Source organism: Mytilus edulis, chromosome 11 (assembly GCF_963676685.1).
Source record: "Mytilus edulis chromosome 11, xbMytEdul2.2, whole genome shotgun sequence".
NCBI classification, from domain to species: Eukaryota; Metazoa; Mollusca; class Bivalvia; order Mytilida; family Mytilidae; genus Mytilus; species Mytilus edulis.
In genome coordinates this window covers 15921045-15993133 of record NC_092354.1, presented here as the reverse complement: position 1 = coordinate 15993133, position 72089 = coordinate 15921045, and the positions used below count along the sequence as shown (strand labels likewise).

Here is a 72089-nt window from a genome sequence, read left to right as displayed (position 1 = left end):
GTATTATACGTCTCTGTTGGAATGTATACAATAACTTTTTTTTTTACGCAATTTAAACTTTATATCGATGCTTTGCCTGGATTAAGCTTTAAATATTGAATTAAAAAATAAATAATAATAAAATCATATTCAATGATCGAAATTCATTTAAATCAAAATTTGAATCAGAATATTTCTTTGAAATAATTATAGAAACATATAAATATTTGAATGCCTTTTAAGCAATAAATATTTTTTTAAAGAAATTTTCATAATATTCATATTTTCCTGAAGTTTATTATGAACCATACTCCTTCTGATTTGACACGGGAAGATTTGTACATTTATGAAAACATTTGTATATCACAAAATTTAAACTCTGGTAAAACATGTATACACACTGACAGGATGTTGAATGTCACCTGGTTGCTTTTGGTTTGCACGTCTACCTGACAATATATTATGATGTAACATTATAATCCAAGTTAGATTTCACCTGTTCGGTCAACGAATCAAATTTTGAAGGTATAGAATATTTATCTATTATAAATTAATTGGACATTATTTTTTTTTTCTCTTAGGATGAAATTTTTTTATGTTTTTGTTTTAAAAGAAATGTATAAATATATTTCTAAAGAAAGATAAAATATACAGAATACTTGGATACACCTTTAAAAACGAAGAGAATATTTTTTATTATAGATATTGAAACTATTTTCTGGTAACAGTATCTCCTAGATGAATATCTGTCAAAATAAATTTTCCCGTGTCACACTTAATAATATATTTTTTTTTATTAAGAAATTTTGAAATCAAGGATATTGAAATATAACTAAAGGAAAATAACAGAATCATCAGAGATTCTTTATAAAAAATTAGTTATAATCTAGGAAAGTCTTTCTATAGAAATCATTGATGTGATGCAACATTTTCATAGGATACATCAGCCGCCATTTTGAAAAATCTCGGAAAATTCCCTTTTTTAACTCGATGTTTGACCGAATTTGCCCTGAAATTAAACTGTTTTAAGTACTATTCTTCGCCAGCTATATGTTTAAATATACTTAATCGATTTGCAAAGTTTGTGTTTTATTTACAGAATTTCTTTATTTGTTATAAAAGTAGACATGTATATCGGTAATTTAGCATTGAGTCAACGGAGAAATGACGAGAAAAAGTGCATGTTTTACGATTCCGATTTGACCGAATTAAATAAAAAATTAAACTGTTAAGACCAACATTGTTTGATAGAAATATGTTTGAATATCAAGGATTGATTTGCAAAATTAAGAAAACGGATCAGGTTTAAGAGAAAATTAAACTTTATTGAAGCATATATGCATTTTGTATGGGGAAATATAATACAAAATGGCGGCTTTTATACGTCACAAAAGTCACGTGATGTCTAACTTAGTTGGATATGAGGGAGTTCGATTTCACGACCAAGCATGAGCATACATGGTGATAATTTAGTGGTTTCATGTTCAGATGAACGATATGCCATTAAGGCCCAATGCAGCTGTTCGTCCCAGTCTCTTTGATTTTTACAGACATATTTACTAATAATGTCTTCTAAAGAACGATTTAAACGTTCTACAAGTCCGTCACTTTGTGGACGAAAAGCAGTTGTCCTTGTTTTATGGATGCGTAGTTTTTCGCATAACTCCTTAAAAAGCTTTGATTCAAATTGCCCCCCTTGATCTGTATGTATTTGGCGTGGAATACCAAACCTACAGATACAATTTTTAATAAAACTATCGGCTACTGTTTGAGCTTCCATATCAGGCAATGGGTACCCCTCAGCCCACTTAGTGAAATAATATGAGACCACTAAAGCATATTTGTTCCCTGTATGAGAGAGTGGAAAAGGTCCAACTAAATCCATTGCAACCCTTTCTAATGGGGCGCCTACATTATATTGCTTCATTTTGCTTTTAGATCTTGAAGAGGATCGTTTGCGTGAATTGCAAACAATACAGTTTTGCAAGTGTTTTATCACATTTTGTTTGTATCCTAACCAATAAAACCGATTTTGAACCCTTGCAGTCGTTTTATGGATGCCAAGGTGTCCACTTTGTAAGTCATTATGCAACATCTTGAGGATGTCTTGTTTCCAGACATTTGGAACTATCAATTGCAAAACAGTTTGCTCAGTCGTGGCATGAATCCACTTTCTATATAAAACATCATTTATTATAACTATGCGTTCCCATTGAGATCAATATTTTTTTAGGTTGACATTCTCAACAGCTATATCAGACAAACTTGGTCTTGTTTTGAACCCCTTTTTTAATGTACGTAACTGAGAAAGAACCAAATCTTGGTCTTGAGACTCAGACATTTCTTTATCAGTTTTATGTTTAAACCAAATGTTCATGACTTCGTCTTCATTAGATAAGTCGTCTTGTCTAGACGTTTTCTTTGTTCTCCTGAAATATTCACGAGGCTCATTTTGAGAGTTTTCAAATTCATTTTGATCTTGCTTAGAGCAATAATTACAGTCGACACACGGACGACGTGACAAACCGTCTGCATTGCCATGCTGTTTGCCTGGGCGATGTTGCACTTTAAACCGATAAGTGTTTAAAATTTCCAGCCATCTGGCCATTTGACCTTCAGGATTTTTAAATCTAAGAAGCCAGGTAAGGGCACCATGATCTGTTCGTACCAAAAACTTGGTCCCATACAGATAATGGTGAAACTGCTTTACACTTAAAATAATAGCAAACAGTTCTCGTCTGGTAACACAGTATTGTCGCTGAGCTTGGCTCAGTGACTTGCTAAAGTATGCAACTACAGATTCTTTACCATCGTGAATTTGGGAAAGTACGGCTCCAATGCCAAAACCGCTGGCATCTGTGTCTAAAATAAATGTTTTTGACATGTCTGGATAACCTAATATAGGGGATGATATAAGAGCATTTTCACTCAGTTTCTGAAAAGCCATATTGCATTCATCAGTCCATTCAAATAAACAATTTTTCTCAGTCAGTTTATGTAAAGATTTTGAATAAATTTACGATAATAAGAACAAGTGCCAAGAAAGCTACGAACATCTGTAATTGTTTTGGGTATAGGCCACATTTTAACACTTTCAATTTTCTCAGGATCAGCTGCAATTCCTTCATGCGAGACAATATGTCCAAGGAAAGAAACTTTATTTTGAAAAAAAGAACATTTTTTAGGGGCAACCTTGAGACCTTGAGCTGCAATACGATCTAGAACATCTCCAAGTCTAGTCAAATGAGATTCAAAGGAATCGGAAAATACAATGATATCATCAATGTATATTAAACAGGTCTCCCAATTTAGTCCTGCTAAAGTATATTCCATGAGTCTCTGAAAAGTAGCAACACCATTACATAAACCCATCGGCATAACATTGAAATGAAACAACCCTTTGTTACTTGTAAATGCCGTTTTTTCCTTATCTTTTTCGTCCATTTCTACCTGCCAATAGCCACTAGAGAGGTCCATGACACTCAGCCATTTGCAGCCTCTTAGAGCATCTAACGCATCATCAATGCGAATCAAAGGGTATGAATCATGAATTGTTATATTATTCAAAGGACGAAAATCAATGCATATTCTTGTACTACCGTCACTTTTTTTTTAACTGGTACAATGCATGATGCTCAAGGACTCAATGACCCCACAGTCGAGAAGTCTTTGGATTTCATCATTTACCTCATCTCGCTTAGAGAGTGGTAGACGACGAGGTGCTTGTTTTATAGGCTTTGCATTTCCCGTGCTATTTGTGTGCTTGATAGCGCTCGCCCTCCCCAAATCACTTTTATTTTTAGAAAACGTTGTGTCGTACTTTATTAAAAGTTTATCTAATTGACTTATTTGGTCCTCATTCAAGAGTTCACTACTTCTTTCTCGTAAGTCTGTCAAATGACTGGGAATTTCTTTTGATTTGTCAAAAGAAGTTACGTTCATCAGTTTATTTATATCAGCACTAGCTGAGTCAAAATTAACCTCGACTGCTTCACATATAGCAACATGTGTGTCCGGTTGAATTATTTGCTCAAAGTCAGTAATGTTGGCCATTCTTATTGGTATTTGGCCGCAACTCGGATCTACCACTGCTTTGGCAATTAATAAATTATCAGTGTGCTTTGAAGGTAAAACTTGTGTCATGGCATTCATTATACTACTAGCATCTCCTTTTATAGCACACGAAGTAATTACTTCCGTATTTGGAGGAATAGTCAATTTTTCCGTTATAGAAACCTTGAACACAGACTCGATTTGACTCTCTTTAATACAATGTATATAATTTTGGCCGATATTGAGTACACATTTTCCTAGTTCAAGAGTGCATTCGTATTGATGCAAAAAATCATATCCAATGACAGCTGGTACATCGATATTAGCTATTGTAAATTTATGGGTAACTTTGAAATTACCTATCTGAAGAGGTAAGTATACATAACCTAATGTATTTATAAAACTCCCGTCGGGTAAACAAAGTTTTGTATTATTTTTCTTTATTTCAGGTCTTAATTCAGAAGGTATCATATTATATTTTCTAGGATGCAAGATACAAATAGTTGACCCAGTGTCAACCAAACAATTTATATTAATTTCCAAAAATAAACATTTAATGAACAAACTTTCTTGTTTATTTGTTTTAGTCATATTGTATAGACCTTGACTCATTTAAATTAGTCGCTGGTGACCAGTCCCCATCTCCAGCACTTAAATGTCTCCCGAATTCATAGAATTAGTATCAGTTTGTGTCCCTTGAGTATATCTAGTACTTATGAAAGTAGGGTTTTGTTGTATTTTCCCAGATTTTACACAGTTGTGTTTCTTGTCCCATTCAAGTTTTCTACACTCCCTTTTCATGTGACCCTTTTTTCCACAATAGAAACAAGTAATAACTTTGTCTGAATTCTGGCCGTTAAAACTGAGTGTTCCTATCTGATCACTTATTTAAGAAAGTCGAGTAACCAACTCGTCATCAGATTCATCCGTTTCCTCTATCTTACGTAACCCTTGTTTTGGGTTATTGATTCGTTTTTGATCTAGAGTAAATGCTTCATATTCAACCCCGAAGCATATGCAATCATCAATGAAGGGAGGATTTTAAATTTTGAGACTGTCTCATTTTCTCAAGAGTAGATTTTTTAAAGAATATTGCAAAAAACTAAAATTTTACCTCTAAATGTTATAACTTTATCAATATTTAAAAACTTACCAAATTTGTCTTTATTCTTCTATCATTTGTCTCTATTTCTTCTTTCTGAACATTGATGAAAAAGAACAAAAGCTCAGGCAAAAATATCTCTGCACTTGTTTAACTATATATCAAGGACAAGAGATAATCCCAAATGAGCAATCATTTTTATTCTGCTGTACAATCTTCATCAGTCCTGAAGCAATAAAAGTATAATAACATAAAAGTTTAGCTTAAATCAATAAGTAATATAAAGGAGAGCTAAAATTTTAGCTGGTTCTTTTTCAGACCAAAAGCTAAAATTTAAGCATCCAGAAAGATAAAATTTTAGCTTTGCAGAAAATTGATAAAATTTTAGCAAACATGTACACAAAGATAAAATTTTAGCATTTGACAAAACATTATATTGCAAAGAAAAATAGACTTTAGCGTTAAACGTTGAGTTACAGGTATTTAAACACTGATGATGGCATTACCCCTGTTAACCTTAAGTTTAATTGATTGTTGGTTGCTTAATAATCAGTGGCAAATAGTTATTGCTATAAACAAACAAGTGCCTATAGATATGGGACTCTGTGAATAAGGTCAAACACTGACTGACAAACATTAACAGTAATAAATGCTGAACAATTCCTCATCTTTATTGGTAAAATCAAACAAGTGGCTATATGGCACTCTGGGCATAAGGTCATACACTGACTCACAAACATTAACAGTAATAAATGCTGAACATTTCCACATTGTTATTGGTAAAAACAAACAAGTGGCTATATGGCACTCTGGGCATAAGTTCATACACTGACTCAAAAACATTAACAGTAATAAATGTTAGACAATTCCTCATGGTTATTGGTATAAACAAACAAGTGGCTATATGGGACTCTGTGAATAAGGTCAAACACTGACTCACAAACATTAACAGTAATAAATGTTAGACAATTCCTCATTGGTATTGGTAAAAACAAACAAGTGGCTATATGGGACTCTGGGCATAAGTTCATACACTGACTCACAAACATTAACAGTAATAAATGTTAGACAATTCCTCATGGTTATTGGTAAAAACAAACAAGTGGCTATATGGGACGCTGGGCAAAAGGTCAAAGTGGTCAAAGTTAAATTTTTGTGTTTTGGTTTATTTCCCAGATACTATTAGTTTTCAGTCAATTATATTTGGTGTATGGAATGATTGTAAGGTGTAAATGTCATCTGGCAGGTGTTATCTGACCTTGACCTCATTTTCATGGTTCAATGGTCTTAGTTAATTATGCCCCACCTACGATAGTAGAGGGGCATTATGTTTTCTGGTCTGTGCGTCCGTTCGTCCGTCCGTTCGTTCGTTCGTCCGTCCGTCCGTTCGTTCGTTCGTTCGTCCGTCTGTCCCGCTTCAGGTTAAAGTTTTTGGTCAAGGTAGTTTTTGATGAAGCTGAAGTCCAATCAACTTGAAACTTAGTACACATGTTCCTTATGATATGATCTTTCTAATTTTAAAGCCAAATTAAACTTTTGACCCCAATTTCACGGTCCACTGAACATAGAAAATGAAAGTGCGAGTTTCAGGTTAAAGTTTTTGGTCAAGGTAGTTTTTGATGAAGCTGAAGTCCAATCAACTTGAAACTTGAAACTTAGTACACATGTTCCCTATGATCTGATCTTTCTAATTTTTATGCCCCACCTACGATAGTAGAGGGGCATTATGTTTTCTGGTCTGTGCGTCCGTCCGTCCGTCCGTCCGTTCGTTCGTCCGTCCGTCCGTCCGTCCGTCTGTCCCGCTTCAGGTTAAAGTTTTTGGTCGAGGTAGTTTTTGATGAAGTTGAAGTCCAATCGACTTCAAACTTGGTACACATGTTCCCTATGATATGATCTTTCTAATTTTAATGCCAAATTAGAGATTTTACCCCAATTTCACGGTCCACTGAACATAGAAAATGATAGTGCGAGTGGGGCATTCGTGTACTGAGGACACATTCTTGTAATGCCTAATTATATTTTTTACCAATTTTCACGGTCCATTGAACATTGAAAATGATAGTGCGTGTGGGGCATCCGTGTACTTTGGACACATTCTTGTTTTTTTTTGTTTTGGTCAATATCTCAGATACTATTAGCATCCAGTCAGTTATATTTGGTGAATGGAATGTTTTTAAGGTTTACATGTCTGTCTGGCAATAATCATCTGACCTTGATCTCATTTTCAGGGTTCATTGGTCAAAGTTAAAGTTTGTGATTTGGTCTATTTCTCAGATACTATAAGCATCAAGTCTATTATATTTGGTTTGTGGAATGTTTGTTAGGTGTACAATTCTGTCTGGCAATAATCATCTGACCTTGACCTCATTATCATGGTTCATTGGTCAATGTTAAATCATCAATGATTTGGTCTTTTTTCAGATACTATAGGGATAGTAGAACTATATTTGGTAAAGGCAATAATTGTAAAGGTGTGTATGTCTGTTAAGTAGGTGTTAGTTGATCTTAACCTAATTTTCATGGTTCATTTGTCAAGTTTATTTTTTAATGAGGTTAATTCGAGATACTTTTAACAATAGGAAAACTTTTGTTGTATGGAATGAGTCTATAAACTACATTTCTGTCTGAAAGGGTTTAGCTCACCTTCATCTCATGTACAGCTTATTTAATGTAATGCTTGTGGTATAAACTTCTTTTTTATACTTTCAACATAAATTATATTATGCGTGTCCACTCTTGTTTTAAAAGATTTCAGGCAATTTAAACAACTTTTGATGTTAAAATGATACAATTGAAACTTTCCTGAATTTCATTAACTAATTTATGAATTTATTAATTGCTAAGAATTACAAATGAGAAACTATATTGTTCATTGTTCATAACAACAGACACAGAAATATCGGGACACTGATGATACAAACATTGAAAATTTACCCTAAATGCCAAAAGTAATTTATGTGTGACATGATAAAATAAAATCATAATACATCATTTACATGTAATATGTGCATTTGTAATCCATGGAATAAATACGTAGTTTATACATGTAAAATGTTTATTACATTTGTTCATAACCTCCTCGTGTCTGAGTTATGAACACCATAATTCACCTGTTCAAATGGAGTTTATTGTACACTTGGAACTTATGCCTTGTTCACATGTAATGCAAATTAATTCTCATTATCGAATGCGCATTAGAAAATGATTAACATTTCAATATTTTCAATGTGCATTGAATTCGCTTTGATGTCTGTGTGAAAGCGTTTGACGTCGTCAATTCACATTTGAATGCCCATTCAATTCACATTATATGTCCGTGTGAACTCACAGACGCTTGTGGAGTGGACCCCCCTTTTTTTATTTGTTACTGTTTATGTCAGTGAGTAAGTATATGACCTGATGTCCAATTACTCATATGGCCACTTGTTTGTTCATACCAATAATCATGAGGAATTGTTCAGCATTTAGTCCAGTAGTGTTTGTTCATACCAACAACCATGAGTAATTGTTCAGCATTTTTACCATGATTACTGTCTCTGGATCAGTATATAATGCTATCTCCAGTTTCTCATACACTAAGGCACTTATTTGTTCATACCAATAATCATGACATGACTGAGGAATTGTTCAGCATTTATTTCTGTTAATTTCTCTGAGTCAGTATTTGATCCTATGCCCGGAGTCCCATATAACCACTTGTTTGTATTTTACCAATAACCATGATAACCATGAGAAATTGTTCAGCATTTATTACTGTTTATGTCTGATCAGTCCATAGGTGGATTTTTGAAAGGTCAAATTTCTGATCATATGGGCTATCCAATTTACCAGCCAGTGATCATGGTGATAGTCCAAATTTCCTCCTCATCAAGTCCTATTACAGGACCTACCTGTTGTCTATTTATTTGTTCTTGTCTTGAAAGTGCATGAATTAGTTGCCACTGAACATTAAACAACCAACAATCAATTAAACTTAAGGTTAACAGGGGTAATGCCATCTGCGGTGTTAAAATACATGTAACTACGCTAAAGTCTATTTTACTTTGCAATATAATGTTTTTTCAAATGCTAAAATTTTATCTTTGTATACATGTTTGCTTAAATTTTATCAATTTTCTGCAAAACTAAAATTTTATCTAAGTTGTGGATGCTAAAATTTTAGCTTTTGGTCTGAAAAAGAACCAGCTAAAATTTTAGCTCTCCTTTACATTACTTACTGATTTAAGCTAAAATTTTATTTTTTGCTTCAGGACTGATGAAGATTGTACAGCAGAATAAAAATGATTGCTCATTTGGGATTATCTCTTGTCCTTGATATATAGTTAAACAAGTGCAGAGATATTTTTGCCTGAGCTTTTGTTCTTTTTCATCAATGTTCAGAAAGAAGAAATATAGAAGAATAAAGAAAAAATTGGTAAGTTTTTGAATATTGATAAAGTTATAAAATTTTGAGGTAAAATTTTAGTTTTTTGCAATTTTCTTTAAAAAATCTACTCTTGAGAAAATGAGACAGTCTCAAAATATAAAATCCTCCCTTAATGGTCTTTGGTTCCCGTTGAAAAATGGAAAGCTGAATTTTGGAGTCATTTAATGCCCTTACAAAACAGTCTTTGCCCAATTGATTTCTTATGTCTACAGGTGCAGTGGGATAAGCCAAACGTGTTATTCTTCTAATATCTTGTGCCATCTCTGGCAAAGTTTGACCAGATTTTCTATAATATGAGTTCATTTGAACTTTATACATATTTTCTTGGTTCACTGGTTCGAACCGAGACTTCAAGGCAGAAACCAAGTAAGTATAGTCAAACCTTTTTAAAGGCTCTATTTCAGTAACGATCCCCTGAGCAACCCCCCTTAAATTAGTGGCAAGCTCATATGCTTTAGTATGAGCATCCCAATAGTTAACAGCGGCAACCATTTCAAACTGTACAAGATAATCTTGCCAGCCAGTATTTCCGTCAAATGTTGGCGGTTTCTTTGCCTTAGATATATTATTCGTATGTGGAACTGGATGGCTAGACGTGTTACTATTAATTGGAAACATTGGGTAGGAGCTAACATTATTAGTGCCATTCCCCAGTATTGTGTTCCTTCTATCTGGAGTAGTCATGGTGTCTACACACCTGTTTCTGTCCACCTGGACAGTTCCGCACCCCCCAACACGCGTGTTAGGATGCGCCTTCCATGGAGAGTTAATGCTGCATGGGCCCATTGCATTGATCACTCTGACCGAGGAGACTATTTTGTCTATTTTCATTCATAAGACTATCTCCCCCTCCACAGGATAACCCAAAAGACAATTGACGATGACTTTCATCCGATTGACTCTCCAATAAACCCATTATCCTCCTCTCTGCCTCCCTATGTTTAACCAATTCCTGTTGCAAATTTTGCCTATTTAAACTTTCATCAGTGTTTGCCAATGAAGTGTCAGATGAAATACCCTGCTGACTTTCTGAATTTATTACCCGCATCTGGACCTCACCCGATGGCGTCATAACTATAATATGTGTGTTATTTATGTTAGAGTCTATGTCCCTTCTTAATGCGGGGAGTCGTGAAGACGCTCCCGATGTTGTAGCCATATCATCACTATGTGTACTTGATTGATCAAACATTACAAAGCTGGGCTGCCGAGAGCTATTTGTATTGAACATAACAAATTACCAACAAAAATATCAATTTTATTCCAGCCGATTTTTGACCTTTTTAATTCAAAAGGTTCCCTACATTGGCCACCAATGTAACGTTTTCCACGTTACGGCTGGAAATTATAATACGGTAAATTTATTAAGCCTGTTTAGGCAACAATGACAAGCTCTTTCTCACAACGTTAAATGCTCTGGGCTATTGCAAATGTAAATGATCAAGACAGAATAGATAAATGAAATATTTATTATCTCAGTATCAACATGATTAACAAAATAACGATTCAATTCAATAATATATACACATAGTTTTGAAAGCTTATTCTCTCGTCTATAAATATATCAGTTGAAATCAAATGGCTTAACAATTAACGTGAGTCCAAAAAGACGTCATGTGACGGTGTGTGGCTTTAGTATAAATAGTAATTAAACGACTGAGTCATTTATTCTGTGTCTGAATAGCCGTGACTCTTTTAAAATGTAAATGAGTCTTTTATTTATGCATTTATAGAGTCTTTTTATAGACCTAAAGTATGCTTGTATGATTTATTATAATCACCTTGAAACTTTGAGTGTAATATTTATTAAACACGCTGAGCGTCGAAAAGATTGTTGCAATATCACAAAGTGATAATATCGAGAGAACTTAGTACCTCAGGAGCCAATTCACGACTGAAGTTTACTTAACAAACAGTTCTCTATTTATACTAAATTCCAACGCACTTGATTATGACGTCACAATTATCGATTACGATATTTGATCTGTTTTACGGCAGTAAAACAACGTAAACAAAATGTCTAACGTCAAAAGTTGTGTTTGTGACTCAGTGAAAATATGGTGAAAGCGATACATACATATTATTTATGACAAGAACAATTAATACAGATAAAAATACCACATTGGAATATCATTTATACATGTACAATGGATAATTTAATCAACAGAATAATACAGAATGGTAAGTAATACACTGACTCAATTGAGGAAAATCCTCCAATATGTCCCTTTCTCTCTCATAATTTGAAGAAATCATGAAGTAACGTTTTAACATGACTATAAATACAAAAGCAATAATTCACTAATAACATTTTGAGCCTACATTTATATGTTTACCCCATTTATAACCATATTTATGTAGTATATATGTTGTGAAGAAAACACAGCTATAACATGTAAACACAAACATTTAATAATTGAGGACTTGGCTATGTTGTCATGCATGTATCTTGAAATTCTCAGAATAGTGAAAAGATATTTAAAAAAAATAAGTTAGTAATATTTGAGAGGTATTAAAGTTATCTAATGAAGTCATAATTTGCCATGATATACAAAAATAGTTTATTAAAATTATTTCTGTCAAAAACGAAACGTACTTCCACGGTAGGGACAGTCGGTGTTGATAAATCCGTTACAGTATTATCTTGTGTCACTTAAAACATTCCAAAGATCTTTTAGAGTACATACAATCTAACTCTCTTCCATCTTGCAATATTACTTGAACATATTACTTTTCTACACTTTACACAAGTATTCCACATTCCAAACTAAAAGACAAATTGAAAGAGTTTGCATTGCTTTGTTTCTTAAAAAAAGAATAGTCAACGATGATTAGTCAACGTACATGTAGATACAGGTATCATGTCTTAGGGAGGGATACATCCTACTTTGTAAAGGATCACTCTGATTCAAACAAAAAGTTCTCTGAAACTAATATTATCAAGGTGCTTGCTTTCTGGATTTACAACATATTTGTTACGTTCAGAGGACGTGTTTTTCAACCGACTGTAAGCATTACAATGAGAACCAATTGTGTCCCTTCTCTTGCCGACTTGTTTTTATTATTATGAGGCTGACTTCATACAGGAACTTCTTAATAAAAAGAAAAGAAGTTAGCAATATTCTTTAACTGTACTTTCCGCTATAAAGAAGATGTTCTCTCACTAAATAATTCAAAATTTGGTGAGTATGTTGAACGCATCTATCCCATCGAACTAGAGATAAAGGATACTACAGATACAATTAATTCGGCCTCATATCTTGACTTCCATTTCGGAGCCTTTTAAAGGTAACTTTGCGGTATGGGCTTTGCTCATTGTTGAAGGCCGTACGGTAACCTATAATAGTTAATTTCTGTGTTATTTTGGTCTCCTGTGGACGGTTGTCTCATTGGCAATCACACCACATCTTCTTTTTTATATTTACATCTATAAATTGACAAAGGGGTTCGGTTGAAAACAAAAATTTACGACAAAAGAGATGATTTCAGCTTTCCATTATGAACTTTTCATTTACTAAGTAGCAACATTCCAGCAGCACCTGCATACGGAGTATATATCTCCCAATTGATACGATATTTCCTTGCTTGTATTTCCTATCATGATTTTCTTGATAGAGGGTGGCTGATTACAAGGACGCCATTAAACCAAGAATTCGAAATGTTGAAGTTGATATCATCCCTTCGTTAATTTTATTCCCGCTTACAGTTTATATTCCCTGAGCCGAAGGTGATTTTTTAACGTTAAGAAAATGTTTTCAATAAAGACTTTTGATTTCATGTTTTCTGTTTGTAGTTGTGTATGGCTTTGTTTTATACAAAACATATAACAAAAACCACAACCTGTTATGTTCCGCATACGTGAAAATTTTGTTATTTGCTATGAAAAATATTCATTATAAAACACTTTAAATCATTAAATTTAAGTATTTTAAGTGAAAACTACGGAAGCGTATTAGCGCCACACCTTTTTTTTCTTCCTATGTTTGCGTAACGCAAACCTTTTATAACGCAAACCTTTGCGTTATAGCGGTGTAACGCAAACCTTTGCGTTAAACGCAAATCTTTGCGATATAACGCAAACCTTTGCGTTATAACGTAAACCTTTGCGATATATCGCAAACCTTTGCGTTTAACGCAAACATTTGTTTTATCTTATTTCTTATTTAAGATTCAAAGGAAACAGTAGTTATTAATGGAGGAGGCTGTATATATTAAAATTTATCACCTTTGTAGTCATTGCAAAGTAAAATGCTTGAATAATTAAATCATATCAATGACTAATAATGAGCAGAATAATATCAGAAGATGTGGTATGAGTGCCAATAAGAAAACTCTCCATCTAAGTCACTATTCGTAAAAGTAAACCATCATAGGCCGAATTACGGTCTTTAACACGAGCATTGGCTCACACTGAACAACAAACTATAAAGGTCCCCAAAAACGATATCCTGTTACAAAACTTTGAATTTTTCGAAAAACTAAGGATTTTCTTATCCCAGGCATAGATTACCTTAGCCGTATTTGGCACAACTTTTTGGAATTTTGGATCTTCAATGCTCTTCAACTTTGTACGTGTTTGGCTTTATAAATATTTTGATATGAGCGTCACTGATGAGTCTTATGAAGACGAAACGCGCGTCTGGCGTACTAAATTATAATCCTGGTACCTTTGCTAACTAATTACTACTAGTATATATAGTACAAAGAAAATTGAGTTAATTGAGGTTATACCTAGAAAAAAATCAACCCTGCTAATATAGCTATAACCGAATATAAATATACTTTCAAAGTAAGCTCTCGCTTGAGAACTGTGTAAAGTAGGTTAGATTCAAACAAGCTACCCTTTGGCAATAAATGTATAGAATGAAGATGTTTCATTCATAAAATTATGTTCTCTCTATTCAAATTGCTACCCAAGCATCTTAAAAATACTTCATTATATTGAAATGAAAATTCAATGACTTTCGATCAATGAATCTTGATCATATTCTGAGATTTAAAAAAAATGTTTCCTTATTAATAATTCATTTAAAAGCAGAAAGATCATTTTGTCTATTTGACTTGGAGGTTTCACAATTGTATAACATTATTTTTGATCTCTCTATTTAAATATGACTATATACTAAACTATATCTATTTTCTTGTTAAATTATATACTTTTCTGATGCACAAATCAGTCTAAATGTATGTATAATTGCACACTTCAAGTATTCCATTATTCCTATGCATATTTATTATAATGATTTGGCCTTGTATGTATGTTTTTTTTTATCTACTACATGTAGTAAATAACATCCGAAATGAATGACAGATGGACATATATACAAAACTATATGAATAATTGAAATCAAGATATTTGCGGTATAACGCAAATGTTTGCGTTATAACGCAAAGGTTTGCGTTATATTGCAAAGGTTTGAGTTATAACGCAAAGTTTGCTTTATATCGCAAAGGTTTGCGTTAAACGCAAAGGTTTGCGTTGAAACGTAAAGGTTTGCGTTTAACGCAAAAGGTTATAACGCAAAGGTTTGCGTTATAACGCAAAAGGTTTGCGTTATAACGCAAATATTTGCGTTATATCGCAAAGGTTTGCGTTGTTACGCAAAGGTTTGCGTTATATCGCAAAGGTTTGCGTTATATCGCAAAGGTTTGCATTGTAACGCAAAGGTTTGCGTTACAACGCAAACATAGGAAGAAAATTAAAAAAAAAAAAATGTGTGGCGCTAAACCGCTTCCGTAGAAAACTACGTGATTATTATTTTTTTTATTAAAAATGTATTATTGATGGATGCATGTCATTGTCTTTCCTCTGACATTCTTTAACGTTCTGTATATCTTTTGAATACGTCACATACAAATGTATTAACATATGTTATGATGACGATTTTGAGGTTCCAATTGGGGATAACAACGTCGTATATACCCTGACAGTTTTCTGGACTTATACTGAAATCTTTGTGTTGGTATCTAATCACAAAACTCGACACAATTGTAAACCGGTCAATTGTAACCCGTTATATATTGTTTTATACATGCTATTGTATATATATTGTTTTATACATACTATTGTATATATATAGTTATGACGTTGTCAGTATATTTTCGACTTTAGATGTCCCTCTGTTATATTTCGCATCTGTTTTATGAGGGGGGTCGGAGGGGTCATGATCCCCAGATCCCGGGCTTAATAACATGAAATCCCGAGGTCTGGCATCCCGAAATTCTAAAAAAGAAATCCCGGATCCTGAAAGGTCAATCCCGAAATCCCGAGCTTAAAAACACCAGATCCCGACCTCCCGAAAAAGGTTTGCCACCCTTTTTATCGCCTTATTAAAAGCGCTGTGGAATTTCTGATGACGTAAGTTATAATAAATATAGAAATAGAACTATACTTAAATTGATTTTTCATTTATTAATTTGTAAATTGATACAAAATTTTCCAGAACAAACAAAAAAAGAATAAGATAAAACTTTACTTCAATTGATTTTTCTTCCATTAATTGATTCAAACTAATTGGTTCATTCTAATTACTTACATTTTACCAAGTAAATTATTTACAGGAAATATGAAACCAGAATCATCAAAATCTATAAAAACACAAAACGTTTTGATAATAAATCATGTCATACTAGTCAAATAGTTTCATCTGGGAATACTAGACATTAAGATCTAATTTCAAGCAACAGTGCTTTTTTTTTTAGATACAATCAAATTTCCGTTGCACTTGAAACACATTTTCTGCACAAAAAAACACTTTATTCATCATATTATCGATGATCTACGCAGTTTCGTCACTTTTACAACTTATTTTGTTATTTAACGGTTTTCCCTATATCCGTTCTTTTCTGGTATATTGTACGAATTCCCTTTTTCAAAAGATATCTTTATAGCTTCAATCTACTTTATGTATGTATATTTGTACATTTTTTGTTTATGAATGATTGATATTTTTGTAATCAAATCCAACACCTGTAATCCTTATAATTCACTGAAAAAGGGTTAGCTAATCGAGTTGTCTACATTATCATGATTATCTGTAGTGATCAATTACTATAATCTCGGTACAGTGCTAGTTTGCGTTCCGGATATTTCATTTTACTCAATATTAGTCAATATTAATGTAGAGTTGTATGCAGATGGAAGCTCGGACTGCAGGAGAATTTGCTATAATAGTCTATCAACACTGCGATTGTTAGTGTTATCTCAACTCACGGCAAGATGGTATCTAATTCGAACCTTAATTGATGTGTAACTTCTATTTTATAACTTAGCCCGAAGGTCGGTGGTTTTCTACGGAAACTCTGGCCGCCACTTAAAAAATCAATCAATCATATCTTAGCCATACATAGAATCATTCTTTTTTAAAACTCTATTTTTATGGTTAAACCTTAATGCACTTAATATATCGCATAGCATCAAGTACAATAAGGTAGTTTGCGTTTACAAAAAAAACCACCAAAACAAACCCCAATAAACACGGTTTGAAACGTAACATACACATTGGATATATATAGTAGGAATTGATTTATATAGGGTAAATGAATATTGTATGGAAACTTGTTATTAACTAAATAATTATTATTGCAATATACTTTATACATTAGATGTCTTAACAATCAAATAAAAAGTAAAATCACCAAAAGATATCGCAAACCGAAGAAAGCTTAAAACAGAAAGTTCCTTATCAAATGACAAAATCAAAAGCTCAAACGCATCAAACGAATTGATAATATATATTCTCTGTAAAACAGGTATTTTATTCTTAAATTATACAAAGTTAAATTTCAATTGTGTAGAATGTGATCTCAACCTACATTTAAGAATTGTTATACAGACAACAGCGTCAAGGAGAAAGAGCCTCTCCTGATAACATGAAGAAAATGAAGACCAATCTGATATCCTCGGGTGACTCCGCTACTCTCAATCTATCCGTTAGATAAAGGTACGGAATAGGCCGAGTTGTGACGAATGAATAAGACCTCAATCGGCAATCCTCGGGTGACTCCGCTACTCTCAATCTATCCGTTAGATAAAGGTACGGAATAGGCCGAGTTGTGACGAATGAATAAGACCTCAATCGGCAATCCTCGGGTGACTCCGCTACTCTCAATCTATCCGTTAGATAAAGGTACGGAATATGCCGAGTTGTGACGAATGTCATATTCCAGATTTGGTACATGGACTTTTAATAGATATAGGAAGATGTGGTATGAGTGCCAATCAGACAACTCTCCAATCAAGTAATGATTTATAAAAGTAAACACTTATAGGTCAAGGTACGGCCTTCGATATGGAGCCTTGGCTCAAACTGAGCAACAAGCTATAAAGGGCTCCAACAATACTAATGAAAAACCATTCAAACGGGAAAACCAGCGTCCTTTAAGCATTCATTTCAAAACAGAAATAAAATTCCGTGATTTTTTTAGATAGAAATGTTTAATCGTAAACGTTATATAAAAATACATGTTCGAAGAGAAGAAAACACAATAAGTAATCCTCAAAGTAATAATTTAAGTATTTCTTTGTCAATTGGTTGTGGTATAATTGAATTTGGAAAGCACATTGTAAACGAAATAATATAGAAAAGAAATGAATCTAATTTAAAATCAAATATATGAATAACGTTTACAATAAAAGTGACACACACATAAATATAACCGATAGTATTGAATTTACTGACTATATACACATAAGTTTCAAAATATTTCGCTGGACAGAATAATTACTTTTTTGGGGTAGGTTTACATTTTCACAAACTTCTTTTACATTAAAAATTGATACTTTGACACTGGACATGACTACTAATTCCCTGCGTATCCCAAATAAATTAAAAAAAAAAACAACTGTTATTCAAACCATTATTTGTCTCGACCAAGTCTAGCATGTATAAAAGGGAAAGAAGGGGAGGCAGACTAAAATTTATTATCGGGTAAGCTCAGGTGGAAATGAAGATGACAGGTAGACTGACATGGAAAACACTATATTACTAGGCTATTGCGGTAGGTGCAAAAACATGAAAAACAATTCGTTATGGAAAGACATAGCCATGATATGTCCACACTTTCTTCAAACAGAAACTTATGTTATAAAAAGTATCAAACCTGCACCCAAATATGATTACGGACAAGTTGAAATGTGGTTTTCTTGAACGATAGTCATAACCCGTCCAACTACTCATGATAAAATTAAAATAAGTTACAAAAAAGGAGGGTTTAGACAAGAAGCTAATATATGCAGTGTTAATAAAAAAAATCTTAAAGGATTTAAACCATTATATAAAGAAAGAATAAATTGGTACTGAAGATTATCTTTCTAACTATTATCACAATTAGTTCCTGTGGTATTCCTGAAAGATAGAGGCAAGTGATACCAAAACGGACATTCAAGCCAATAAGTATAAAGCGAACTGACAACCATGGATTTAAAAAGGAAAAGACAAACAGATAGATAAACAACAATAATACACAAATCACAATACGGAATATTAAACAACACAAATAAGAAAACTGGAGATGATCGCAGGTACTCCGACGTGGTTAGCAAATAAATCTTACACTATCAATATGCTACTATAGTCTTGATTAAACAATAAATAATAAAAAAAAATTACGGTAAAAGTACAGTAAATTATTTAAAATATAGACATACTGTTAACCGATATACACTCACTCACTTATTAATTAAAAATACTTTAGTACATATATATTTGTGTATTCTAATGTTATTCGTTTGTAACGATAATTTTCATTGCACGTTGACAAATATTTTGAAGGGGTAAATTTCAGTCCGTAACTAATAAAGGCATCATTTTGAATCCTGATTTTTTTTGGTATGGAATTTCTCACAAAATAAAAATTGAAAGCCACATTTTGAGCATCAAAATTGGTTTTTTTTTGTCAACTTTGAAACAATTCTGAAGCAAACGAAAGGTAAACATACGTCTGGTGTTTTTATGTTTGACATCGTGAGTATGCATATGACTTCACATTGTTTAATTGCTAAAGACAATGCAACAGTTTTGCGGACTTTTTCATTTATGTCATTTTTCGCCAAAAATGAAAATACTTGGTAAATGGTATTTATTTCAATATGATGCATTAGAATGGAGATACCTGAATTGTATTTTAAGCTTGGCCTTCGTAAAACTTGAGTTTACTGTCGCAAGTATCCTTTTATCTTGGTAAACTTATTTGGCGAAAGGAAAATCTACGTTTTACGAAGGCCAAGCTTTAAATATAATACAGTTATCTCTAAATTCTGTTTAGTTCAACCTGTCCTCCTGATTTCCATAATACTGGAACTAACGGTTCCGGGAAATGTTTCCCACTGTATTCCGAATGGATGTTCTAATTTTTGATCGTACTCGCCGTTTAGATGAGACACATAACAGTTATTGAACCACCAAGCTCCTTTGTATTTCTCTGCGCAGTTATCTGACGCATGATTATCGTTATCTCTGTCGTAAGTACTAAACTTCATTCCATTGTTGATTAAGTTTGGCTCACCACTGGAAATACTGTCCCCTGGAACAATAAATTTATTATTATAGAGATTTTTATGCAAGCCATAAGGTTTGAAATCGTATAAATAATGTCAGAGGTCAAGTCATAATATAACTTTTAATGGTTAGGGTTTCATCAACAGGCATTGCACTAACCAAGAACTGTTAGTATTCCGGTCTAGATAATATACACAATCAAAACTGCTAAACAATTCAAAAATATTCAGTTCATTACCAACCATTAAATAGTAGAATATAGAATGGAAACGGATAGTGTGTGAAAGAGATAACAACTTATAAAAGAGGACAAAACCAGCTGAGCGCACGCCAATGGGTCTTCAGCGTAGCGAGAAAATTCCACATCCAAAGGTGGGCTTCAGCTTGTTCGTATGTTTAAATACTAGTATACAGCTTGTGTATCCGGAGTTATTGTCAATACATAATTTAATGATCTATTTTGATAATCATCATGATGAAGTGTATTATTGGTGTGTAGTGTCGTTTGTTTTCTCTTATTTTTGAGTGTGAATTCACATGACTATAAGACGTGTCACGGTACTTATCTATCCCAAATTTATGTTTTTCGTTTTTATGTTATATTTGTTATTCTCATAGGATTTTGTCTAATGCTTAGTCCGTTTCTGTGTGTGTTACATTTTAATGTTGTGTCGTTGTTCTCCTCTTATATTTGATGCGTTTCCCTCAGTTTTAGTTTTTTACCCCGATTTTGTTTTTTGTCCATGGAATTATGAGTTTTGAACAGCGGTATACTACTGTTGCCTTTATTTATTGGTATATTTTGTCTTTTTAAACTTATCATTATATTTGGTTGTTCCAATATTTCGTTGAATGCCTACATGCATTTTCTCATTTGTTAAAGTAAAGTTCATTTACTTGTAGTAATGAAAGTTCAATTGATATAATTCTTTTGTTTGTTGTTACAAAAATGACATAAAAGAGTAAGAGCACATATATTTGCATTTTGACTTTTTATATGCTTTTTGAATTAGTTATGGGAATATTTGTCTTAATGAAATAATGAGGTGTGGTATATAGGGAAGAATAATCAAAACTTGGAACAGATTCGAAATCATTAATATGAGCATGCAATTAATTCCATTATTTTCGAACAATCAATTAGAAGGAACCTGATGCTCAGTAATTGTCGTTTGTTGATGTTGTTCATAAGTGTTTCTCGTTTCTCTTTTTTTTTAATAAAGATTAGACCGTTTTCCACGTTTTGAATGGCTTTACATTAGTAAGTTTTGGGGTCCTTCATAGATTGCTGTTCGGTGTGAGCTAAGGCTCCGTGTTGAAGATTGTACGTTGACCTATAATGGTATTCTTTTACAAAATGTGACTTGAATGGCGAGTTGTCTCGTTGGTTCTCATACCACATCTTCTCATTTCGAATTATTAGTCTACCCACTGTAAGTAGAATATACTGTTAAGGTGACTCGGGTCTATTCGAAGTTTCTGTCAGAAATGTCGTACTTTTTGTTATTTTAATCTTTATAGAGAGTAAATCAAATTGGTTGAAAAAAGGGGGGTCCCGGACCATTTAAGCCAAAAACTACTTTTAAAGAGATATGTAAAAGGGACCGTTTTTCAATGAAAGGATAGGGAAAATAGAGGTATTTACATATTTTTATCAGAATATTAAAAAAATGTTCTATGACACTTGGTCCAACCTGTAATATATAAAGCTGAAATATTGCTTCAAAGAATTAGCAAAGAAAAAACATAGGTCACTGATAAGGGAAAACAAATATTTTGCCTTAAACCCAAAATTTTGGCTGGAAAATAGTGAAATTGGGTGAAATGTCATTTAAAGTCTTATTTTATATATGATATAAATAGGTTTATTATGGTTGTTTTTAGGATTAGATATTCTTTAAAATGTTTAATATGAGTATCATTCGTTTTATTCGTTACTGTATTAAGAAAGAATCTTGTAATTGTTGCCATGTTTTTACTCAATTTATACATTGTATAATTGTTTTCGCGCACTCATATTTAAAAAAATGACCTTTTCCCCTGTACTTCAACCTGGTGTCCTACAAAAAAATAGTGACATGCTGACCAAATGTGGAAGTGCATGGTGGGTTATGCATATATAGCGGGAGATGCACATATATGCAGGTTGATGCAAAAGGGAAGCAAAAGATACCAAAGGGCTATTCATACTCATATGTCAAAAATAAACTAACAATGCTATAAAAAAAACCACAATACGACGAAAAGACAACCAACAGTTTACAAAACAATACATCCAAACTATAGACTGAACAACACGACACACAAACATGAACGGTGCATTTGAAGGGTGAATGGATCCTGCTACACATTTGTTACCTGTCGTGTTTTCTAGTAGGTACAAGTCCGGTGATAAATCAGGTTACATTGGAAGAAAAGAGGACATGATTAGGAAATCGACAATTGAACGCTCATGTCGGACGGAATAAGCATCTCCAGCTATCTACGTTAGTATGTTTCAAAACATATCTCAATTAAGGAAATAAACTGGTACATTTACAGATCAGAAGTATTTGAAGACCTAAATAGTTATCAAAGGTACAAGGATTATAATTAGGTGCCGTATACGGTGCAGGAAATACTTACCCTTCTGGAGCACCTGATTTAACTCCCGGTTTTTAGTGGAGTTCGTGTTGTTTCTTAATTATTATTTATAACTGTTGATGTAAATGTCCTTTGGTTTTGTGAGTCTTTGTTTACTCCTTGGTTTTGATTGTTATTGTCTTAATACGCCAGACGTGAGTTTCGTCTACATAACACTCATCAGTGACGCTTATATTAAAATACTTATGAAGCCAAACAAGTACAAAGTTGAAGAGCATTCCAAAACTGAACATCCCAAAACATATTGCTACTAATATACTACCACATATATATCGTTACGGTCATATTTATGACATGGTTCTATTTGATTGTTGCATCTGTAACAGTAGAAGTGGACTAGTAGAGTTAGTTGTGAAGTTTTCATTCTAAGCGGTGTCAAAACTTGATCAATTTGGAAAAAGGACATACACATCTGTGGGTTAATGTTTATTTTTTCATTTTATAGTTATGATTGATATTGTTCGGACAGTTTATATTTAATTAAGAAAAACCAAAAAAATATGGGTTATACACTCATGACACAAAATTAGAACATTCACAGCAAAAAACACACAATAAGAAAAGGAACAACACAATTTTTACTGTTCTAATTCTCAAAGTCACAGTGAGGCCTTCAACACAGGGCAAACAAAAACCAACTCAGACCTCAATACAAGTTGTACATATGAGTATTTTTGTTTATTGTTATACCCGAAAAAGATATCTAGAATCTGCTTAAATTTCGGTAAATTACCTTTTTAAGTCTTATATGAAAACAAAAATGGGTGTTATTGGGCAAAATATTTTACCCTGTGTCATAGTTAAATTTACCAAGGAGTGCAAACATTTAATAAAAATTCCTAAATCTGACCTTAGTACATCCATAATATGTCATTATATAACAGCACTCCATAACTCAATCAATGAACTCACTTAATCACGTTCACCATATATTTATTACCGTAAATCATCTAATATTTGCGAGCTATTTATTTTCGCGAAGTTCGCCAGAAGAAAAATAAGGCGAATATAGATAGTCGCGAAAAATTGGTTACACTTTGATCTTACACCAGGCAATATACAGAGATAGTCGAAAAGGAATTGCCTATTAGTCGGTTAGAAAGGAGTAAATTTTAATTATAAAGATCCACAAAAATAAGTTGGTTGCAGTTTTAGTTCCTTCAGCTAAAATATATCTCAAATTTACCTGCATCACCGCCTCTGAAGTTTGTCACCTGGAATTTGTAACCAGTTGTTGCATTACCAATAATGAATCCATTGTAAGTCGCATTCTTCCATCCTTGTTCTTGATTTTTCATTCGGACTCGAAGTAGGTATTTTCCGGATAAAGTAAGTTGGCTGATCAGTCTGTTCCCTAAAATTTTAAAAACTTGTCAAAATAATATGACATGAAAAAGGTTGAAAAAGGTGTTGTCATAGAAAGTTTGATTGGTTCTTTGAAGACTGATTACATATGTCATTTAAGATACTGGAAAGCTTTAAAAAAAAAAAAAGGTTTATGAAAGTTATGCAACATATGAATTAATTAATTTCTGTCTTCTGATAAAAAAAATAATTGTGTGTGGATTTTACATTATATGAACAGCTTACAGAAAATCATCAACGACAATTCATTTAAATGGCGATAACTACAGGGGTGTGACACGAAACTGTGTTTATCAACTTAGTGTTAACATAGTAAATATAGTCAAAGTTAAAAAGCAGTAAGTAATAACAACAATCTTAAGGTCAGCATGCTAAATTCAAAGATAAAATTTTGCGATATGTTCCAAACATAATTATACGTCTTATAAATGGTCAAAAGCGCAAAAGTTCAACTCGATCTAATGATCAAAGTACAAGGTCTCAAAAAAATTGTGTATAGAGTAAGTTTTTTACAATATATTGTTGTTGTTGGTTAAGTGGTATTGTACATGTGGAACAGGATCTGCTTACCCTTCCGGAGCACCTGAATTCAAAGTTTTTGGTTGGATTAGGGTTGCTTAGTCTTTAGTTTTCTATATTGTGTCTTCTGTACTATTATTTGTCTGTTCGTCTTTTTATTTTTAAGCCATGTCGTTGTCATTTTATGTTCAATTTATGAGTTTGGCTGTACCTCTGTGATCTTTCGTCCCTTCTTTGTAATAGATATTCGAAAATCTGAACAATTATTTATCTTTACTCAATAAAAAGTCTCCACTTTTACCATCAATTACCAGGGATTAAATAACATTCTTCCAAGTTCAGATAATTATATATGCAAAACCAATTTTGCCGAACTTCCCTAAAAAGAATGTTGTTTCAACCATTATAAATCAAAAGGTGTTTTCCATGTTATATTGTTTGTCTGTTTGTCTTTTTACTTTTTAGTCTTATTTTCGACTTATTATTTTGAAATTCGCTATTGTATCTTTCACTTCTCTTCTGTAAAATTAGTTTTCAGACATCTAAAATTATATGATAACCAATTAAATTAAAACAATACCAAGCTATAAAATTAAGGCATTTTTCAAATTAATCATTCATGAAGACTGTGGATTCATTAATTTTCGTCGGATACTAATTTTCGTGGATTTCGTGGTTACAAGGGAACCACGAATTTAATTGTTCAACGAATTATTATTTTTGAATAGAAATATACGCAGACTTTGCCAAAATCAGGAAGTGAAATATCCACGTATATACTATTTTTTCTCAATCCACGAAAATGGGCGTCCAAGAAAATTGGTGCCCACGAAAATAAATCAATCCACAGTTTGTGACTAAAATGTGAATATATATAGATATAGAGTTGTGTTACCTAGCCAGAACTCGGTATTCAAATCTCCAAAACCCTCCTCATACTCCGTCCAGTTTCTGTAAAAATCGACAGATCCATCTGTCCGTCGCTGTATTACCTGTAATATGTGTATTTTTTTGTGACTTCTTCATTGACAAGACATTCATGAAACTTTTGAACCGTTAATGCAGATATCAGTCAAATTGGAGAACATGAATTTTTAATAGAATAATATTATGCATCGTGTATATGAATGTTGTGAACCATAGACTAGTACAAATTTGAAATGAGTATATTGTCTGAAAACAATTATATAGAACAATTTTAGGTTGACAGTTTCATTTCATGTCAAGAAGCACTGCCTAGTTAAATCTACCACAAACATATTGTTCTTAACATATGAAACTTTATTTTTGAAGTTTTGCAGTTTCTTATTTACCAATGTTCTTTTTTAAAACACATGTTTTAGCGACTTCTTTATTTATTAATCATTTGCATCATATAAATAAGCCATTGAAAATAAAAGAACATCATCAATAACATAACTCATGAGAATCTGAAAGAAAGTACTTTAGAAAAAAGAGTAGTGTTTTATTCAGACTTAGTAATAAAACTAATTCTAACAAGGAATTAATGAATATTTATAATTTCCACAAAATGTTAACGAGAAGAGTGAACCTGTTTTTTCTTAGTGCACGTACAGGTAAAGATACTAAACTGACAACTAGTAAACATTAAAGATTTCCATTTTGACCACGTTAACATAATCATAGTAAACGTGCGTTTACCAGTAAACACGAATTATAAATAAGAATTGAAATAAGTGCACCCGGTGTTGAAGCACATTTCTTTATGTTGTGCTTGGTCTGCACCCAACTGTATATTAAATTATAATCTTTTGTTATTTTCAATGGGATCTTTTTACCTTTAAGTCTAATAGACTATCACATTGAATGTGGACAGTATGTTTTTCATGTGAAAAATGCCTAAAAGCACCGAGACAGGATAGGTTTTACATATATGTTCTCGTTTGAATTGTTTTACATTGTCTTATCGGGGCTTTTTATAGCTGACTATGCGGTATGGGCTTTGCTCATTGTTGAAGGCCGTCGGGTGACCTATAGTTACTAATGTCTGTGTCATTTTGGTCTTTTGTGGATAGTTGTCTCATTGGCAATCATACCACATTTTCTTTTTTATATTCTATACTATATGCAAAACTGTGTTGGTTAGAGCAGTATTATTACAATTACTAAATTGATGGATTGATTGTTGGTTGTTTAACGTCCAGTGGCAAAAATTTCATGCATATTCAGGACGAACTAAATTGATTTTTTGTTTTTAAATTACATACGTTCCACCATGCTTTCCGGTTGTCACAATATATATTGAAACCAGTTGAATTTCCAGGATAAATCTTGTAAGTTCCAGAATCACAATGACGTGGTAAGTCGCTACAGTAACGTGGTCTGTATGCTGTAAGATATATGGATAAAATAATGACTATAATACAATGTTGACTGCTTTATCCCTATTTTTGACATTTTTACCTATATTGTCTGTTTGCTTTGTTCATACATAGTTGTCAATATAATGCGACTGTCATGCAACTGAGTTTTAGCTTGCTATTAAAACCAGGATTAATCCACCAAGTCTACATAAAATCATGCCTGTACTAATTGAGGAATATGACAGTTAGTATCTTTTCGTTTGATGTGTTTGAACTTTTATTTTTCCATTTGCCTAGCGACGTTTTGTTTAGAAATGTCTTTGGCGATCGTTTTTTGTTTGTTTTAGCTACTCTATTATTTTTATACAACGGACAAAAAATTAACAACAAATATTGAACACTTACACGACATAAAAACATGTATGGTATGATCGTATATAACAAATATGGTATTTATGCAATTGAGGCAACCTCCCACCGAAGAACTAAGGATACAGACGAATACATTCAAATACTATTCCGAAACTAGCAAAATCTATAACTAATTTCACTGCCATAATTATAACTTAAACAACTGTCTATAAAAAAGAAGATGTGGTATGATTGCCAATGAGACAACTATCCACAAAAGACCAATATGAAACAGACATTAACAACTATAGATCACCTAACGGCCTTCAACAATTAGCAAAGCCCATACCGCATAGTCGGCTATAAAAGGTCCCGATAAGACAATATATCCTGCTTTACTTCAATGAGCCATAATACTTACGTTTTTCCACGCAGCAAAATAATATCTTCCACTTTTTAGATTTTTTGTCACAAATAACAAAAGGTTTTCCAACCAGATCATAGGAATTGTTAATGCATTTATACTGGTTGCCTGCTTCCAAATTAGCATAGACCCCGAACGTCTCAGTGGAAACAGCAAACGGTGTTTCAGGTGGTTTATCTTTACAATCTGTGATTTAAAGACATCGTAAAAATCAAAAGATAAAAAAAAAACTCATCGTAGTAATCGGGATTGAAATTTTGTATTTGTTCCTGACGCGATTTTCGTCTACAAAAGACTATATTTCGTGTATTTCAAGTATTTTAGATTAACAAGTGATAACATGTTTCCGACAGTCAAATTTGAATAATAACTTCATTTTATTTATCTTGACGGAAAAAGGATAGTAAAAATTAACGCCAAAAATTCCAGTCATTGAGTTTTAATTACTGTTAACAGATTGGTGTAGTTAGCAATGTTTTTTTTTACGTTTTTGGATTTGCACCTTTTTTTTAAGCGTCACTGATGAGTCTTTTGTCGACTAAGCGCGTCTGTCTTAATTATAAAAATTCAATCCTGGTATCTATATATGATGAGTTAAGGAAAGGTAAATATTTAGGTGCATTCTGTGAACATAAAAGTATTCTTTCGTACTAACAATCCTGCGAAGTTTTTGTGAATGGGTTTTATTTTTACTTTTTTTTCATTTAGAATCATTTTTTTTCGCAGACTGCTTATTTGAACTGTACTCACATGCATGTTTACACGACGGGACTCCATTTGTCTTTATAATACATTTCTTCCCATTGGCACAATTATAATCTGCACATTTGCCTGCAAGAGCCTGAAATACATGTAATAAATCAAATAAGCTGCAAAGGGTTATTGATTTAATAGCAAATTAAGGAATACTTGTGGTAATTATACTCTGATCACCACCACATTCATACAGTAACTCAGAATGAACGAGAAACCAGTTGTATGCGGATGTGATTTTTGACTGGAACAACGAATTAAACAAGTTATTTAACTCTATGATAATTTCGACTGGAAAAGCGAGATAAACTAGACATGTCTAAAATTTTTGTTTCGACCGCAACATTATTACAATAATTTGTGAAGAGGACGGTTCTGTCGTGGTTGGTGACCTTTATTTTAAATGTAGTAATTTAAGAAAAAAGAAAAAAATATCCAAATTTGTCATCATTTAAAATCCGGACGAAACATACTAACGTTTTATCATCATGAGCATAATTTAGTTTACTGAAATATTGATATCATGATTCGTAAAAAAAAAATGAGATGAGGTATGTATGCCAATAAGACTATATACCAAAGACTACATAAAGAATATGTTAGCTAACAAAAGCAACCATATAGCCTCCAACAATAGGAAAAAAACCAAACCGTATAAATGGCCCCGACATAAAAAATATGAAGTTATTCAATTACGACTCACTATTGCCTTTTTCTTTAATACGAAAAAAATCATCGGGCACATATAACAGACATGAATTAACGACAATCACTGAACTACATACTTCTGATCTGATACAGGCACATGACGAATGTTGTGGGGTTAAACAAATGTATGTGTGTTCATTCCTTTTCGTAATCTTGAACAATGGTTTGACAGTACAACATAAGAACAAACTATAATAATAAGCTGAAAATATGTTTAATTCATCAGATCGATATAAAAAAAAATCGGACATAAACAGAGTGGCAGGGTTTTTATCTATCTTTTTTAAGAGCATCAATTATGTGCTGTTAACCAACATATTTTGCGAGCGATTGACTTTCTCCAGTAGAGAAATAACGCTGATATATATCGTCGCGAATATGTAAAACTTAGATTATACCTTATTTTACTACTTCAAGTAAAATTGAAAATTGCGAAATTAACTCGCCGCAAAAATGCCTTTATAGTTCATTCTTATGTTGTACTGTTATACCACTGTCCCAGGTTAGGGGAGGGTTGGGACCCGATAACATTTTTAACCCCGCCACATTATTTATGTATGTGCCTGTCCCAAGTCAGGAGACTGTAATTCAGTGGATGTCGTTTGTTTATGTATTGCACCTTTGTTTTTGGTTCATTTGTATGCCCCATCTACGATAGTAGAGGGGCATTATGTTTTCTGGTCTGTGGCTCCGTTCGTCCGTCCGTCCGTCCGTCCGTCTGTGGTTCCGTTCGTCCGTCCAGGTTATAGTTTTTGGTCAAGGTAGTTTTTGATGAAGCTGAATTCCAATCAACTTGAAACTTAGTACACTTGTTGCTTATGAATTGATCTTTCTAATTTTAATGCCAAATTAGATAATTACCCAATTTTACGGTCCATGGAACATTGAAAAGGATAGTGCGAGTGGGGCATCCGTGTACTTTCTTTTTTTATATATCAAAATAAGGCCGTTAGTTTTCTCGTTTGAATTGTTTTACAGTGTCTTATCGGGGCCTTTTATAGCTGACTATAATGTATGGGCTTTGCTCATTGCTGAAGGCCGTACGGTGACCTAAAGTTGTTAATGTCTGTGTCATTTTGGTCTCTTGTGGACAGTTGTCTCATTGGTAATCATACCACATCTCTTTTTTTATACTTTAAACAATCAATACTTTTCTGCGTTTTTTTTCCTTTAAACAGGAAATGATGCATTGAGATATATAGGTTTGTAAATCATTCATTATCATTTATTATTTATTATGTTTCCTATGTCAATCTATAGGAAACGTGACTTCAAAAATTTCAGTTGCTTTCATAGTTTAAATATGGAATATACCTAAAGTAAGCAGGACATGTAAAAATTTTCTTTCAAATAATTTTGAATGTGCCTTGTCTTTAAGTCTTTTCACTTATAGACACGATTTTGTCCTTCGACCATTAGACTTATTGTAAACTATAGAAATTAATGTGGTGTACACTTTAAAAAGAGGTTCAGTGTACTTCACGTGTTTTTATGTTATTTTATTAGACAAAACAAATAGTACAGTGTCCTTAAGTAAGTTTTTAATGTTCTTAGAATACTGAAACAATTATCCATTCACCAATTCAAATAACATCATAAAAAAAACCATTTAGTAGTTCAGCATTATTCGCCTTAAATAAAACAAGTACACAAAATTCGTTTTTGTAAATGATTTATCATCACACGGGTGACGCTTTGCAAGGAATATAGAAATAATAGGTGTCTGTTCGTCCATCCGTTTTTGCTGGTTTTATAGCGCCTTCATGTGAACAATACTTGCCAGAATTTTAACTAGAGGCTCTTAAGAGCCTGTTTCGCTCTCCTTGGTCTTTGTGCATATCAAACGAAGGACACAGATGGATTCATGGCAAAATTGTGTTTTGATGATGCTGATGTGTTTGTAGATCTAACTTTACTGAACATTCTTGCTTTTTATCATCTTAATTTATAATGAACTTGGCCCATTAGTTACAGAGGAAAATATTTTGTTAAAATTTACAAACATTTACAAAATTTACAAAATTATCAAAAATTGACTATAAAGGGCAATAACTCCTTAAGGGGTCAACTGACCTTTTTTGTCATGTTGACTAGTTTGTTGATCTTACTTTGCTGAACATAATTGCTGTTTACAGTTTATCTCTATCTATAATAATATTCAAGATTATAACAAAAAAAAGCAAAATTTCCAATTCAGGGGCAGCAACCCAACAACCAGTTGTCGGATTCATCTGAAAATTTAAAAAGATAGATCTTGACTTGCAAAACAATTTAACCCCTATGTCTGAATTGCTTTTAATGCTTTGGTTTGAGAGTTATAAGCCAAAATCTACATTTTACTCATATGGTCTATTTTTAGCCATGGCGGCCATCTTGGTTGGGTGGCAGGATCACCGCACACATTTTATAAACTATATACCTCAATGATAATAATAGCCAGGTAAGGTTAAATTTTGACCGGTAGTTTTAGAGGAGAAGATTTTTGTAAAAGATTAGAAAAAATTACGAAAAATTGGTAAAAAATTACTACAAAGGGCATTAATTCCTTAAGGGGTCAACTGACCATTTTAGTCATATTACCTTATTTGTAGATCTTACTTCGTTGAACATAATGGAAGTTTATACTGTATCTCTATCTGTAATAATATTCAAGATAATAGCCAAAACAGTATATTTTCCTTCAAATTGCCAATTCAGGGGCAGCAACCCAACAACGGGTGATTTGATTTGTCTGAATATTTCAGGGCAGATAGATCTTTACCTGATAAACAATTTTATCCTCGTCCGAATTGCTCTAAATGCTTTGGTTTTAGAGTTATAAGCCAAAATCTATATTTTACCCCTATGCTCTATTTTTAGCCATGGCGGCCATCTTGGTTGGTTGGCCGGGTCACCAGACACATTTTTGAACTAGATACCCCAATGATGATTTTGGCCAAGTTTGGTTTAATTTGGCACAGTAGTTTCAGAGGAGAAGATTTTTGTAAAAGCTAACGACGGACGACGACGACGACGGACGCCGGACGCAAAGTGATGAGAAAAGCTCACTTGGCCCTTCGGGTCATGTGAACTTATAAAAACGAATTTGAAATTTTAAGATAAAACATTGGTTGGTAAAATATAAAAATACGTGGGAAATTAGTATAATGTTAGAATTATTCTATAAAAAATCAAATTGTAAACGACGGCTTCATACTAAAATATATGACAAACGGGACGACATAAACTTTCCAATTAATCAATTTTCCGTTTCTCAGCAATATTATATCCTCTTTTACATCGTATTGTGTTTTCATATCTCAGTTAATTTGATACGGTATGCTTGTGCATGAACACACTTTACGGACGTATACAGGAGTGTGCTCCTTATGCAGATACCGCTCTAACAAAGTCATGAGGCGGAAAGATTAAAAACATTGCGCTGTCATGTCTTCCTACATACTATATATTTTTCAAAATTTTGAATAACCAAATCAATTTTTTATCAATATGAATTTTATGAAAATTTCCCAGGGGAGAAACGTCGCCAAATTCAACGATATTGTTTTAGATTATTTTGAAATTACCAGTTATTACAATTGAAATCGATTTCAATTTAAACAAAATTAACTATGCAGCAGCGTTTAAAAAGTATTTAGAATTCTTTGTTAGGACAATGTCTCGATCCAAATTATTTTACCTACAATATAGGCATAAAATATCAAAAGGACATTTCAACTTGTAAGTCGAAAGCAAACTGTCAGTGCCATTAGTAAACAATCAGAAACAATTAACGATAGTTCATATACAAACATGAACCCCATATAAAACTTGTGTGATCTCAGAAGCCCGAAAGGGTAAGCAGAAACTGCACAACATGTCACCTCTATTTTGTTACTTATACGAGTATAAGTCCGGAATAAAGTCAAGTTTGGCCGGTTATGTTCAATAAACAGATGTTATGGTATTAAAATAAAAGTTCTGGAGCCATAGAATCAGGCAAGATTATTTAATGCATACACTTTTGTTATATTTTATGTACATTATTTTCAAATGCAGACGTTGTTTCAATCATGAAAAGAATTACTCCGATGTGCACAGACATGAAAATAATAAGGAGTAAAACTATAAATTATAGAAATGTTATGTAAAAAGAGATTTGTATCTGTATGCCTCTAACTTCTGCCAATTTAGGCACACACCCACTTATTGGAAGTAGTTTTTATCCTCCACCAAGAATATATACACAAACGGATTTATCTAATGTATATATATAAATCTATATATTAGTCCAGAGAATCTGGGGTTTAACCTCAAACAAATTGCAACAGAATTATTTTTTCATGAAAAATGAAGATTACAACTATATTATTAACATATCAAAAATCGGCAAAAATCGGACCACGGCAAAGTTGTATAATTTATGAGAATTAAAAAGGTAAAATTCTACTGAATTTCATGCAACGTAATGCGCGCCATACGTCAAAAGGGAAATAACTTGTACACTGCAACTACAATATGTCAACAAGCGGCATTTGTTTTTGACTTGGATTTGACCCAGTGGAACTTAAAACTGGTGAGTAACGCTTGACTATTATAATAAATGTATAAACATAAATACATTTATCATGTTTTGAATCTTTAAAAAAGTATTTGTTTCCCCCCAGTAGCATTATTTTGCCGTATTCCCCCTTCACTTGTCATTTTCAATTCCATCATTTTTTACATTGATTTATTACAATAAATCATGTTTCCTAGTCTTGGAAATTGTTTTAAATGTATAATAACTGTTTACCAACGCTTTTCACTGAAAAAACGACATTTCATAGGGAGGTTACGTCAAAAATAAAAAAAGTATGGAACGCCGTTTGTGACACAAAGAATGAACGAGTAAAAACAAGTATTTGTATTTTCATTCCTATAAATGCTTTTGTAGTAATCTTTGTTGTTGTTTTTAAGTATCTTATAATGACCAGCTGTACGCACTGTGGTGTTAGGCGTTCTATTATCCTTGGTTGGCCGCCAGGAGTACGGTTTATGGATCATATATAACTTATGTTTAAATTGACCATTTTTTTAAAAATTTTAACAGTGTGAATAACATTGTTTTTTACTGTTTACTTTGCAAATAAAATATGAAATACCTTTATTGTTTTTAATTAACCTATTCATGGGCTAATAATGTAATTTTACTTTTAATCAAATTAAATTTTTATATGGTTGTGATTGAAAAATCAAAACTTTCTGTTTCAGGATGAAATGGTGATCGAAGAGAAGTCCGAAAAAAGAAAGCAATGGTTATTTATCCGTTTATACCACTACTAGAGCAGCAAAATTGAGTGATAGTAAGTTTCATGCAAATATATATATACAACTCGTCTAAACATCAACCCAACAATGTTAGATCTGTAAATTTGCTTTCGCAAATTTTTGGTTCTTCCCTCGCCGGGATTCGAACCCATGCTACTGTGATATCGTGACACCAAATCGCCTGCACTGCAGCCGTCCCGCTAGACCATACGACCACCTGGGCTCTCAATAAAAGAGCTTTCGCTGGCCGTGTGTTACCTTTCCTCGTCAGTTTTAATCTAGCGGCGTACTGCAGTACATGATATATAAGGCATGAAGATGTTATTGTTACAGATCAGCTAAATTATCTATAGTAAAGGATCCTACAAATCAATGTAATATACAGTCACAGAAAATAATAATAGATCTAACATTGTTGGGTTGATGTTTAGACGAGTTGTATATACATTATGTACACAGCCATGTATCACCATCATTGATGGCGATCCGATGGATACATCTGTTGTAGAGTTGTCACTGACTCAGACGTACTTATATATATATATATATATATATATATATATATATATATAAGTCTGAAAATTATACCAAATATATATATATAATAAACTCATCATAGATACCAGGAGTAAATTTTTATATTTACGCCAGACGTTCGTTTCGTCTACAAAAGACTCATCAGTGACGCTCGAATCAAAACTGTTATAAAAGGCCACATAAAGTACGAAGATGAAGAGCTTATAAAGTCCTCAACCAATAAGATAAAAACTCAACCAAGACTGTTAGAGCTAGCGACGGACTTAGTTACACGAACCCTGTCAGAACGCAAAGTGACCCTAGGTGCTCTATAAAATCCTACAGTTGGGTTTACTCGATTAATTCAGGCTAAAATTGGTAAGAAAATTGACATTACCTTCGACCAGGTCGATATATCACTGTAAACTGATCCCGATTCATCCTGGATAGCTTCGCCATCGGGCCTTTCACCTAGTGCGTCACAAAGCTTCCAATTCTTTCTATAATTAATAGCCTTGCATTGTGACGTCAATAAGCACTCCTTTGCACATTCCACTAGACTTTTGTTTCGGATTCGACGGAGAATGTTCATGTGTTGACTTTTACCATGTTTTAATTGACCAATTTTCAAATCATTATTTGAATGTTGACAATCCTCATCGTCAGCGTCACAATATTCTTGAAGTAAACATTCACACTGTAGCATAACGTGTTTAAATAAAAGAAAAATAATAATATTTTTCGCTTTCAACTCCATTCCTTACTTTAGTATTTTTATTCATAAAATAGTCCGAACTTAATATGTTAACTTGCTAGAATCAGTTTAAATTATCTGATTTACAGCTCATGCAATTAAATAATATAGGATCGTTGCACAAATTGTCAATAGTTAATCGATAGAATGATTGGCTAATTAGTAACGAGTATAACAACTGCATGTTATTTTAGCAACTGAATTCATTTTTATAACTAATATATTGATATTTAAATGGTATTAAAGTGACTAAACCGAATCCTGCATAAACCGAAAACCTGTATAAACCAAACATGTTCTGAAGCACCGTCATATCAAATTGTATGCGTTGTGGACCTGATAAAACCGAACATCGGCCAAAACACAACAAAATCTTAAGTCCCGCAGAGGTTCGGTATAAATAGTTAAATTATATGACAAATTGATACAACATTCCTTGACTGAAAAAAAGTAATTGATTTTTACTCAAAAAGAAAGAAAAACATACCTTTTTAAGGATTTTCTTGGAACCCACTTTTAGGATTAGAGTGCAGAAAAAATGGTTAGATATAGATAAAAAAAACAACAGGTCCCTTTAATTTACCATTCAATCCATCTGTACAATTGAGTATGTTAATAAGATTATAGGAAGGCAAACAATCATTAAAACTTTCTATATTACATGTATTAATGAAAATCTAATAAAATAAGAATAACCGCAACTTTTTCCAGAAAAGATCAAGATTGATGGCAGAAATTCTTGTTTTATTAATTCAATTTAAGTTCACAAGGATATGAGATATGACAAAAGTAAAATAGCAAAAATACTGATCTCCGAGGAAATTTCAAAACTTAAAATGGCAAATCAAACGAGCAAACACATCAAATGAATGGACACCACCTGTCAAATTCCTGACTTGATACAGGCATTTTCAAATGTAGAAAATGGACTATCTAAAATGTGTGTTATTAAGGAGGCTCGAGGATATAAAATTTCAGAAAACAAATCAAATATTTTTTTTTCATTACACATTTTATTTGTAACGTTATTAGTTGTGATTTATCATAATGTACAAAATTCATTAAAAAAAATGAATTCGTTTTGGTCCCAGATGACTTTTAAAATATATATAATATTGGATTAGCTCCAAATTGGCTCTCTTTGGTGCAAAATTGCCATATTTTGGCATTAAAATTGCAATATCTTTTTTAAACTCATCGGTGACCTATATTTTTTATTATTATTTTGAAATAAGCTGCACTTGAGTTAACTATTGTAAAATTTGAGCAATTTTTGTAATTTAGTTCTTTTTTTATTTCCATAATTCCTCTTTTTCTCCTATTAGTTCAAAAGAAAAAAAAGTACCATGATTACAAAAATGTATGTTTCTGAGCGTAAATAAACGGTGACCCCATTTTGTTATTTTATTTTCTATTAAGAATAAGATAAATTTCTTTTTCTGGAAAATATAGCGAAATCCTATATGAAGAAAAAATTCGATTAAGACCGCGAGTACCATCACTATATTTGACAATGAAATAAAAAAACCTATCCCGTTTAAATGGTTATATTTTCATATGCTAACTATACTACATTCTGTCGTCGGCGTCCACGAATATTCACTCTGTGGTTTAGATTTTTGCAACATTAATAACTTTCTTTAACTAAACTGGATTTCTTCCACACTTGAACAGAAGCTCGTTTATGATCATATGATAGTATCCAGAAATAAATTGTGTAAAGCAATCCTGTTTTTCCGCTTTTTTTTATGTATGAATGGACCTAGTTTTTCTGCCAGAAAATATAACATTCACTCTGTGGTTAAAGTTTGTAAGATTTAAATAACTTTCTTATACTATTCTGGATTTGAACTATACTTGGAGAGAAACTTGTTTATGATCATTTGATAGTATCCAAAATATGTAGTAAAAAGAAAAATCCTTTTTTTCGTATGTTACTCATAAATGGACTTCATAACTTATAACTTGAATAACTTTATATTACATTCACTCCGTGGTTAAAGTTTTTTTTTTTTTTATTAAATTTTGATTACTTTCTTAAACTATCCTGGATGTGTACCAAACTTGGACAGAAGCTTGTTTATTATCAAAAGCTAGTATCTAAAGGGAAATTTTGTTAAAATTTTGTACCTGTTTATCTCTATTTTACTTGTAAATGGACTTGTTTTTCTTCCTGTTAACATTACATGCAGTCTGCAGTTAAAGTTTTAAAAACATTTTTTAGATTCATAAACTATCCTGGAGTTTTACAAAATTTGGACAAAAGCCTTTTTTCAATCAAACGATAGTATCAAGAGGATTTTTTTTTATTATTTTTACCCTCCTTTTTGTTGAGCCTGCGATTAACAGCAAACGTAGGCGAGACAGACACTGGGTTTCGCGAAACCCTAACAACATTTTTAGATATCTCTCAGCTCTCTGGGTTTTACTGGTTTCTCTGGTTGATACGGATGTGATATTGAAAAGTTATATTTATCTATTGTTTTATATAAACAATAACGTTGTCACTTATATTTTTCGACTTGTGATTTTAAATGTCCCTCTGATATCGTTTGGCTCGCTTTTATCGCTCTATTAAAACCTTTGAGGAATTTTAATTTAATTAATTTTTAAATTGATTCCAGAAAATTGAACAATAACAACCATGAAACATTTAAATAAACTCATCATAGATACCAAGACTAAATTTTGTATATACGCCAGACGCGCGTTTCGTCAACAAAAGACTCATCAGTGACGATCGAATCCAAAAAACAAATTTAAAATGCCAAATAAAGTAAGAAATTGAAGAGCATTGAGGACTAAAATTCCTAAAAGTTTTGCCAACTACAGCTAAGGTAATCTTTGTCTGAGGTAGAAAAGCCTTAGTATTTCAAAAATTCTAAATTTTGTAAACAGTTAATTTATAAATATAACCATATCAATGATAATTCATGTCAGCACAAAAGTGCTGACTACTGGGCTGGTGATACCCTCTGGGAAATATATCTCCACCAGCAGTGGCATCGACCCAGTGGTAGTAAATAAACTCATCATAGATACCAGGACTAAATTTTGTATATACGCCAACTCGCGTTTCGTCTACAAAAGACTCATCAGTGACGCTCGAATCCAAAAAAAGTTAAAAATGCCAAATAAAGTACGAAGTGGAAGAGCATTGAGGCCTAAAATTCCTTAAAGTTTTGCCAAATACAGCTAAGGTAATGTATGCCTGAGGTAGAAAAGCCTTAGTATTTAAAAAAAAAAAATCAAAATTTTGTAAACAGTAATACAATTCCTGTAAATATTTTTTGCTGTGTCTGTTCTGACTTGTGTGTCATGAATAGATACCTCATTTTACTTTTTCCCTAGTATATTGTATGCATTCCTTAATTTTTTCAAAATATTTGCTTATAGTTTCAATCTATTGAGAATACTAGATATTAATATTTTATTCAAGCAACAGCGCTGTTGTTGATAAGATCAACTTCCAGTTGCAGAATTAAAAAATTCTTGAATAATTCCGCACAAAAAACATTTAAGGAAGTATTTGGGCGAAATTTAAAAAAATCAAGAATTTAAAATTGATACTATAAGTTGATGGAGCATTAGTTAAGAAACAAAATAAGCTAAAACTATTGATAGGTCATGGAGCATTTTTTTAAGATATTCTAGAATATGGCGAGAAAAGGCTGACTCGGACTGTTACCTTAAATTTGCATTGGTATTATTTGGGACTAAAATAAAAAAAAAATCAAGAATCTGCGTAAACTTGGATTAATGACCTTTTAATAAGTTAAAGTCTTGTATAAAAAGATAAATGGGTGTTATGGTGCAAAATTTGTTACCTTGTACGGTAAAAAACCAAGGAGTCTGAACAACTGATTCAATGTTTTATACTTCGTCTAAGTACATCCTTTATTCATATTATTTACAATGATCTATTATGGTCTACTACATTTTTGTTCAATTTTTTTTTTTAAATTTAGTTATGTATATTTTCTCAATTCCTGCCATGTCGGTTTTGATTATCTTTATCTTATCAAATGACCCTGATATTTGTCTGCCTCTTTTTGTTAACCTAATATATATTCTAATGATAAACCTTCCCACCAGTGACCAGAGTAAAACATTAAACGGAAAGCAATTGTAAAATATCCACATTTTTTTCTAAATTCTTTTTTTATTTTCTTTGCATGCACTCTATATTTGCGGTAACACCAAGTACCATGAGATCAGTTTTGGAGATTTTTACATAATACAATACCCCCTTCCCCTGCAACCCCCCTTCCGAGCCTAATTATCACGGTTCTGAAACGTAACATACATTATTATATATTGAAGGATTTTAATTAGTTAGGGTGAATGACTACTAGTATTGTATAGAAACTTGTTCATTACTATTTAAGGTTCATGTGGACCCTATGGCTAAAATGGCCGTATTTTCACCTCAAAATTTACTCGGAGGACAGACAAACCTGCGCATCTATAAAACAATTCAGACATAGCATGCCCTAGATAAATTAATTTCAAATATGCTTTACGTTTTAGAAAAATAAAAGCTTACCAGGATTTTGCCGTGCACTTTTTTTCATTCCTCCAGAAGGTGCCAAAATAAACTAAGTTGGGAAACAGCTTTGAGAACTTCCCCACAGGTAATAATTGAAGTGAGCTGTATTGCTTGACATGGACATGAGACGGACAATAGATACCTGACAATAATTGGTTATTAAAACTATGTACCTGAGTGGACCATATCAAGGTAAACTCAACTTATTGTTAATTTTATCATCTTCTGCGGAACGAAAAAAAGTGTACGGCAAATCAAGTTAATTTATGAATTTTCTTAATCATACAATGCATTTGAATTCTATTTATCTAGGACATGCTATGCCTTAAATCTTTTCCAGATGCACAGGTTTGCTTGTACTCAGAGTAAATTTTGAGGTGAAAATACGGCCATTTTAGCCATAATGTCAACATGAACCTTAAATAATTAGTTGTGTAATCTATTCTACATACTTAATGTCTTAAAACAATCATTTAGAGTAGATAGGGAGTCTTCCTCAATCTTGGATTTGGAAATACCAAATCTAGATCTTTATTACAATGTGCAAATTTTGAGAGTAGTAGGAAATTCACGTGTAAGAACTTTCATTTCAATAAAGAAAATGACATCTTATTTCATATTTATGGTTGTGTTTTACAAGAAACAGAATACTTTTGCTTGATTGATTTTTTCCCAACTTTACCACTTAAGGGAAGGGGGGGGGGGGCAACTCAAATGAAAGGGCAGATAATTGAAATGAAAGTCCTTTTACAATAGAATGTGTTAAAAATTTAGCTATCTTATCATGTAACAAGAAAACGTGTCCGGTGACCCCATTTTTCTTTTTCTTAAATGAAAGCACACTATTAAAGCTACCTTCTTATATGATATATCAAAATTATACGGTGTAGTTTACGCTTTATTGCAGAAATTTGGGCTTTCCATGCATAATCTATACAAAATCTGCTAATTTTTAACACCGTGTGGAGTAAAAATAAGCCGGGTGACCCATTCTTTTTTTTTATAAGCATGATAGAAACTACTACATGTAGTACATTTTTGCAAATTATTGAAAAATTCTATGGATTATAATTTACACACCCCATCTACCTTAAAAAGAAAATTACAAAAATATCGAACTCCACGGAAAATTTAAAACGGAAAGTCCATTAATAACAAAATGAAAAGCTCAAACAGATTGATAACAACTATCATATTCCTGATTCATTACATATATTTTTTCTTATGTAGAAAATGATGGTTAAACCTTGTTTTATATTTTGCTAAACCTCTCTCGTATACATCTCATCATATAAAAAAGTTAATATACTATTTGATATATGCCGATACATGCATAATATTCTTTTGAATATCAAAATCGTTGTAGGTTGAAGCATAAAACTAGTCGTTTGTCTCTTTTTTAATGATCTCAAGAAATTCTTTGTTAAAAAGGTATTCTATTCTTAAATTATACAAATTTGTGTTTCAGATTTTTTTGGAATTTAATCTCAACTTACATTAAAGAAATGTAATAAAGTCAACAGTGTCAATGAAAAAGAATCTCTCCTGAGAAATTGAGAATTATAAAGAAAATAGAATTATTCAAACACACAAAACTTTTTTTTCTTCTGCATTTATTACTTTTAATAGCATTAACATGCACAAAACAAATTGTACGCTGCCTGGATAACAAATGTAGGCAATGACATATATACTATATAGGAAAGGTAGAGGCGAGATATATAAACGAGACTTTCAAACTAAGTCGAAAACAAACTGACATAACCGTGGATAAAAAAGTAAGAGATAAACAGACAAACAAAATAACACAAGTCATAAGCTAGAAACTGAATACTACCAAAAACGTAATGATCTCATGTACTCCGGAAAGGTAAACAGATATCTCTTATACTTTCAGTATTTTACTTTCGTCTTCATTAAGGTGGTACTAACACTACAGGGAGATAACTCTGTAAACCCAGCGTAACGTTTTAATCAAGTTATATTGTTAAAGTCATATTAAGCTTCTTAATGATTAAAATTAGTGTTCGTCAAACTGCTATATATTCAATGATTTGTTTCTGTGAAAATGATTAGTTCAAGTTCTTTCAAATTTTTAAATTTTTTCAGAGGGTCAAAGTAAATATTTTGACAAAATTTTACAAAATTAAACGAGCCAAATAAATTTTAGTCAAAGTGTTTTGTACCACCTTAAACAACAAAAACAATGACTTACGGTAAAATTACAATAAATGATTAAGAGTAAAGACATTATGAAAACCGGTATACACTCACTTATTAATTAACAATAGTATAGTACATACATTTGTGTATTTCTTTCTAATTGAACTAGTCCTCCTGATATCCATGACATTGAACGCAAGATTCCTTGAAATGTTTTCCCCTCTATTCCAAATAGATAGTTTAAGTTTTTATCGTACTGCTGTTGATTAAACGTGACACACGTTTTTGTCAAATACAACATGTCTTCCTAATTCCCATGATACTAGAACTTAGGGTTGTGGGAATTCTTTTCCATTGTATTCCTAAGACAAATTCCAAGTTTTTATTGTACTCTTCATTTAAATGTGACACATGTTATTGTCTAATACAACCAGTCCTTCTGATTTCCATGATACTGGACTTTAGGGTTGTGGAAAATCTTTTCCATTGTATTCCTAAAAATATATTCCAAGTTTTTCTGGTACTCTTTATTTAAATGTGACACATGTTTTTTCTATTACAACCAGTCCTCCTGATTTCCATGATACTGGAATTTAGGATTGTGGGATATTTTTTCCAATGTATTCCTAAAACAATTTCCAAGTTGGTTGTTGTTTTTTGGTAGTGTTTATCATATTAACATATTCATTTTTTTATGTATAATGCTGACTGATAACTTTAATTGGCATGTGTTTAAACAAAGTATATGGAAAGTCAGACGATAAAAGACAGTTTTATTATGTTTAATCTGAATTTATTTATTTGAAATGTTGAATAGATATTTGAAAATTGGAAAGACTTACAAGAAGATCAAATATAAGTTATGCAATGCACGTAATACGATCATAACTGAAGAGGTCTAAATAATTTAAAATAACATTTTTATCTAGATGAGCAATTAAATTCTTTGAGATGGATCTTTTTTGTGTTTACAACAATACTACATTAGGACGACTACACACAATCACTCAATCAATACACTCTTTGAGATGAACCCTTTTTGTGTATACTTCCATTCATCATTCAGACGGAAACGCAAAATGACTCAATCAATACACTCTTTGAGATTTTTTTGTATACTCCAATACTTCCTTAAGACGCAGTACAGGTCAATAATTGGTGAAATGGCGGTTTTACACCAGTAATTTTGGAGCCCTTTATAGCTTGTTGTTATGTGTGAGCCAAGGCTCCTTATTGAAGGCCGTACATTGACTGATAATGGTTTACTTTAATAAATTTTCATTTGCATGGAGAGTTGTCTCATTGGCACTCATACCACATCTTCCTATATCTATTAAATTTATAGTCCTGGTACCTTTGATACCTATTTACACCCCAGGTTGATGCTTCTGCTGGTGGACGTTTCGTCCCCGAGGGTATAACCAGCCCATGTGTCAGCACTTCGGTAAGACTGTTTTAGACTGGTCGAGTAATATTTCATAACAAATCAGGACAGTTGAGTATGGTTAAGATTTGGCTGGAGTAATGTTGAATAAAATTGATTTGTATGCATATTGTGACCCACTCCTCTGATGTTTGACTTATGTTTTGTAGTATTTACTCGTTCTTTTCCTGTAAACTCCATTTAGACCCTTATGTATCAAACATAATTGTTTCTTCTTTTTGAAAGTTTTATAGATTTTCTGATGACATACGTATTTGTTCTAAAAAACAAAAGATAATAAACACAGTGGTTTTATTGAATTTTGTTTTATTGATTTGTATATTGATTCAGATCTCTGCATGAAAATCTGAATATTAATAAACATTAAACATTTAAACAATTAAAATGTTATGTTACTTGTTCGATGAATAATTCAGAAAGTCCAAATTGGCAATGTATATTTTACATAGTCAATTATTCAAGCATAACATACAACTGATTTAAAAGAGCAAAACTACATGATAATTAAAGCAAAACTACATGATAGTCAAATCATTTCAATCTAGTCATATTATAACACCTGGGAATACTATGTATCTAGAAAAAAAGAATAATCACAAAAATACTGAACTCCGAGGAAAATTCAATCGGGAAGTCCCTAATCACATGACAAAATCGAATGACAAAACACATCAAACGAATTGACAAAAGCTGTTATATTCATGAATTGGTACAGGCATTTTTAAAAGTAGATTTGATTTCAACAGCGCTGTGTGAGTTCCACGTGCATTTTTAAATACATTATCTAGACCAAAACGCTTTTTTTTGTGTTATTTACATAAGATACTCGTTAGTTATTTATAAACTGCTGTTTCTGCTATTAAAGGTCATTTAGTTTGCACAAGTAAACCGTTTTAAACATGCGATGAGGGGAAGATAATGCCCCGTATTTGAGGCTTTACTGTAACAAAACACTATTAAAATCCCTGTTCTGTTTCTTTCGATGGGTTTTTATAGAGAATGTATTGATTTTGAGTCATGAATGGATACCCAATGTTCTTTCCTGTATTGTACACATTCCTATTTTTAAAATATATCAATATAGTTTTACTCTTCTATGATGTAATGTATATCTATAATACTAAAATTACGAGGTCCCAATTTATCAGCCGTCATCACGTAAAAACGATGAATCAAAGAATTCAACTTTATATCTTACTAATATAGTACAATGCTGTTGATTAAAAATTACACCACTCCAGACCCCTTTGTTTCCCACATAATTAATATTGCCAATAATTAAGAAGTTCCGGGTCGAATCCGATACCGATACCAATAGTATATTCACCTGTTACCTATTACCTTATCTGTACGTTCCGCATCTGACAGGCGCACCACCAAACGCTGTATTTAGGATTTTGCTATATACACGGGTCGTAATCAGAGGGTTGACACTACTTCAATTATTGTCACATTGTTCCCGATTGTAGTATTTTAATCAGTATGACTTTTTAAGATGACAATACGAATAATATAATTCTGGACTTAAGGCGTATAGGTACAGCATGTACAGTTTTCAATTTGTAAGCCGGAATGACGTAAAACAGCGAATCAAAGAATTCAACTTTAATTATAACTCATTAAGGACAATGCTGTTGATTAAAAAATACTCCTTTCCAGGGACTTTTGTTTTCCAAATAAAGTTAATAATACCAATAATTGATAAGTTCCAGGTCGACGGGTTCAAACAGAAAGATGTTGAAAGCAGAGAAAACTGTGCATCTTATAATCGGCATGACTTTATCAGATGACAATACCAATACTAAAATGAGGCTTACGCATAGTTATATTCTTTAATTCAGCCACAGACCCGCGATATCACGGGTGTGTTCTAGTATTTATTCAAAGGTATTAACAATGTGACTTTTTACCTGCTTTTAAATATTTGTTTATGTACGTTTAAAAATTATTGTAAGTAAAATATTCTCCTCGCATCCTTCTCAAAGAGACTTCCATAATCGAGTTGTCCTCATTATCTCAGTGATCGATTACTAGTCTATTAACACCGAAATTTTGAATTCGAGGACAACTCGTGGCGATATGGTATATATTCTGGTCCGTATTGACAATTATTTTCCGTTTTTTTAAAAAGGTACTTCAGCACAAACTACCAAAATGTGTCACCATGATATAACCAAGATAAGATCGCATTAATTGTACAATTGATAATATCCTATCTTTATCAAAACAATAGTCATCACTTATTGTGTTATCTGGAACAAATAACATTAAGTAAAGTACATTAAAATTTCGAGGAGAGTGACACAAATTCATTCTTCATCCCACTCTTTGAATATTCGCCTACCTGATCATTTTTAGCCACCATAGGCTGTACCTGTGTATCGATAAACATAAAGATTATGCATCTTCTGAAAATTAATCATATTTACAGAGGTATTGATTTGATCAGCGAATCAAAGTATTTATTGACTCTACCATTAAAACTTTATACCTCCCTATTTTGATCCCATATAACTTCTCATACGTCAGTAACATTATACGCCAGTGTAGAACATTATACATCTCCAATTTGAGACTTTGAATCGTCGAATTTTAGATATGAACCATATGTCCATGTTATTATAGTAACCTCAATGTTGTTCCAGACTAAGATGTTAAAATTGATTTGAAACATTGAAGTTAGGTAAAAAAAAAAGACGTTGGTGCTTGTTTATTAAATGTATGAATCTTTTGAATATTCGAAAAGAACATTTGGAAAATAATCGACAAATAAATAATTGAGGGCACACTGCGTTTATTTATTTGAGAATCAAATAAACAGTGTAATTTGATCTTGTTTTTATTATTATTATTATCATTGATTTTTTATCACTAAATTAAATGCAAACTAAATATTATATATTATATACATACACACATTCACGGATCTAAAATCTGTCGAAACCTGTATCTTGGCATTAAGCAAGGTAATGTTTGTCTCTGACTTTTTATAACGTCTTAATACTGAATCCGTTGGATGCTGGATATGTACGGATTGATAATTCAGATTCTCTAATTCTATGGAAATTTATCCCTTTCCGAACCCATTGTATAAAAAAAATTTAACCAACGTGTGGTTGCCGCTGATCTTAAAAGATCAGTGGATGATTTAATTTTAAGGGTCATAACCTCTTTAGCTACCTGGATGAATAAAAAACAGGTTATAATGAAATCGATAACTTCTTGGAATGTGAAAGGGGATTTTCGTTTAACAAAAAACGAAAAATTATTTTTTATCACTAGAGAAACAGATTCTTACATAGTTACTCGTGGATTTTTTGGATTTATCCTATCACGATAGTTAAATTATATATTGTAAAGTCCTCGCCGAGGCTCGGACTTTAAAATTGATAATTTAACTATCTCGATTGGATAAATCCGTTAATCCACTCGTATCGATGTAAAAATCTATATTTTAGATGCAACATTTTGTCAGTTAGATGTTTTCAGATACTTGTCAAAACAAATAAGTCAGTAAATTTCAGATGTTCTTTTCCTTAAAAGATTTTTTAAAAGTTTGAGTTTCATTTAAATCTCAGCAAGAACCTCAAGTGAAAGAAACAACATACACATCTTCAATACAAACAATACCATCGATTCATTTAAAAATACTCCGTAACATTCACATCTGAAACAAGATATAAATACATACAAAATACAATCACATACGATGATAGAAATAGATAAAACAACTTTGAAATGAAATATAATAATAATTACAATACATGTACTTTATAATATTTCGTTAACTTCGTTCGCTTCCTCAGTGTCATCTGTATATTCATATCTCCTATTCGACACAATCTTACATGTCTCAATACCAGAATCTATGACACACGAGGCAATTTTGATTTTGAATAATAAATGTGTCTAATCGTACCAGTAATTTACCAACTTCACCTTCATATTGGATATAAATTTCTCAAATCATTCGGTATTTTAAGTTTGCTTATCAGAATTTAACAAAAAGTCATCAGTATCTAAGCAGAAAGTTAATGAACCATAATTAGGAAAAAGGAACATCTCGTAATTTTTTTGTAGTCATTTTCTTTATTTTTGTTCATTAGCTGTGTCTATCATGTCCCTGGAATTACTTATCGCCATTTTGTTTTCCTTTATTGACATATTTCTTGTTTTTTTTCCAGTGATTAGGACACAATATAGACATGTGCCCTAATTTATGATATTTTCCCATTATATGTGTTTGTTTAGCTGAATAATTGTTCTCAATTTGATGTAACTGATGCAACTTCTGTACAAATTAAACGTTTATCTAGCTTTAAACATGGTTTGATCTTTCATATTTTACATATCAAGCCAGAAATATGACAGTTGTTTTCAATTTCGTTTTGCTATGTTTGAGCTTTTGAATTTGCCATTTGTTAAGGGACTTTTCTTTTTGCATTTTGCTTGGAGTTACATGTAGGTGTATCTGTTATTTTTGTTTAGGTCTTTAATTGTCTCAATTTTTATTTGTTCTAAGCTTTTACATATTTGCATTTGAGCGTCCCTGATGAAGGTTTATCCAGAAAAGCGCCTCAGAATCATGAAATCTATGAAGTGTTGAATAAAGTTTGCCAATGATACGTGATCGATTCGTAACATATACGAAAAGATGCCAAGATAACTTATTTGATTGTACATGTAAATGCATGCATTGGTTCAATAATTTCGATAACATTTGAAAAATAACAAAAAATATTTTCTTTTCTTTTTAAGATATTATTCATAAAATAATAAATTCTGAAATGACTTATGATTTATTGACATCTGGGTAGGTTATTTGTCATATAACATGTACAAGTACACGTAATTTGAATTTGAACGCAAGAGTCATGTTCCCCTTCATACCTTCTTAGCTCTCGAACTTGATGAACTCGATATTAAATATTTTAAGTGCAAAAGGTGTTCCTTTAAAACAAAAATAAAACAGTTCTCTTAACTGTTATCAAAGTAATAAAAAATGACCTTAGAACATTTGTAAACCAACCGTAGTTTGGATCTATTATTTAAAGATATCTGAAGTTTAATTTAACGTGTCAAAGATCTACTGTTTTGACTCTATACAAAGATCTAATCCAAATATTCGTGATCAATCTGAAATTCATTCATTTCCACAGATCACTGCCTATTAACTTACTGATATTTTTCATTGGACGATATAAATATCTTAAGACGTTTTCTAGCTAACTAATCAATGTTCATTAAAGGAAACTTTGTACATGCGGTTGAAGGAACAATATACATATTTCAACACATGTCAGAATAGAAACAGGTATGTTATGCAGTATTGTTTAACCCCAACACATCCTTTTGATTCTAGCTACATTCAACAGACTGTGCTGGAGCAGTTGATGCTAGATGTTTTCTGTCATTTTAATTTCTTTTTTTAAGCACAATGTTTAACACAATCCCCGGCGCAGAGCTCACATCCGTTCCGTACTTACTTCGTATCACTACACTTAATATGATAATGTATTTGGAAAGGAAACGAGCGCGGTACGGAGATTGCTGTTAACATTGTTTTTTCCATAACTTACTTACGATATAGTGTTTGCTTTAATTATCTTTTAAGGCCGCTCGTTCATCCTTTTGTATTGACAAACTCGTCATTTGGTTCCTGGTGTAATTTGGGTGCCACATGTGGAGCAGGATCTGCTTACCCTTCCGGAGCACCTGAGATCACCCCTAGTTTTTGGTGGGGCTCGTGTTGTTTATTCTTTTTTTTTCTATGTCATGTGTACTATTGTTTTTCTGTTTGTCTTTTTCATTTTTAGCAATGGCGTTGTCAGTTTGTTTTAGATTTATGAGTTTGACTGTCCCTTTGGTATCTTTCGTCCCTCTTTTGATATGTAAAAGGGTTTTAAAAAATGAAAACAACACGTTTAATTATTTCTTGCGTCCGAAGCGCTTTTCTGGATTAACCTTCATCAGGAACGCTCACAGCCAAACATTTGAAATCCGAAGATTATAAGTACCGAAACCGTTGAAGAGCTAAATGTAGAAAATACCTAAAATAAATAGCCAAATTTATTTTAAGCCAGGTTTGCCTGAGGGAGTTGAAACCTTAGTTTCTTAATAATTTCTAAATTTATAAACGGACAATTTTAGTAAAGTTTGTTAAAACATGTCAGTACAGAAATACTGATTACTGATCATTAGTGCAGCAATTAATAGTAATAATATAATGAGGGCAAGGTATATAGTTTTATGTAGAACTCAATATGACGTAGTAAAAAAGATAACCTGTTAGCCTTTAAATTTGACGCTTCATTGTATAATTCAATATAATTAACTTTAACTAAAGATACCGCATAATGAATTGTATAAGGTGGTAGACATTTAATATCTTAAACAAGATTGTTTTCAAATTATAAAAAATTGTTTTCATAATATTTGACAATGATTACATTTCGACGTCGCATATGATTCCTTTATAATAACTAATTATTTCACAAAAACACATTTTTATTTATTAATAAATTATTGTTTTATTTGTATAGTAAAATCATCCACGAAGCCATGACAGACTCATAATAATTTTACAGTAATAGGAATACAACAAATGCGGTTTGATATTTAAGAGACGATGTGGTATGGTTGCCATTGAAACAACTCTACACAACAGACCAAACTAACACACCAATTAACACTTACAGGTCACCGTACGGCCTACAACAATGAGCAAAGTCCATACCGCAAAGTCACCTATAAAAGACCCCGAGTTGACAACGGTCATGAGTCCGTATTAAGTCATGTTTCATTGTAAAATATTTAATCAATTTTCTTTTAATTTATACATAGCTAATCAATATTCTCTTTTTGTTATATTTATCATACAACCACTGAGAACATGAGTTTTTATTTCAGAATATGTCACTTCCCCAAAAAAAGGTCTGTAAATCGTGCGGAAATCTAAGTCAAATTCTAGACAATTGTACACACTGTGGTGAAAAGTTTGCTGACGGAGGTATGATTGTGATGGTAGACTTCATTGAATAAATGTATTGAAAAGGAGGGACGAAAGATACCAGAGGGACAGTAAAACTGACTGATAAATCGAAAATAAACTGACAACGCCTTGGCTAAAAATGAAAAAGACAAACACACAAACAATAGTACACATGACACAACATAGAAAACTAAAGAATAAGCAACACGAACCCCGCCAAAAACTAGGGGTGATCTCAGGTGCTCCTGAAGGGTGAAAGTGCATACTTTATAAATATTCGGGATAATGTTGATAAAATCGATCTCAGTTCGAACTTCATGTTTTAATTACATTATTACAATCTTCATTTAATTAAAAGAAGTGTTGCAAAAGATAAATCAGCGATACTATTAAAGGGAAGATTCTAACTGATCACTGGAAAACAAACTGACAATGTAATGACAAAACACAAACAAAAACAAAGTGTACAAAACACAGCATCAACAACTAAAGACTGAACAGCACAAAACCCTATGATACCTGGGTTATATCAGATGCTAGGGACGGACCAGCTCATCCTGCTCAACATGTCACACTAGTCTAATCCAATCAGTCCGCATATACACGAAATATACAATCAATGATGTTCCTATAGTTTTGTTGGTGATCTACGTCCTGTGTTCAAAAACTTGTGACTGTCTTAATTATACTTTGATGATATATGCTGAGATATGATTAGTGAGTCAAGCTCACAGAAAATCTGATGAGTTTTGAGGTTTCATTCATATTTCTTACAGTTGTAGCAGAGAGAAAAAAGAAAATTGAACCGCCACCTGAGTTACATGTTTGTTCAGAAAAATCTACCACTAAAGATTACAAAATGAAACGCTCCGTCTCTCTTTATAGTACAACGTCTGGAAAGCCGAAAACAGGAACAACCAACCACAATGGTAACATACATTATATCACACCCTCAACATTCAACCAAAAGAAAAATTGCTTTGTCGATTTTTAAAATTATCGCATTTGTTTTAGCAATTAGTTATTTTTCAATTCATGTAATTTATCAATAAAAAACTTATATTGCTTAAGAAATCAGTGTAACATTTTTAAACGGACAGATACTCATTTCGACAATAAATGTTTCTTTAATTAGTTTTATAATGTTAAATGACAATATCATCAACTGATTTGAAGAGCTGTTATATTAATGAAAAAATGAGACGTAACACCATAATTTGACACGGAACCTGTATTAGGAATCATTATATTCTTGCCATATCTAGAAATTATTTTGTATAATTTATGGCCGTTAAATTTATATAAAAAAAAGAAAGTCAACCAGAAGATGTTTATCGAGTCAGTTTACATAATACAATTGTAGTTAGTCAATATCACTACATTTTCATCTTCAAAAGTTTTGTTTTCTAACCAGTTATATGAGTTGGGGAAACATTATTGTAACATTTCCATTGTCAACGTTTATGTCAAATTTGAGCATATACATTCTGATGTACAGAAGAGTCTTATGTAGGTGTAAAATAATTAAAAAAACTGACATCATTTCGTTTAAATATGATGCATCTATAGAGCTTTTCGACAGCCACACTCATCAGGAACGCCCAAAGCCGAATATTTGAAGGTCAAGGATGAATAAGAAATGGAACAAGTTATTCGTTTATTAAATCAATTTTTGTGATAAATAAACTAAAAGAAGTTCATGCTATATATAAAATATAGAATTGTTAATTGAGCATATGCTAATCCTATTACTAGTAAGTGTGATTATCATGCATATTGATTTAGATTTAAACATTTACGCATTTCCCTAAGCACTATAAATAATTTGATGTCTCTTTAACAGTTTTGTGTTCGTTTTTTCGGTGGAGAAAAACATAAAGTATGTACAAGTACGTTAACTTTGTGTGGTTTCCCTGTTAGGAAATATTAACAGTTTTTTTTTTATATACTTTTCCAGATATCGACATCAGCAATCAGGCATCGAATCGCAGTTCCAATTATCTTAACGTAGAATTGAAAGGTATTATTTGAATAAAAAGCAAGAATAGAATAGAACATGAAATTCTTTATACAAGAAATGCATTTTCATTTTTGGATTTATAAACGGAGATAAAGCCACCATTCTTTGTCACATATCATTATAAATGAGACATGTATACACATAGTTGCTTTACCAATTGTTTTATACAGCTAATATAGTTCGTACACTAAAAATATAAACCAAAAGATAGAAAAGGAATATTCAAAACTACAAGTCGAAAAAAAAAGGCAACAGTAGTATACCGCTGTTCAAAACAAAAAAATCGATGAAAAAAACAAAAACAAATCGGGGTAACAACTAAAACTGAGGGAAACGCATTAAATATAAGAGGACAACAACGACACAACATTAAAATGTGAAACACACAGTATCGAAAAGATACTAACAATGCCATGACTTAAAAAGAAAATGACGACTGGAAGGGAAACATATCCTGCTACACTAGTGGCACCTGTCGTGTTACTTAAATATTTACAAACTCGGTAATGAGTCTCATCCAAGGAAAAGAGGACGATAAATGAAACATGTTCTTAAACTCAGAACTCAATACTTATCATACTATTGCAGGAACTTTTTGACAAAAGGATTTTTGTTTGTTTGTAGATAATTATGTGGAAGCAATACGCGATTTTGACAAAATGAGACCTGGAGATTTAACTATTCGGACTGGTGACATAATTACCCTTGTACGGGCACACGATGATGGGTACATGGAAGGGAGACTTGGAAAAGAAGAAGGTTTTTTTCCTGCTTCATACGTAAAGGCATACAATGAACAAGGTATACAATACTTGCATTTAAATGTGTACATGAGGAATAACACTTGTTTTTCTTTCAGAATTGCGAAAAAGTAGCAGACTGACATGACCACATGTGAAAAAGTGTTAATGAAGAGCCTCCGCATTGGGTTTTGGATTATGTGATAACTTATACAACCCCATTAGAAACCTCAATTAAATACGGTTGAATTTTCACTTCCCTTCGGTGAATATATCTGCAACATTAAAATGCGTTACACAAATCTGGAAGTTATCTCATTTCCCACAAAAGTAGTATAGGTAATTGAAAAGGTGAACAATGCATTAAATCAAAGATATATATAATGAATATTTCTGGTGTTTTTATCAGGATTGAGAAAAAGAGGTATACTGCCATGATCTTATGTGAAAAGGGTTGAAATTAAGAGCCGTCTCATGGGTTTTTTTGATTCTGTGATTATGTGTACATCCCCATGATGATCCTTAATTATATACGGTTGACTTTTTGAATATATCTGCAACATAAAAGTGCGCTACACAAATCTGGAAGTTATCTTATTTCCCACAAAAGTACTACAGGTAATTGAAAAAGATAGATGTTTCCTACAGTCTGCTAACACTGAAAAACAAACCGTACACTTCTAATTGCGATGATGACATACATATGTGAACATCGATATGAATGATCTGTATGAATTTATGTGATCTGATCATTAATATTCAAAATTCCATTCCCTCTAATTTCGATTATCGATTTTTCAAAATACATGTACAATAACTTGAATAAATGCTAAAAAAAACGTTTAACGGGTTTAGAAATAATTTATTTGAAACAAGTATCACACTGTTGGCTGCTGTGTATATTGATTCAAACACAGATAACATTCTGATTTTGTTTTTCATACATAGTGCTTGTGATATAGTTGAAGGTTTTTGTAATATAAAAAGTACTTATGATTGACAACTCCCGACAAGAGAATGAATGACAAAACAAGTGTAATAATCCATAAATTAAACGTTTCAATGTACATGCAGGTAACCCAAGCTGCAGTCAAACGTCTCATGACAAGTGTGAGTACTTCAACGTCGATCTGAAAGGTATAAATTTATATTTAAAAATCTTTGAGGTCCAACAAAGAAGATATTATAACCCTATCATTCCACCCTATTCAACTGATTATACAGTTTATATTTTTCTTTTTTTCAATATTGTTTATTGTCAAAGTGATTTAGATTACAACATACTATGGACTGCTGTATTCCATTTTCTACATTTTTACCTTTTATGTCCGTTTCTTTTGTTTACACATTGTTGTCGTATATGAATGAATTCAATGCCACTATCATAAGATAATACCTGTACAGTGTCAGGAATATGGAAGTTTTTTTTCCCCATTCGTTTGATATATATTTTAGCTTATAACTAAGCCATTTGAGACGTGACTTTCCGTTTTGATTTTTTCTTGGTAATTTTCCTACTTTACTAAAATGATAAGCAACTTTATGGCAGTAAGAATTTCCATATTGAAATTATGAATAATACAGTTAAACGTAATATCTTAAAAAAACCAATTCGGAAACATTTCGATAATCTACAGCTAAATCATGAATATTACGGGTTGATGCATCGCTTTTCAGTTTTAGTTAGTTTTCTTTGGGAAAAGTGTCAAATGATTTTGAATTGATATTTGTGCTAGATTTGATTTTGAAAAGTGGCATACAGATCTAAAAAAAAACGAATATGCAACAAACGTCAAAGAGTCAAACTTACTAATACGGAAAACACATGTCTAAATTATCAATAATTGTTGATTATTTGCAATTGTGATATTGCACAGTGAATAAGTCATTCGGGTGTATAGCCAGATTAACTAAATATAGCTTTATAGTTAAGTATGACGTACCTTTTCCCTGAACTAGTAATCATTTCTGAATATTAAGGGACCAGCTAAGGCACAACTGCAAATGCGGGATTTTCTCGCTGATTTGAAAACCTATTGGTTGCCCTCGGCTGTTATCTGCTCTTTGGTGTGTTGTTGTCTCATTGTTTATAATATAAAAAAATGTAAATGTAAAAAAATGTAAAATTATATAATTCAATGATTATGTTTTTCAATCGCATTTTTCACTTACATAAATATATTTTCTTCCAATGGATTTTTTTCGTTCTGAGGCGTACAAGAAGCTTTGAAACGCCCGGAATTTACATTTGGATTTTTTGTTTACATTTATTTTTGTTATACTTGTGACGTCACCTTGTTTTGTTGCCATGCCCAGACAATAATATCATTTTGCGGAATTTTCGTTCTATGAAGTTTTACCATGAAAAATGATATGATATGGACTGATTTGTTTATTTTGCTGTAGAATAGCGATAAATATATTGTATTGAATGGCCTGCGTTAACTGGGAGTTTTGATGTCGGAAATTGAGAATATCTGGCTGTAAAAATAAGTTGGTCGTAACGCGGAACAGCCGTTGTTTGTGTATTACTGCGTTTGCGTTTGCGCTAAAGGTATATAGATTGTGATTATACGGTTGACGATAATAGGTCGTCATATTAGAATAGTTATTACCTTTGCATAATTTTAGAAAGTGCACCAGTTGTTCCAGTTATACCACCAAGAAAACTTAATCGTAATTTAAGTTTCCCGACTGCAGGACTTGATCAAGGTATCTAAAATATTATAAATTTAGTAGCATGTTTAAGGTGGTACCTAACACTATAGGGAGATAACTCTGTAAAACTAGCTAATCGTATTAATTACGTTGTTTTGTTAAGAAAATATTAAGCTTCGGAATGATCATAATAAATTAGTGTCAAACTGCTATATAACCAGTGTAATATTCCTGATAAAACGGTTGGTTCAATTTTTTTGAAATTTTTATATTCCTGTTTAAGGGTCAAAGTAAATACTTTTTCAAAATTTTATGAAAATTAAACGAGCCAAATAAATTTTAGTGAAGGTGTTGGGAAACATCTTAACGAGATGTATTATGGTTTAATGTATTTCTTTATTGACTTATTACCTTGTATGCTTTTAGCAAAGGTCAATGCAATAACCAATAAGTATGCCCTACTTGTCCAATTTAACAATAAATGCCTATGAGCTGATGAGCATGGCCAAACTATTTGAAAATCTACATTTTTTTAGTAATATGAAGGCTTAATAAACCAAAAAGGACCAACAGCATTTTTGAAATATATATGTGTAGTTACATTATTATAGGACAACCGTAAAAGTTAAAAAAAAACATTTGGTAGGACAAAATACTCCAGTTATAATACATTCCGCTATGTCGCAAAAAAATAAATAGTCAAAAATGAATCAATTTTGCCAAAAATATTTCTGTAAGCACGAACATCGTCAATTGGGTTGGTGGTTAAAAGACATAAATTTGTAGGTATCTGGAACATTTTTGTAATTAAATGAAACACACACAATATAAACGATACTTCTTTTTATTTTTAGAGCTTATAGATCTGCCACTAGCACCACCTAGGCCTATTCGAAAAGATAAATACTGTGATGGTATGTAATTATCTGAAGGTTATACAGAACTAAAAAAAAATGGTCCCTATTGCAATTTGATAAGTATATGATATATTACAATATTATACTTTTTTTTTATTAATGTCAGAGTTGAATCCTTCACTTATATAGAATTTCAAAAATTTATACATTTTTTCACGAATTGAGAATCGTCACAATGTATGTATTAAATCACGTTTCAATAACTATGCCCAAGTGAATATTGGACTACATTTTCTCCTTTAAACAATGCCTTTTTAACCACAATTTATGTATCCTCAATACAAGCTGCTTTACGTCTTAGGTTTTTTTCTGGTTTAAATGATTCTTATCGAAAAATATAAATATTTTTATGAAACATTCATTTCCACATGCAAAAGTAAATAACATGGTCATTTGGCATTCTCACTTGTTTATTAGCCGACATATTTGCTTAATTCCAAGCAGAGGTCATGGTTTATAAATTCTAATAATCTATGTCAGTAGACCAAAAAAAATGTGATTTGAGTGACAATGAGACAACTCAAAGTCACAATTTATAAAACTAAACCATTATAAGTCAAATTAAGGTTCTCATCACGGTGCCTTGGCTCACACCAAACAGCAATCTATAAACCATTCAAACAGGAAAACCAATCGTCTAATCTATATAAAAAATTCAAATTTTTGATAAACTAATTCGTTTATGAAATTTGAAACGCAAAAATTACATTAGGCAGCGACTTATAATACAAATTACATATACAAAAAAAAAGGTGCTTAAATTGATCAGTACAAACCGAAGCTACATCTGAAGATACAAACAAGTTTCTATTTGTAGATGTCGGCCCGGCACTTCCACCGAAATCATCAAGAAAAAATGATGAAACAATCGGTATGTTACTAAATACCTTTATATGCGACTTTTGTGTGAGTGTGGTTTGTTTTGTTGAATCCTTTATTCTTTTTTCTGTAATATCGTTGTTTACATCGTAGGCGCTTACAAAAAGATATCGGATTTTATCAAGTTTACCTAGCTGGATTCAGATGGTGAATGATACATGCAATACCGGCCTATCTGGCCAAATACAACGGTTTGATGTTTTTGCCATTGAAACACAAATAATCGTATAGAAAAGAAGCCTACTTAAAAAGCTTTAGGTGATTGAATAACCTATAACATTGGGGAAAATAAATACAATTTTGGAATCTGCATTCAACTCTGAAAGAGCAATTCACACGAGGCAGAATATCAGAAAAAAATTGGTGGTGTTATGCTATTTACATCATTTAACTAATTATGTCAGAGATCAACCACAGAAAGACTACACACTTAAGGCACGACATTTATAAGGTTGTTCAGACTCTTTCTCTTCTTTTGCGGCGGTCTTTTATCTCAAGATTTGAACATACTGTATCAATTGAAAAGGGGTGGAATAACAGGATTGTACTATAAATAAGCATATACAGGACACTAAGTACCGATTTCAGAGTACATGCATTCTCAACAGTTAGTTCAAATCAAAATTCAAGTAAAATATATATCCTTATATTAATTCTCATTACGCAAATCACTATATATATATAAGTCTAATTTGATTCTGAATTTACCTGCCTTGTATTGCCTCTCTGAAATTTTCAGTTCATTGCAGTTCGTATATCTATTCGCATTACTTGTTCAAGGAATCTTTCAGATTTATATCACTTTTATCCGTTTAAGTTTTAAATGCTCTTTGACGTTTGTGTTTAAATTCTGAATCTAGAATGTCTTCGAATCTACAATAATAGTCAAAATGATCATCTGGTGCAGATATATTGGAACTGCTCATCTTATTTGAAATGAGTTTAATAGATTTCTTAAGAAATTCCAACTTTTTCCTACAGACACTACTAATAGATACTTATCATTCAAGAAAGAAGATCAAATTTATAATGCTGGTAAATATTTTCTTTATTTGTTTTCTGGATATTTTACACTTTTAATTTAGATTCGAATAAGCATTATTGAAGAACTCGTATGAAAGACCAAGTAATTAGATATAAGAAGATGGGGTAAGAGTGCCAATGAAACTACTCACTATCCTTGTCACAATTTGCAAAAGTAATGATTTGACTAATCGATAAAAACGAAAATAATACAAAGAAACAAAATTTTAATCAGCATGTTGGCCAATAGTTTAACAACAAATGCCTTTGATCTAAACACATATATCAACTTCCATGCCTTACCCTGCTTACCCTTTCGGAGCACCTGAGATCACCCCTAGTTTTTGGTGGAGTTCGTGTTGTTTATTCTTTAGTTTTCTATGTTGTGTCATGTGTACTATTGTTTGTCTGTTTGTCTTTTTCATTTTTAGCCATGGCGTTTTCATTATTTTCGATTTATGAGTTTGACTGTCCCTTCGGTATCTTTTGTCCCTCTTTTACATGATGTTTTATTTTTCTATTAATAGTCTGAACTCCGCTGTTATGATTGTGCAAAGTTGACCGAGGTAATACATACTAACTTTACACTGAATGATGTTTAATGGACACTAGACGCTATGAAACAACATATCCTAAATGTTCGTTAACAATTTATTACGTTTTTTTATGACATCATAAAAACGTATGAATCTTGTACAATTCTAATACCAATAAAACAAAATAATAAAATTGTCGTCTGCGTTCAGTATAAATAATGCTTTTTTTTATATAGAAAACGAAGATGAAATTAGAATCATTTTGCTGGGGAAAACAGGATCAGGAAAGAGCGCTACTGGAAATTCCATTGTAGGAGAAAAATTGTTTAAATCAGATATCAGTGGAAAGTCCGTAACTAAAAAATGTGAAAAGTTTGACGTCAGATCCAATGGCAGAAATTTTGTGGTAATTGATACACCCGGTTTGTTTGACACAACCTTATCGCAAGACGTCGTCAAAAATGAAATTATTCGTTGCGCCGATATGTCCTTACCTGGCCCACATGTTTTTATGATCGTGCTTCAGATAACAAGGTTAACAGCAGAGGAAACCGATGCTTTAGAACAATTGTTCGAAACTTTTGGAACGTCCATGGGGAAGTATTCTTTGATAGTTTTTACGAGATCAGATGAGTTGAAGAGAGCAGGAAAAAGCATCAAATCTTTTATCGAGGAAACAGGGTCACCTTTGACTGATTTTATACAAAAATGCAAAGATCGTTATTTTGCAATGGACAACACGACAACTGGACAAGCAAAGAGTCAAATGGTCACTGAATTATTGAAAGTGATTGAAGATATAGTAAAAGATAACAACGGTCATCATTTTACCAATAAAATTATCAACGAAGCATGCCAAGCTAGAAAGGCTTATGACGTTTTGATTGAAACAGACGATCCTCAGCAATTATATATCAAAGACGAAGACGAGGAAGGATTTGGTGACGATTTCGACGTGTATGGAGGCGACAGCATTTCGGTCGATAGCCATGACTCCGGAGTTTCAATGTCAAATCAACCTATTTATGATGAAATATATGAAGGATATAATTCTAAGGAGAACGAGATCAAGAATCTTATTGATAAAACTCAAAGTAAAATTAAGAGCAATGAGACAATAAGGAATCGTCTACAAGAACAAAATGAAAACGATATGGCAAAGATCGATTCACAATTGACAAAGAAGAAGAAGGAGGCAATTGAAATCAAGGCTGATTTAGACCGTGTAACAAACCAATGTCGTACGCTAGAACAGCAGAGGAAAGACCTAGAGTGTAAAACTAGAAACGAAATTCAAGAATATGATTTTGAATTGAAGCAGCTACACAAAAGAAGACGAGAGTATAAGAATCAAAAAGCCAGTCTTGAACGGAAAAAACATGAGTCAAGACAGAAAATTTCGAAAGAATCTGCAAGTTTGCAAACCAAGATAAATACTCTCCAAAACGGTTGTTTAATAATGTAGATTTTGGGATGCTGCAAAATAATGACATAACGGTTGAAAGCAAACAATTTGAACTGAAACACTGATAACATTTTAGTATTGATGTCTCATGTGTGTATAGTTCACCATTGTTCATAGTCAGAATATGTAACGTTACTTTTCTTTTCGCTTAGGTCGATAAGATATTCAGTGCGGGAAGTAAAAACAATAATGTCAGTAAATTGATTTCTGTTAAAGAAAATTTTACTCATTTCTCTTCATATTGTAGTCCTATCACATTTCCCCCTGTAATTGAATTATAAAGACCAAGGGGCGTATAAAAACGTCGGCTTGTGTATTGTGTCTGAATATCTGGCTACTATCATACAATATTAATTTACAAGGTGCCATTTAGAAAACATGAAGCTTGCGTTAAATTGTTCATAAGCAAATGCAATTGTTGATGTTTATATTCTATTTGATAGAAGTGTGATGTAAAATGAGTTGTATAACAATAGTGAGACGTAGAATTTGGAGGGGGATTTATAAACATATGTAAAGGTGTTAATTATCATTTTATTTATAATGAAACAAAGTCGTATTTTAATCACATTTATTGCTATTGTTTTTTTTAACTCTTATTTGTTTGTACGTGTTATTAGAACATGTGTTTATTTCAATTATTCTTTGTTCTAACTTGGATTTTGTTGCACCTTGTATTTGTTTCTTTGTTTAATTATTTTGCTATTTAAGTTGAAGCTGTTTCTGTTTGGTATATATATCAAGTGCAAAAGTATTTGCTAAATTGTATTATGCTGAATGGAATACAGTCAGTTACATAGCATGGCTATATATCAGAAAATAGTAACGTTTGTTAAGGTAATTTGATCCGTTCCACCTTGATATAATTAGGCATACTTATTTTAAACATATATTTGGAAAGGCAAACTAAGCCGTAATGAACATGCAGCCAATTGGTAGCGTATGTATGATGTTAATGTAAGCTTAAATTTAAAATGAAAAATTGTAATACGAGAATAAACGACATGCTATTTGAGTTTTGTGTATTTATTTGTAAAAGTCAACATCATCCTCTCTATTAAACACTGTTTCCGGGTTTTGAATCTTATTCCAAATAAATAACTAAAAGTTACCTGAATAATATAGGCAACAGTAGTATAAACCTGTTCAATAGTCATAAATAGATAATGCGAAAACAAATCAGGTTACAAATTAAAACCAAGGGGACAATACCAAATGTAAGAGAAAAACAACGGATCAACAAAAATACTGACCTGCATACCAAGTCAGGATTATGACAGCCGTTATCCATTAGATTGATTGGTTTGAGCTTTTGAATTTGCCACTTGGTTCGTGAATTTCCTTTTTGAATTTTCCTTGGAGTTCAATATTTTTGTAATTTCACATTTTTTTGCAACAAAAATAAACGCCAACATACATGGAAACTGACTATCTGATAACATCTGTCGTATTCCTGACTTGGTAGAGGACATGTTTACACTAAACAGTTGATTAAACCTAGTTTGATGGTTATACCTGCTGAAATGCCAATGTAAAAATACCGTTAAACTTCATGGAAAAAACTTAAACGAAAATACCTTTGTTACATTGGTTTCAATGAATTATATTTATTTCCCAGTGAAATAAAAACCGATAATTTCAAATATTAAATAAACGTAATTCTTTCACTCCTCTGACGTCATACAACAATAGACGTTGTCATGACGTCGGATCAAAACAAATTATGAATGCATAGAACAAGATATATTTCCTTATATTTTCTACTGTAATTTTAGAAAAAGAAGAAATTTTTACCAATGTAATAAAAAGAATAACTAATCAAAGAAATTCAAATATCGAAAAACATTCAACTCGTGATCGGACAAAACTGATATTTAACTCATGCGCTACGCGCATTCGTGAACTAATGTGTTGTTCGGTCACACGTTTAATATTTTTGTCTATTTGAATTCTTCGATTAGCTTTTCCATAATTATCAAATTATCAAATGGCAAAATCAAAAGTTAAAAAAAAACATCAAATTAATGAAAAAAAAAAATGTCTAATTCCTAACTTGGTACAGGCATTATCTTTTAAAGAAGATGCTGTATAAAACCTGGTTTTACAGCTAGCTTAACCTCTCATTTGTATGACAGATGCATAGAAGTCCATAAATTGACAATAATTTGTGAGCAAGTGTGAACGCTTTATTTCTATGTAGTATCATTCTAGTATCATCAATGTATTGAATATATATCAATCCGTTGGTGCGATTATTTTAAATTCAGCATTTCCTATCAGCATTGTCTTGAACAAAAATTTTGAAGTAACCCTTTTAAAGGGTTTAACGACCGCCATTACGAGTTTATAGTTATTGATTTTTTTGTTACAGGGGATCTTTCATTTGTTCATTTGTTTCAATCCGTACCTTTATTCCTCGGTTGAAAAAATAATTGTAACCTAAAACGAGTTACATCTTAAGTGTCATTATCGGATAAATGTATGTCGTCCCTTCCAGAGCACTCGAGCTCTCTCTTATTTGTACAGTTCGTTTTCCTAGGTCTGAAGGAAGTTATCTACTCAGTTTAAAAAAACAACTTTCCATAACACTAGTATATATCATATACCTTGTTTGATTATATAAGGTTTCTTGATCTGAACGTTCCCCATGGATGTAAGCAAATACAGAATTTAAGATAATTTTACACACCAATATAAAAATAAGGAGATGTGGTATGATTACCAATGCGACAACTATCCACCAAAGTTCAAATTTATAAAGTATAATTATTTCTTTTCACAAGGTCGGTATCTTGGCTGGTTTTCTGTTAGTATTTGCGTTTCTTAAAACGTACATTCTTTATAACTTTCTGTTTTTAAAAATCCTTTTAAAAAGTATTTTTTCTGAATTTCAAAAATATATATTTACACCAGGTTTATAATTCAAATCACAACATGTGGCTTTTATTAGTAGCTGTGGATCCTAGTTACATGACTACATTACTAAAGGCGAAAGTAAACATTGTGAGATTGTGATTGGTTAATTAGTTTGTAGTTTGTGTTTTGTGATTGTCGCTTCTTTCAGCACATTTTTCAATTCTAAACATATTATTCGGTTAAGGTTCAATACACCAAAAGTATTATTCTTGTTTTAGTATGTCTAATACTGATAATTATACTTATCAAAGCACAAATTGCATCCATTAGAGGGCCAAAGGCATGACAATTAAATTTGATAACAGCAAAATAATGATGACATTTACATTCACATACAAAAACAAAAATCAAACGAAACATTAAACACAACAAATGACATCAAGTGCCTCCTGTCCTCAATTCCAGTGACTGTTTAATTAGTTGTCAAAGATACCAGGCTTATAATTTAACACACAAGACGCGTTTCGTCTATATAAGACTCATCAGTGACGCTCAGATCAAAATTGTTAGAAAGCCAACGAGTACAAAGTTGAAGAACATTGATGACCCAAAATGCCAAAATGTTTTGTCAAATACTGCTATGGTTATTTATGCCTGGGATAAGAACATCATTAGTATTTCGAATAATTCTTACTTTTGCCGACAGCAAATTTGTAGCAATTACCATATAATCGATATTTATGTCAACACCAAAGTGCTGACTACTGGGCTGGTGATACCCAAGAGGACAAATCGTCCACTAACAGTGTCATCAACCAAGTGGTGTTAATAGTTGTCAAAGATTTAACTTGCAGACTAGTGGTTGGATTTAGTATATATTTCATTTTATTATCAGAAAAATCTTTGCATTGAGTTTTTAAATCATTTAAATAAAGACATCGTTTATTTTACGTATTAAAAAGAAATGAGATTCATCATCCAGAACTTTACTCTTATTACAAAGTCTCTATGGGCGTGGAATATTCTTATATCTTCAATCGAGGGAATAATAACTCATTCAAAATTTGGATATAAATTTTCTTGTATCAAGATTAGGGTATATCAAGTTTGCTATTTTGGTCAAGAGATGATATCTTATTGTCAGATGTTTCTTTATGTCTATACTGAAATTCGTGTTTAAGGCGAAGTGTACGTAATTGCACGCCTCTAACGGAATACGGGATTAAAAACATTCGTCGTTAGTTACGCAAGTTATCTCCCTTACTCCAAGAAAGGACACGCGAATGAGAAACTACTTTCTGCGGTCTATAATGAATCTAACAAGCACCCTTATGCTGTCTTAAACCTAATAAAAATTATCTAAATAACTCCAATTAGAAATCACAGCATTCTTTACGTTGTTCTGTGTGCAGCCTGACTTAAAAACAATCTTTTTTTTTTGTTTTAGATGCGTAGGAGAAGGCATTTCGTGTGTATGATATCAACAAAAAGAAAAAAACGCCGCACAACAAAATTATAAACAAATAAACAAATAAATATGTAACAATTTTCTTCTATTGATATCAAATTAACTAGAATGAAACCCGAATTGACCCAACAATATCGTTTTAAAAAGCCGTAGTCTTGAACGGAAAACACAGCACTCAACGTAAAGTTTTGTAATAGATTACAAATAATTAATGAAAGACGTGTGAATTTAATTGTTTAATTAAAAAGACGTTGAAATGTTCGTATTTTGTGCAATTGAAAATTTAAGGACATGATTTATATTCATATAAGAAATCAGACGATACCAAGTGAATAATTTGACTACTAGTGCAACACTTACACATGTTACAGGTCGGAAGAACAAAGACGGAAAACAAACAAAAAATAAACAAATTAGGCCCCAAAAATTATTCAGTAACTTAAAAGTTGTCTCACTCTAACATTTATCTTAAAAGTAAGTAAAAATTATGTCATTCAACTCCCAGTTTTCAACTTTTTCTACATGTGCAGAAAATAAACAGGTGTCTTCTATTCCGTCCGCAATTTATGGGAAAACTAAATCTAAATTTAGAACCATATTGAAATTGAAAGTACACATGTAAGATAAAATATAACATGTCATTTCTTCTTTCACAAATTCCAATTTCGAAGAGATATATAGCGAAATCTGTTTTCTTTTATTGTGCCTGTGTGCATCATTCAAAATTAGAATGTAATTTTGAAGTATCAAGTCTCAATTCAAGATTATGAATGAATAGAATATAGAATTTCGGGGGAGGGGGTAGGACCTTTATCGGAACTCCGGGATCGAGTGTTTTTAAGCTCGAGATTTCGGGATTGACACTTTCGGGATCCGGGAATTCTATTTCCGAATTTCCGGTAGTCGGGAATTAAATTTTTTTAAATTCAGGACCTCAGGATGTCGTGTTTTTAAGCCCGGGATTTCGGGATCTGGATCCCTCCGTCCCTCCCCCCTCTATTATGGTTAAAGAAAAGAGGTCAGGGAGGTTTTGTAATACTTGTAACTGCAATTTAATATTTAGTGGAATGAGAGGTGAAATGTGTTCAGACTATTACATTTCGATTTTTTAAAAATTTAACCCAAGTTTACTGCAAGGGGTGTTTAACGACCTCGATGATTATCCATGAGGATCTCGCACTCGGTCAGCTCTAGGTTTTCACCTAGTTCATGATCATACAAGAATTGAGAAGCCTGTGGTTTACTAGTCTTATAATATGAGACTTTGGAGTTCATATAATTTACATTCAACGTTTTTATCGAATATTTCAAGGCTTTTTGACTATCATTGTTGACCCCCCCCCCCCCCCCCCAAATTGATTGGATAAAATGAATGGATTACCGCCCCTATTTCACACTAAAGTCATATAAACTGACTGGTATTCGAATTTGTTAAAAGAATAAATTGGTATCTCTCATATTGATTCAATACCGTAATGCCGAAAAACAATCATTTGTTTCCGCGAATTCCGAACAGCTAGAAATATATTCCCGAGTTTCAATTTGAGTAACTCGAATAATTCAAGCCCTTTCCATGTCCGATTTTCTCCCACACGAGAAATGTAGCATTCGTACATTAGCTGAATAATACGACTGAATTATTCGGGTTACAGTTTGTGTAAATCCCGAATTCACATAAAAGTAAAGGTCCAGCCCGACTTTCGGGAAAGGACTGTTGTAGATTTCAGATTGATTTCAAGAAATAAAAATCATACAAAAATGTTTCACGCAAATACTCGTCTTCAGACGTGTAAAGTTATACAACGGTTACTAGTCGGTCTGGATTGTGATACAAAGAAGTGCATGCAATGCATAAAATATATAATGTCGTGGCTCAGGGATGTGTTGAATTATAGAGATGCTTATGTGGCACAAAGATAAGATTAATTTACCCAAATGTACTAAGAATTACCACACAACTTAAATTTACTTAAATATTGATTTGTTATCCTGTGCCAGACAGATGGCTGATATTCTGAGAAGAGACCTTGATGAAATGAAGTTTTATGGGAACAAAGATTTTGAAAACACGTCGCAGTGTTTAGATTTTAACAAAAATAAGGCACCAAGGTCGAAAATAGTTCTAGTTCATAATGAAGAAAATGTCAACCGTTTTCTAGCTTGACGATCTCCGCACGCACCCGAATATAAAAGACAAATACAATACAATAGTACACAAAACGTAACATAAAGAACTAAAGACCGAGCAACACGAACTCCAACAAAACGGTATATATTTCATACAAGTATAGAACTATATGAAGCGTCGTAACTGTTGCGGCGACGTCAATAACGTTGTCGCTGTTTTTTGTTTTTTTACACTCAAGATTCAACTTTAACAGGGTATAGCTTGAAAAGTAGCACGGTTGCTAAGGACTTTCTTTGCACCAATCGATTCCTCAGACATTTTAGAATCGTCTCATAAATTTAAAAAAAAATCGATTGTCTAATATAATAGAAAATCTTGGAAATGTAACAATTCCTGCCGAATTTCACGATTTTCCCTATATATCCTTTGTAATTTTGGTGTATGATGCTGTTAACTTCAACAGCTCGTATCTCAAAAACGAAAACGGTTACCCCCTTTTTTTATTTTATTTTCCGATTTATTTTTACAAGAAAAATCTACATGTAAATTTTTTTAAAAATCCATTGTGTAGTTTAATTACGTACACTTCGCCTTAAAGTATTTTTACTAAAATTCGTGTTTAAAGTATTTTTACTGAAATTCTTAACCACATTAGTTTTTTTTATTAGTTACATCTTTGGGTTTGCTAATATTATAATTGGACCTAATATGATTTACATATTAGTACCATGCGTATATAACTTAAACATGAAGATATTTACTCTTTACGTAAATCAGATGAATTTTCACTCAAAAGTCGATTTTCATATAAAAATGACTGTGTGGCAAAGAAAAAGAAAAAAGAAAGAGAGAATCTTCCCAATGCAGGCCTAGAGGCAATCTTATTAGCACATTTCTAAAATCTAAGTGTAAATTTATAAAACTTATTGTGAATTTTTTAGGAGGACAGTTTTTTTTTTTGAAACTGAGTTCCTCCAAAGGAGAATATTTATTGACTGGCTCTAGCAGTTGCATTATAGTATGATTTGTACACATCCATATAAAAAAATTCACAATCGTATGTAAGAATACGACAAACAAAAGAATCAAATAAAACTAGTTGTTTAATGAACTTTCATTTTTAATTTTGGATTCATATTCACGTTGCACCTAATTATTAAAATGTTTAATCACCTAAAAAGATAAGTTAATTAATGTATCGCCTCCCAAATAAAGTAATGACAACATATTATCAAAGAGCAATGTTAACATCTAATCCCGTCTTTTAAGATTAATGTTTTTATTCTGGAGTACAAATTCAAAAGTGTTTCGTTCTCTTCAAAGGTGACACATTAATATACTTATCAGCTATGAGGTCCCAACTCATGTCTTTTTGTTTTCAATGTATACGTGTTTGTGTTGTATATCTTTATTTGTAAAATAAAAGTACTGAACCGATTTCAAATATGCTTTGCATTTCGTAGGCCTACATAAACAGTTTAATGGTACATGTGGAAATCATTAAATGCTCATACAAATATGGACGGATACACCTGCCTTATATTATTAATAGTAAAAAAAAAGAATTCCTCTACTAGTATTTTAATGTGTTGTGCTAAATATTTAGTGGAATTTAACCCAAAACATATAATCATTCGAATTTATGTTAATGGTTTACACAATGGCGCAAAAAATAAAATCCACAAAAAAAGTACAATATATGTTATCTATCTGTTGATTATTTTCCCAGAACTGACAGTATGGAATCAAATCCTAATATTATTCACATTTGAAGGCAGTTGATGTGGTAAACACAAATACATTAGCAAAGAACAGGAATACAAAAAGAGCAAGCATATTGATGGTATCAATAAATAATGTTAATGATAATAAATAAAACATTTGATATAATTAATGGATTCTTTTAATCATCATTATACTTTTCGATACACCACCGCTCAAAGCAGCCCAATACATTTTCCCTGAATTTTTATTATAAGCTTTGTTCAAGTCTGAATAGTAATTGCTGCTATACCACCAAGCACTCTTAAGAAGAACTGCATAGTTACCATTGTATTTGTCATTGTCTCTGTCTTTTGTTGTGAATGGTTTACCGTTTGCCTTCACAATATCATTATGATTATCCAAGCAGTCATCTACAAATGATCAAAATACCTGATACACATACTCATAATATGATATATTCATTATATGGGAGAGGCGGACGAAACGACAAACAAAAATAATGAAAAATGAATAGAAACTGCGATTATACTTGTCGCAAAAGCTATGCATTGTATAATATATAACGGTTTATATAGCTAATGTCTTTTCTACCTCAGGAATAGACTACATAAGTTGTATTTGGCAAAACATTTTAAGAATGTTTGGTCGGCAGTGCTCTTCAACTTCGTACTTTATTTGGCCTTTTAATTGTTTTTATTCGAGTGTCACTGATGAGTATTTTGTAGACGAAACGCACGTCTGGCACAAATACAAAATTTCAATCCTGGTTTCTATTGTGAGTTTTTCCATTATTACCATCACTATAAATTCTATCATTTTTTTTCATTTTAACTTGAAATATTTTTTCTACCTAAGTTAGACAAATCCATATGTTATCTAACTTTTCAAAACTTTAAAAAAATTTATGGTTTTCAATACTTTTCAACTTCCTATGATATTTTGGTTTTGCTCTATCTTTTTTTCGAATGTCTATAAAGAATCACTGCACATGTTTTTGCTTGAGTGTTTGAAGTCAGGATACACACCATGTATTTATTTTTGATTGTGAAGTATTGGTAATGACTCTTCTGCGTCCAAGTCAGATATGCAATAACTTAACATCACTCGACCATGATAATGATCTTATTTTATGGAACGCCAAAACTGTTTTGTTATGACCATTTTCATTATATGATGTGCATTTACCTTTTTATAATGAACACTTTTCATTATATGATCTGCAACCAACTTTATATGACGTGCAAATATGTTTATATTATGTGCAAGTATCTTTATATGGTGTCCAAACATCTTTATATGATGTGCTAATATACTTAAATGATGTGCATACATACTTATATGATGTGCATACATACTTATATGATGTGCAAATATCCTTATATTATGTGCAAATGTATTTATATGATGTTCAAATGTTCTTATATGATGTGCAATTATACTTATATGATGTGAACATGAACACATCCTTATATGATGTGCAAATATACTTATATGATGTTCAAATATTCTTATATGATGTGCAAATATCCTTATATGATGTGCAAATATACTTATATGATGAGTATTTTCCCTTTATATTATGTGCAAACATCTTTATATGATGTGGTTGTGTCATTATATTACGTAATCTTATATCATGTGGTTCGGTTTACTTTAATATTATTATATGATGTCAACACGTCATTATATGATGTGCTTTCATCGTCGTTATGGTCAATGAACATCATTACGATTAGAATAGTTACCGTCTACGTCAAACCTGATTCCAATCTGCTTCTGTGGAATTGATATAAACCCGGCTCAACTCTGTAGCTTTCGTTTGAAAAATGCTTGAGATTTAAAAAGAAAAAAAAACCTTGACATGTTGGTACCTCGATTTAAGATTAAAAAAAATCAATTCACTTATGGTTTGAAAATTGTCAAATTATGAATTGTAAAGTATTATAGTTTTGATGAATGGGACTACAATAATAAACATACGGGGTCTGCAATAATGGATTACAATAATAAACATACGGGGTCTACAATAATAAGAATGCAGTTAAATCTATTAAATTAAAGTTAAAAATAATTCTTTAATACCATGCTCTATGCTTATTTTAACAAGGGAACAAGGCTTATATGTGTCAATATCTTTAAACCAAGCGTTAGGGGTTTTTTTTTTTTTTTTTAATTAAAATGTAAATACATGAATTTCCAGTATGTTTATTTTTGGTAAATTTTGCCTTGCTGCGCTAATTTCTCTTATTGTATCCCTTTTCTGCAGAAATACACAAACATCGGACATTGATAGGGTAGTGACTAATACAATGGACCGGTCATTTGCAATCCCATCAAGAGGGGATGTAAAGAATTAAAGGGAGCCTTGCATTTATTTTTTCAATAGAATGGTGGTATTTAGTTGTTTATACTTATAGATTTGACGTCGCATAAGGTTATGGCAATGTGTTTGTTGTCCGTAATTTTTTTGTTGCCAGACAGTACAATAACTGTTATGAAATAAGGGGCTAAAACAAGACCAAACCAAACAATTTTTAGGCTTCTTTGATATGCTGAATCTAACGATATATTTATATTTTGGATATTGGATAATATAATGGTTAATTGTCCAATTTCAACTTTTTTTTTAAATTTTAGACCACATTAATTATGTGTCAATTTTTACGCCTCGCTACGCTGGCTTCCACACATGAAGTTCTAGATCCACTATAAACTTTCTATTTCAAACTGATAATGCAATAGACATTTAATGCGATTTTTTTTATAACGAACAAAAGAATTGAGAAATATGGGTGTTGTTCGCTGGCGGCCAGTTCAAGACT

At 32.0% G+C, this 72089-nt stretch overlaps 3 protein-coding genes across 5 annotated transcripts in view; 1 reads left to right on the top strand and 2 right to left on the bottom strand.

Annotated features, from left to right (window-relative positions):
• Positions 1-19498: 19498 nt before the first annotated feature.
• On the bottom strand, positions 19499-35785 carry LOC139495208 (uncharacterized). Its single transcript, XM_071283422.1, has 7 exons — positions 35349-35785; positions 28436-28526; positions 27683-27871; positions 26815-26936; positions 25482-25578; positions 23889-24056; positions 19499-20084 (listed from the first exon to the last, which is right to left on the bottom strand). Exons 1-7 carry the CDS (start codon positions 35706-35708, stop codon positions 19828-19830), a joined length of 1284 nt encoding a protein of 427 aa, XP_071139523.1. The 5' UTR covers positions 35709-35785; the 3' UTR covers positions 19499-19827.
• Positions 35786-49077: 13292 nt separating this feature from the next.
• LOC139495207 (uncharacterized) lies at positions 49078-61317 on the top strand. Its single transcript, XM_071283421.1, has 11 exons — positions 49078-49175; positions 50771-50870; positions 51629-51781; positions 52810-52872; positions 53497-53673; positions 54687-54749; positions 56244-56324; positions 57125-57184; positions 58005-58058; positions 59048-59101; positions 59862-61317. The coding sequence occupies exons 2-11, from the start codon at positions 50774-50776 to the stop codon at positions 61088-61090; spliced, it is 2031 nt and encodes a 676-aa protein (XP_071139522.1). The 5' UTR covers positions 49078-49175; positions 50771-50773; the 3' UTR covers positions 61091-61317.
• An 8105-nt stretch (positions 61318-69422) lies between these two features.
• The window catches only part of LOC139495206 (ficolin-2-like), a 21459-nt gene continuing 18792 nt past the window's right edge, over positions 69423-72089 (bottom strand). For all 3 annotated transcript variants that reach the window (XM_071283418.1, XM_071283419.1, XM_071283420.1), the window contains one exon: positions 69423-69677. In XM_071283418.1, the coding sequence (XP_071139519.1) occupies positions 69433-69677 (245 nt within the window). In that variant the 3' untranslated portion in view covers positions 69423-69432. The remainder of the gene's footprint in view (positions 69678-72089) is intronic.

Coding starts and splice junctions, on each gene's coding strand:
- LOC139495207 (XM_071283421.1), top strand. CDS start 50,774: ATGTCACTTCCCCAAAAAAAGGTCTGTAAATCGTGCGGAAATCTAAGT. Junction 52,873..53,496: donor TCTTAACGTAGAATTGAAAG/GTATTATTTGAA, acceptor GTTTGTTTGTAG/ATAATTATGTGGAAGCAATA. Junction 58,059..59,047: donor AAAAAATGATGAAACAATCG/GTATGTTACTAA, acceptor TTTTTCCTACAG/ACACTACTAATAGATACTTA.
- LOC139495208 (XM_071283422.1), bottom strand. CDS start 35,708: ATGGAGTTGAAAGCGAAAAATATTATTATTTTTCTTTTATTTAAACAC. Junction 24,057..25,481: donor GAATACCGAGTTCTGGCTAG/GTAACACAACTC, acceptor TTAAAATTTTAG/GGAACAGACTGATCAGCCAA. Junction 20,085..23,888: donor CTTCAGAGGCGGTGATGCAG/GTAAATTTGAGA, acceptor TTATTGTTCCAG/GGGACAGTATTTCCAGTGGT.